Source organism: Trachurus japonicus, chromosome 21 (genome assembly GCF_045865225.1).
Source record: "Trachurus japonicus isolate A0001 chromosome 21, Traja_1.0".
NCBI lineage: Eukaryota > Metazoa > Chordata > Actinopteri > Carangiformes > Carangidae > Trachurus > Trachurus japonicus.
Window position 1 is genome coordinate 6,524,736 of NC_140927.1, and position 71,350 is coordinate 6,596,085.

General features: G+C 42.2%; 2 protein-coding genes across 4 annotated transcripts; one reads left to right on the top strand and one right to left on the bottom strand.

The window, feature by feature from the left end:
- Positions 1-6,952: 6,952 nt before the first annotated feature.
- On the bottom strand, positions 6,953-22,791 carry rrp1 (ribosomal RNA processing 1). 2 transcript variants are annotated; one of them, XM_085765247.1, is made up of 16 exons: positions 22,567-22,791; positions 21,646-21,728; positions 20,094-20,151; positions 19,563-19,648; positions 19,321-19,382; positions 19,085-19,214; positions 18,024-18,088; positions 17,370-17,572; positions 16,820-16,938; positions 13,389-13,486; positions 13,090-13,109; positions 11,739-11,879; positions 9,659-10,617; positions 8,991-9,164; positions 7,683-7,749; positions 6,953-7,334 (listed from the first exon to the last, which is right to left on the bottom strand). In XM_085765247.1, the coding sequence occupies exons 1-16, from the start codon at positions 22,691-22,693 to the stop codon at positions 7,126-7,128; spliced, it is 2,601 nt and encodes an 866-aa protein (XP_085621373.1). In that variant the 5' UTR covers positions 22,694-22,791; the 3' UTR covers positions 6,953-7,125. The 2 variants fall into 2 exon arrangements, with proteins under 2 accessions (XP_085621373.1, XP_085621374.1); XM_085765248.1 differs by having other exon boundaries at positions 16,820-16,934; positions 17,366-17,572.
- Positions 22,792-23,471: 680 nt separating this feature from the next.
- slc37a1 (solute carrier family 37 member 1) lies at positions 23,472-54,436 on the top strand. 2 transcript variants are annotated; one of them, XM_085764435.1, is made up of 21 exons: positions 23,472-23,559; positions 25,047-25,253; positions 33,642-33,723; positions 34,118-34,259; positions 34,470-34,548; positions 35,251-35,386; positions 38,960-39,036; positions 39,937-40,103; positions 40,249-40,301; positions 45,412-45,486; positions 46,877-46,918; positions 47,369-47,491; positions 48,299-48,389; positions 50,042-50,104; positions 50,327-50,412; positions 51,049-51,097; positions 51,409-51,482; positions 52,005-52,083; positions 52,746-52,843; positions 53,395-53,459; positions 54,044-54,436. In XM_085764435.1, exons 2-21 carry the CDS (start codon positions 25,198-25,200, stop codon positions 54,057-54,059), a joined length of 1,653 nt encoding a protein of 550 aa, XP_085620561.1. In that variant the 5' UTR covers positions 23,472-23,559; positions 25,047-25,197; the 3' UTR covers positions 54,060-54,436. The 2 variants fall into 2 exon arrangements, with proteins under 2 accessions (XP_085620561.1, XP_085620562.1); XM_085764436.1 differs by lacking the exon at positions 46,877-46,918 and having other exon boundaries at positions 54,044-54,423.
- Positions 54,437-71,350: the final 16,914 nt, after the last annotated feature.

Genomic DNA, 71,350 nt, shown 5'->3' on the forward strand with positions numbered 1-71,350 from the left:
GGGTTCTTCTGTCACTTACCATTTACCAGACATCTCTCATAGATGGGAAAAAGACTTGAACAACGAATATCTAGAGGATGACTGGCTGTCAGCTATACGCCTGATCAAGTCTACATCTACCTGTAACCGGTTAAGAGAAACTCAATACAAGATACTTCACAGGCTGCATATTACTCCTATTATTTTAAACAAAATTGACCACTCCATTTCTCCTCTATGTACCAAGTGCAACTTGGAAAGGGGAACATATTTTCATTATTTTTGGGAATGTAAACTGATCTCCAGATTCTGGTCACTTATCTCAAAGGTACTCAGTGGTATATTTAAGATAAAAATTAAAAAAGATCCAGGGGTTTTCCTTCTAGGCCTGCCCTCTAGGGACCTACATCTCACTGCATCACATTATAAGCTTTTTGAAAAACTCCTTCTTGCCGCCCGAAAATGTATCCTGCAAAACTGGATCAAACCTCTTCCACCTACTGTCACCTTTTGGTATAGAGAGATCTTTAATACCCTCCCTCATGAAAGGTTGGAAGCTGTTGTAAAGGGCAAAGATGAGTTATTTTTAAAAGTCTGGACACCCTTCTTAGATTATATACCTGCAGATCTGAAAAATCTGTTAATGATGGGCAGACAGTTTTCTGAGTGGAATAGGACTCCCCCTGTGCGGGGACAATAGACTGCTGATGATTGCTTACTCTTAACTTGTAGTTAAATACTGACTGGAATCAAACCAGAAATGTAATTATTTTTCATTTTAATTTAATTTAATTTACATGTATTTTATTTAATTATTTTCCACTATTTATTTTTTTTATTTTTTAATTCTGATCATTTAATTATATATTTCATTTTATTTAGTTATTTTACTTACTTATTTTAATATTACTTATTTACCTATTTATTTTAATTGTATTTTTATCTACTCCTTTACTATTTTTATTATTATTTTCCAACTTAAAGCCATTAATATCACAGCCCTGGTAAATGTAACTATTTTTTTTATTTTATTTTATTTTATTTTTATTTTATTTTTCTTTTCTCTCTCTCTCTACTTGTCTAACTTTGTATAACATGTGCTGTCTGATGGGTTGGGGTGGGGGGTCTGTTTCTGTGTGTTGTATTGTTTATGTTTGGAAAAACAATAAAATGTGTTTAAAAAAAAAAAAAAGAGTTATTTTTTCAGTGGATGTTGTCACCACATGTGTTCTGTGTATCTGAAATGCATTCATTGACAGCCTACCCAGGATACTGAGGATTTGAAGAAAAAAATAATTTTTTACAATTTCCTGTCGAAAAATAAAGGGTGCATACAGTGAAATGGCCACAATTTTTTTTCGCGATATTTCCGGCAGAGCAGACCCCTCAATTATTGTTCCTTAGTGTCAAAGTTACCAGAAAAAACACAAATAAAAAGTATAACGGACGATGTCAGGTTCAACCCATTTTTGAGCCTGTGGCTCCCCGACTATAAGGTGTTTAGTAACAGTGATAGATGAGACAAAGAAGAGTGACCCTTGTGAAATGTATCCTGGGAAAATGTGTGTTCTGTTAATCACATGTTTCCTGTGAGAGTCTTAACTAAGTTGATTAGCCTCATCTGGAAGATGATGCAAAGTCGTAAAATTACATAGGTTAGATCCTGCCTCATGTTCATGAATGTGGAACATGAACTGTGTATGTTAAACGGAAATAGAATTGATTAGATTTACAAGAAACATGGAATGCTCATGTTAATGACAAACAATTATTGCCTAATATGGAAAGCCATTGTCATTATCAAAATAAGGTGATTTTCCGAGTCAAAAAAGTAAAAAATTTTAATTCAGTTTTCACAAATTTAATTTAGTGGGAACTATTTATTAGCATGTTGACCATGTTACCAACTATAATGGACAACTATAATATTTTTCTTTTTTTTTTCATCTATCAAACGTATTGAGTTTTCTGTCATTGGTGTTACCACATGGTAACACCAATGACAGTAACACCAATGACAAATATCTATAAAAGGCTAATTACACAAAATAGTGTCCAAGCTAGCTCAAAGCCAGCATGAGTCAGCACCTTAAAATCTATAAATTATACTTATTAAACTGTTTTTTTTCCATAAAAATATTTAATTATAGCGCAAATCAAAGTAACACCAATGACACAAAAAAAGAACCACGTTGAAAAATGACATTTTAATGTGAAATATCTTACTTTTTACTCATGAAAGAGACACTCACAATGTATTGTCTTAAATGGCTCTTTTTCTTCTTCTTCTTTCTGACCTTGGGAGTTCTCTTACATATTCTTAACCTTTCAAAATAATGGTCTGTGATACCAGTAACACCAATGACACCAAATCGAAGGACAGAATTCTTTTAAAAATATTTTTATTATTAAACAGCCAATTTAGATTTAATTTTATTCATATATTAAGCCCAGTGTTTGCTCATTATTGACCACTTTTTTTTTTTTAAACAAAAAAGAGGAAATATTTTTACACTGTCCAATAGCGTTGAACCATGGCAGTGGGACAAGTGTTTTTTTAGGTACAAAGGAAATTAAAACTGAAAAAAATAAAACAAAATATAAACTGAAATTATCATCATCATTTAAAATGGTTTTAAATTACATAATTTCGGTTTAATGTGGATGATCTTTTTAAATTTTCAAGCATTTGTGTGTCTGGAAAGTGCAGGGACATGTTTTTCACCGTATTTTGATAATGACCTTGGCAACAGAGATGCTCTAGGATTCGGCATTTTTGAACACTGTTCTTCTTCTTGTTAATACTCCTTTTTGAATGCAAGTGAAGACGTGTCGGCGGTGATCCCTTCTTTTCATCAACACATCAATATACCACATGCCAAGGGGCCGTGTCCACCGGACGCCTTTAGCGCTCTGGGCGTCTACTTTCCATTCAGATCCTATGGAGCTCGGAAAAAAGCTCTCGGCGCTTCCTCTTTTTGTCGCGGCGCTCAGAGCGCTCAGTTTAAATATGCAACTTTTGGAACAGCGCCGCACTTATCAAGCGGCTCGGACGTGAGGCGGCTCGTTTCGGCAGCGTTCAGAGAGAGAGAGAGAGACAGTAGTCGAGTTGAGGGGGGATGGGGGGGGATGGCATCCCCCCTGAAATAAAAACGATCAAAATCATCCCCCCTCTCCATCCCCTTTTTACATTAAATGTTGGACATAACTATAATTATATTAAGGCTGTCGCCTGGCCTGGGCATTCCCCCCGAACATTTCTTACATAGCCCAGGTCCAGGATGTTTTCTCAGACGGAGTTAAACAGAAGCGCACATTAACTGAGAAGGTAGTTTTGTAATTTCCCGGTCACAGTGAATGCAACACAGGCACGACGCCACGACCAATCAGAGAGAAGTGTTGTAGAAGCGAGAATCCTCCTCCGTGTTTTATTGGTTAACAGCCAGGTAACCAAGGTGACAATCTGAACTCTAGCGATAGATAGCGTTCCGAGCGGTTCCGAATCACGGAAAAGGGGAGAAGTTTCAGCAGTCGTGGTGACTCGCGCCAGCAGGGGCAGACCGCCGGTGGGTCAGTGGACCGGCCCGGTCCGGTCCGGCGTGGTGCTGCAAGTGACCCACTGATGTTAGTGTGTTTACATTTTGTGTTTACATCAACGTCTATGAGCGCGAGGAGTGACTATTCTCGGTCAGAGTTTTGTTTTTGCTCTCCAGCCACAGCTCCACACTAGAGCATGACACGGGCGTGGATTTTCACTCCCGTCCCATCCCACTCCCAGAGAAAAAATCCCATCCCGTCCCAATCCCGGGCCAGAGTAAAAAAATAAATCCCATCCCGTCCCACTCCTGTAGAATGACTCCCAATCCCATCCCGCTCCCACTCAAAATTACTCCCACTCCCATCCCACTCCCGTTTTTATTTTTTATTCATTATTCCTGACTTTATTCTGTAGCTCACACTTAACGGCTTCATCTCCTCCACCTCCCTCCATTGTTGTCAGGGTTTATATGATATATTATGATATTATATGATATTAACTCTGATATGAATTATATCTTATTATTTAACTACTTAAATTACAGTAGTATAAACTTATTTGTTGAACTCAGCCTGATGTAAACATTAAAACTCAGTATCCAGTCACACAAGCAGCTCCATGTCCCTGTGTGATGTTCAGGGACAGTCAGGACAGTTGGTGGACAGACAGAGAGCTTTAAGGTTGAAGAAATATTAATTAAGGGTGCACTGTGAGGCTGTGACCCGACCATATGTCAGCTTTAGGAGAGAAAACTCAGCTGTTCTCAGCTCCACCGCGACCAGCGCTTTTTTTTTTTTTTTTTTTTTAAATAGCCCCGCGGTATCGACCCAGCTGAAACACGGGAGGACACGCTGTATTTATCAATGCTTGGTCGCCGTGCTTAGACACCGGGAGACACAACCCGAGACCGGACACCGGAGGAGAAGCAGGTCGGATGTGCACGAAAAAACAACACCGAATGCGCCCCGCTACGGCGTCGCTTTGGGTTGTGAGCGCACATGACGCGCGTCTATATTGAAAGTAATGCTCGCAAAAGACGCTACATCTGCCTTTTAATCAAGGCGGCGCCCAAAATCACCAAGGCTGCTAAGTGAAAGAGTAGAAGAGAGAAGAGAAAAGTGCCACTGAAAGATGACTACAAACATGGACGCATCTGACCTTTTGGTTGTTTAACACGGCTGAAAATCATCATCTATTAATGGCGTTCCCGCTCCTGCCCGCTCCCGTTGATTTTTATTCCCGTCCCGTCCCAATCACGGGATCAATAAAATTTTGACTCCCATCCCGCGGGAATCCCACGGGAATCACGTGACCCGCGGGAATTCCCGACAAATGTCATCCTCTACTCCACACTAGACCAGTTCTGAGTTCACTTTCATACACTTAGCCATTCTTGTCATTACAATGAAAGGAACCTTAGTCAGTAGGCCTACTAAATGGGCTTTTTTAAATGTTTTATCTGAAGCAATGTTGTCTTTTCCCTTTATTTCCTCCTCAGAGTACACCAGAATGCCTTATTTATGTGTTAAAAATCACAATTTTTTTCTGGGGGAGTGCCCCCAGACCCCCCTACAGTGCTTTAGATAGATGTCAAATCAATTAAAGCCCAGCTGAGTTGGTACTAGTGGAGAAGCTCCATAATAATAATAAAAAATATATATTTATATATAATTTATAATTTTATAATAATAAATTATATAATATAGTTTACATGAATTACACTACCCCCCCCCCCCCCTTTTTTTTTAATAAGGTGAAAAAAATTGACCATCCCCCCTGAATTTTTTTTACAACTCGACTACTGGAGAGAGAGACCGCTCCGTGGACACGGCCGTTGGTCACGGGCGCTCAGAGCAGTAGGGGCCGAGTCCACCTGACACCGGACGCTATGAAAAAAATGCGTAGTACCAGACACACGTCTCCCTGATGGTGAGTCACCCCCCCTCCTCTCTCCAGTGGATCTGTGTCCGCTCTTCCGACTCCGGTGCGTTTGATGTAAAAACACTCTGCAGTGACACGGTGGAAACTCTCTGATTGTTCGTAACGGAGTCAGAACGGAGCGGAGACGCCGGTGGAGATTCATTTGAGCGCGTGCCTGCGCTGCGCGCATGTAGACCTTTCTCTTCTTCCTCTCACATTGCGGATTATTGTGTGCGTGTGCGTGTGTGTGCATATGTAGGCTACAGAGGCACCTATGCATAAATACTGTAATACTGTCCCGTCTAAATAAACAGGACATTTACATTTAGGCTATGCAGTGTCATTTTGAATTACATTTTACACAGGGGTGCCGTGAGATTTTATGCACTTTTGAAAGGTGCCCTGACTGAAAAAAGTTTGAGAAACACTGAAATAGACCATGGGATTGCAGAGATATACTCTAATCATTATGGACATGTCATTTTCGAGCAGAATTCCAAAATAGAGGCTAGTTCTTAACAGGTTAAAAAGTATTGTTACTTGTTACTTTCCCTCAAAGTAACTGAGTTAGTAACAACGGAATTACTGCATTATAAAAGTAACTAATTACCAGAAAAAGTAACTATTGCGTTACGTTTTTTTAAATAAAATGCTCAAATATGTGAAATTTACTTGAATTCGCTCCCCTAGCTAACCCTAACCTCCCGTTTATCTGCCCACTCACTCAATATTCATCCGCACAGCTCCAGATAAACGCCTTTTTCCGACTGGACTGAAAAAAGGTTTAACGAGCATATTATTTTGTGACGGCATTTCTTGAGTCACCCTAACCCTAACCCCTAATGGCGCAATAATGGGGGAAACTGTGACTTTAAAAAAAAAAAAAAAGATTACTCACTGGTTACTGAAAAAAGTAGCGCAAAAGGTTTCCACAAACCACAAAAAGTTTCCACAGTAAAGAATGTTGGAGAGAGGGGCTGGCCAATCATTTCATGGATTTAAATTTAATATTTTGATTTTAAAATTATGTTTTTATTTGAGGTTAAACCTAGGAGTGCAAAATGTGTTTTTCTGACAGGTGCCTACCAGTTCTGGGCTTGTCAGTCACCTTTTGTCTCAGCTCTGTTTGTACCACTGTTGTCCTTCAACTGAAGTCAGCATGCTGACCAGCCAGCTGTGGCCCAGTCAGCCCTGAGTGCTATGCTCAGATGTCTGAAGTTTATTCAGGATTAGTAAATCAACTGTTAATCTGATTGACAAGAGCTGTGACACCGTTTACGCAGAGAAGGTGGTAAACTTTTCAAGTAAAGACGTGGACTGTTTGTCTGGCTATAGCAAAACTTACAAACATCTTCCTTAAGCATGCTCACAAAAATGCACTGAATTCAACTCAGGTCATAAAGATGAAGTACACTCCTCTTATTAAAACATATTTATACAGTTTCTTCATTTTCAAATAGTGAAGTAATGTTTCAAAATTAATATCACAGAAAGTTAATATTTGATAAAATTAGAAAAGCTGGAATGAGTAACTTTATTCAAACATCAAGTCACTCAAAGAGGCAAAGTACAACAATGATATCAGATAAACATGATATTTCCTCTCTCCAAAACAGGATGCGTTTGAAGCAGTCTATGGTTAAAAAGTCCACAGGGAGTCTGTATCTACAGTCTGTATCATGGGGAGATTAGAAGAAATCTGCAGCAGAAGGTCTTCGTTTGGGTGTACTCTTTTGAGTATTCAAACTTGTCTTCTTGTTGGCCTTCTTGATTCTGGCGGAAAGTGGAGTGGCTGGAGATTTCAAGACCCCACACTTTGGTTTCTGCTTTGGGTCAAAGGCCACCCGAGATGATCCGTCTGGACTCACCAGAAGGCTGCGGTCCGTCTTCTTGAACTCTGCACAATGCCGTGGAAAAATAAAGAAGTTTCATGGGAGTTAACCCAACATGTACTTTTTACACCTGGTAGTAAAATGTTTCATTCCTTCCTGACTGGGAGTGAGGAGGTCACCCAGTCATCAGGTATTCACAGCAGCACAGTAACCTACCCAACTCCAATTTTAAGAGACTAGATTGGAATTAGACACCAAACCACTTCTAGAGGTGGTCAGGACACTGTGCCCACACTCAACCCAAGTATAAACACACAGCAACAACATGGGCGGGCCCTACTCAGTCCTCCCCTCTGCTTTCAGCCTGACATGAGGAAAGTGGAAATTCATATGGCATCACATAAATATCTTACCAGCTGTTTTGTTGTTCTTGAGACCAAAGGTCACCTTCTTAGATTCTGATGTGGGTGTTTGACTCTTCTGTGGAATAAAAACCAAAAAGTACAACACAGAGTTACATACAGTACAATGTTATATTATAAACCATAACAACAGGATGATGGCAGCACCACGAGGAGCCACTCTTCATCCTGGAGGAAGCAACACTTCACAGTTGTGTACCATATAGTTGAGCAGGCGAAAAAATATATACACTTAAGAAAAAAGAAAGAAAATAATATCAGCAAAAACATCTAAAGTACTGGTCAAGATACAAGTGTCACAGACAGCTCAGGTAAAAACACCACGGTGCTATCTGTGGTTCTGACATGGAGCGGAGACCCCTCCCTCTGTTGTTGAGGATGTTGTTCTGATGCCATGTTAAAGCTTCAGTAACAATTATTCAGTCATATTTGCTGGAACTATCACTATATTCTGATAGTCAGACATTAAATGGGTAATTTAGGACAAAATCCAACTCCTCTGGCTCCACCTACAGCCTGGAATCGTATTTGAAACCCACCGCGACCGATGATTCTCCACCAGTCAGGTAGAGGGAGCGGGAGGAGCAGCCAATCACAGCTCCTAAACGTCGTAGTAAACTGACCAAAGTGAAAGTAAAGTCTGTGACTTGGTCGGCCATTTCAAGACGATACACCGTCAGCTCCCTCTTTTCACCTCTATCAACCCCCCCCCCCACCCCCTCCACACACACACAAGAACAGTGTGTTTGATGGTGAGAGACGTGAGATCGTTTTGGAGTCTCTGGTTGCTATGGATACGGTACGTCTTTTGTGGATGCGTTTATGGCTACTTTGTGTGCATACGCCTGCACGTATGTGTCTGTGTGTTGTGTGTGTGTGTGTGTGTGTGTGGGGGGGGGGGGGGCGCTTGGCAGAGGTTCATAAAGAGACCTGACGGAGTATTGTCTTGAAATTTTCGACCAAGTCGCGGAGTTTACTTTCACTTTCATCAACTGGAGCTTTAAGCCCTTTGAGACAAACTGTTTGTAAAAATGGGCTGTACCTTGCCTCTCCCACTGGTCATTAATATAAACAGAGAGAAAGTCTTAGACAGCTCAGGCGATCACTGACAGCCTACACAGTGCTGTCACAGACTTTGTATTTCTCCACAGCCTGATCAATTAGTATACATTCTGGGCTGTTGGGTCAGGCTTTTTCATACAAGACAGATCTGCTTTCTTTGCCAAGCTTTTGAAACCTGAAGAAGTTTTGTAATGATGTGTAGATGAGCCTTTCAGGCTGCTGTCTGACTGCCCATACCTTTCCTTTCTTTCTGGACAGGGGGGTGCTGCAGCAGCCTCCTTTGGTCTTGCAGAAGAGAGGTGTTGGGGCCACAGCATGGCTCTGGAAGGTCATGAAGGCAGACTGTGAAGCAGCCTTCACCTTCTTTTGAGACTTTTTGGAGCTCAGGGGTGTGGCTGGCTCCTCAGCATCCTAAGGGGGGGGGGGGGGGGGGGGTGGTAATGTGATCAGACAGTCTGACTCTGAAGTCACTTCATCTTATCTCAACCATTTAAAGGGACAACGAGGAGTTTGGTTTGGTTATAAAAAAGTCTACGTTGAATCTACGTTACCCACACTTGTTAATGGGCCCATTTTCGATAAATATATGGTTTTGTCTCTATGGTTATTTTGTTATTATTAGTGGTGGTGGAAATGCTGGGCGAGCCGACCAGTGTTTCTTTACTTTCGGTTTCACGGCGAGTCATGAGAATAACGCCGCCGAATCGCCGTTTATGGTCGGAACTACAACGGTATCTGAACCTCTTCCAACCTCTGACTTTAATTCTTGATGAATGAAAACATGAGTCTGTCTTGCGCCGGTCAAAGAATTTCACGGTGCGCGCGGAGGCTCATAAATGTTAGTGTGAAAACACTTTGCTTTTCCAAAACTCCTTGTTGTCCCTTTAAACTCATCTCATACTCACGTTTCCCAGTTTAGTCTTCTTGGCAGAAGTCTCTTCTCCTGCCAGTCCGTTGATGGAGGCCTCCTGCTCGTCAGCCTCAAACTCAAACACCACAGGGATCTTCCTCCTCTTCTTGGTCGCTTTCTTGGAGGAGGAAACCGCCTCAGTCTCATCGGGGGTTTCCACGGCTGCTGGCTCCTCATCTGCTGTTGATTCAGCTTGTTTCTGACTCTTTTTCCTTTTGTTCTTCACCAGTGTTGTGGTGCTTTCATCTTCAGCAGGTGAAGATTCAAGCCTCTGTTTTTTCTTTGTCTTTTTGGGAGGCTGTGCAGTGGCGTGCTGTGATGCTTCAGGCTCTACCTCAGGCTGGACATCAGCCTTCACCATCTTTTTCTTACCTTTCTTCTTGGCAGGAGTTACGGTGTCTGGAGCTGTGACTGTCATTTCTGATGCCTGGTTATTAAGGGATGTGCTCTCTGGCTCTGTCTTCTCTTCATCTCCATCTGCCTGTGACGTGGCTTTTGGACTCTTCTTCTTCTTCCCAGACACTGGAGCGTCTGCTTTGGGGGACTGGGGCGTCTCCGATAGGCTTTCAGATTGGTCCTTGCTGTCCGTGGTGCCGTCTTCCTCTGTGACTGTAACCGAGGGCTGCTTCTTGACCTCAGACAGCAGCAGAGTCTCAGCCTCACTGTCTGCAGTAGCTGCTGCCGTCACTGTGACGGATGAGACGGAGCTTTGTCCCTCTGCTGCTGGTGAACTCCCCTCTGTCTCTTTAACTGGATTTGGGCTTTGAGCCTCATTCTGTGCTTGTTCCACCTTCTCTGCATTTTCCTCACCAGCTGCACTCACACTCTTCACCATCTTCTTTTTCTTCTTCTTTCTCTTCTTCTTTTTCTTTTCATCATTAGAGTTCAGGTCTGCTTGTTCATCTATTCCCGAGTCCTTGTGCTTGTCCAGTGTGGCTGCCTCCTTTTTCTTCCCTGAAGTTACAGAAACACAGAGAAGTTAAAGCAGAAGTAAGCAGAATGTTTGTGTTAATATAAGTCTTAAATAGTTCTATCTTCAGACAGCAATCACTTCTATAGAGTGTTTGGTCTGAAACACGGGTCTGTCAGTCACTCTGCTCTGCTGTAAGCCAAGGAGAAAACTTTCCTTGTATCCTACAACCTTTATCCAATGAGCAGAGAGAACGGCATAAAGGGGCGGTCCTCTCTGTGTGTGCAGCCAAGGGATGCGCGTGAATGTGGTGACGTAGGGACGAGGGCGGGGACTGCTAACTCCATCGGCTGACAGGAAGTTAGCCAAAACCACCGGATCGCTTACTTCTGCTTTAAAATGAAATTCCACATACTCCAGTTTTGTTTTGTTAGACGTCATGTGAACCTTAACCACTAAACTCTGGGCTCTGTGTCTAAAGGACTTTCACAGTTCTCTATATGGGATCCTGCTCAAAATCAAAGGTTAGACTTGTTGGCACTGTCACAATATCATCTCTTTTTTTAGGGTCCAAGCATTGAATGTTGTTGGGAAGCCTGGGAATAGTGTTTTTGTTCTGTTTTTGCGAGGCAAAATCTATTGGAGAAAAATGGCAGATTGGAACTTCTTCCCACAACTATATAAAATAAATAAATAATAAAAAATAAAACTGTAAGAAATGTTCCATGTATTATGTTTGGTACTGACTGATTGAATCGGATGTGGCTGATCATAAAAACATTTATGATAATCATTCCACCTGCCAAACTTATATAAAAAAAAAAATCACAATAAATCAGGCCTACATCCTACAGCACCTTCTCTGGTGCTATCAAGGTCAGGGCTTCAAACCCGCTGTAGGCCCAAGTCCTGCTTCAGTAAAACTTCACTCTGTTCACACTTGTGAGCTGTATTTTTATATGCTGGAGCTCAGAGCCTGAGCCGTATAAGCCTGTAAGTTGTGACAAATATAGATAAGACAGAAATAACAACTGAAGTGTATTTATTTGATGCACGTGAAAACAGTTGATTTGATCAGCTACAGGTGATGCAACAAAGAAGTGGAGGAATCACAGTGATCCAAAGACAACCATAATGTTAACCAGCTGGTGGTTCATGTCATTACCTTTACTCTTCTTCTGTGCTGGGCTCCCCTCCTCATCCTCAGTGGGATGGCTTCCTCTCTTCATCCTCGTCCTGCTGCCGAACATGTCATCGTCCTCATCCGTGGACACCTCCTCTGGATATTCATCCTGAGGGAAGACGCCTGGCAGGAGGACAATGTCAGAGTGAGACTCATGTTACTGTCTTCTCTCAGTCTTCACACAGTACACACTCCACTACTACTGAAGCCTGTAGGATCTTTATGGGCCGTGTCTCTTTTTGTTCCAGAAGGATTCCAAGAGTGTAAAATGAAAAAAATAAAAACCTCTAAAGTTTGAACTGCCCAGTCCAGCTCTTTAAAAACAGGATCTATGATGTAACCAGCTCCTTATATGGTCATGTTGCAATCATTTATCTAACGTGTGACCTGCCCCCGGTGCCTATGCTCCTGTTCAGATGGCTTGGGAACATGACCTTAATACATCGTTAACACCTTCTCAGTGGAATGCTATCTGGAGATCTGCATTGTATGCCTCGAAATGTGTGAGATTTAGAATTGCAGAGCTTACATTACCCCAGTTACATTATCCAAAATGAATAAGGAACACCAAGACTTATGCTGGCATAACTGTGGCACCCAAGGCACACTGCTCCACCATCTACTGTGGGACTGTCCAGCAGTTAAATCTCTCTGGGAAGACGCTATATCATATATGTCATCACTTTTCAAGGTGAAGTTCCCTATTTGTCCAACAATCTGCCTACTTGGTATGAGACCAGTCAACACTGGGGGAGCCACAGTGGACCGGCTCTGGACTTTGCGCTGTCTTACCATCAAAAGACTTATTCTTATGAACTGGAAAGTCCACAAACCGGGATGTTTCACCAGAGAGTCATGGTTGGGAGAATTCTTAGATCTCCTGAATATGGAATGGGCAGCATGCCTGCTAAAAGACTTTGACCAAAAACTGGATGACCATTGGGACATTATTTATAACAGCCTCATGAATTGATTTGCATATCCTTCTTTATTTCTTTATGAACATTGAATGACACTCTTGCAACCCCCCCTCCTTTTTTTTTTTTGAGTCCGAGTCTGTCCTGTATGTGTGTAGGATTTGTTTGTTTGTTGTTTTAAGTTGTAAATACTCATAATAAAAACTCTTAATAGCAAAAAAAAAAAATTTAACGTGTGACAATAACTTATTAAAGCAGATAACTGTCAACAAACGGCTGCCATCTAGGAACCTAATGGAGGACTGTGATCAGAGAAGATCCTCATAGATCTCCAGGGATCCACAGTGGCTGCTGCTGTGTGAGTGTGTGAGGAGAAGGAGTCAAGTCATGACGTGAGGTGTTAGAGCAGCTCCTACCTTCACTGAGGTCACGCAGCCTGAGGGTCACAGCGGGGGGGGGGGGGGGGACAGGACACAGGGACAAGACATTAGTCTGGATTCAAACACATGTCTTTCAATGCTGCAGTTTGAACAGATCAAGTCCACTCATGTATTTTGTGTCTGATTGTAGTTTGTCTTTAAAACCCTGTCCCCATCAGTGAACACAGCATCGAGCAGAGGAACCACAGGGCTGTTGCCTGGTGCAGGGCTGCTTCATTATGGCAAAAATCATCATCATCCTGTGTGTGTGTGTGTGTAGTTAGTTTATTACTCACACTTTGACCATCTTGTAGAGTCTCTGTCTGTTGTGGCTCGGTGTGCTGCTGCGCCCAGACAGCACCAACAGCTTGTTTGCCAGGGCTCCATAGTCAAACTACAACACACAGACCACCATCATCATCATCACCATCACCATCACCATCACCATCATCCACCTCCAGCAACTGATGAATGACTTGTTCAACTATTTCCAGATCAGAGAAACTGCTCATACAGAGTCTGTCAATCACACTACTACTACTACTACACAGTACTTACAATAAGGTTATGTAACTGTTGTTGTTTTTTTTTTGCATAACTTAAGAGAAAAAACATGTTATTGATGTTATTGTTTGTTTCCACCTTCAAAGTGAACTAGGGCTGCAACTAACAATTATTTTCATTAGTGATTAATCTGTCGATTATGTAAATGATTATCGATTAATTGTTGGTCAATAAAATATAAAAAAATGTCAAAAACATCAATCAGTGTTTCCCAAACCACCAGACGACGTCCTCTAATGTCTTGTTTTGTCCACAAACCAAAGAGAGACTCAGTTTATTGTCAGAAAGTTAAAGTACTACTGAGTAGTAGTCCATCAGGCTCTACAACACATCACTGGGGAGGGGAGGGAGAGGAGCTGTGGAACGAGGGGAATGATGTCCCACATAATATGTATGCACTTGCACTTTCCACTGCAATCCTGCATTTTTATTATCATAGGCTATTTATTGTTTTTATAATCTATTGTTTTTATTTATTCTATTCTCAATGCACTACTTTTTACTATTTTATGTCTTGCTGTTGAATGACTGTTTGTTTATTGTGCAGCTGAGAAATTGAATTTCCTTCGGGATAAATAAAGTATTTATCTATCCATCTATCTATCTATAAAGGAACAAAGAAACCAGAAATATTCACATTGAAGAAGCTGGAATCAGAGAATTTGGACTTTTCTTCTTAAAAAAAACTACTCTACTACTACGACGACGACGACGACGACGACTACTACTACTACTACTACTACGACTACTACGACTACTACTACTACCACCTGATTATTTGATTATCAAAATAGTTGACAATTAATTTAATAATGGATTATTGTTTGTTTGATTAATTGTTGTGGCTCTAGATGTAAGTGAACCATCAAAGGGTGTAGGCGGGGCTTTGGTGACACCTGTGTACCAGCCACAATCTGAATACACAGACAATGCTCTAGTGCAGCGGTACTCAATAGGCGGCCCGCGGGCCGCATCCGGCCCGCCGAACCTTCCAATCAGACCCGCGACTGAGTTCTACTAGTTTACATATTACTGTATACTGTATTTCTCGGGCTCCGTGCGCCTGTAAGTCAATGCGCTGGGACATGGAAACATGTGCGGAGCGTTTGTGTGTGCCTGTGAGGCGCTGCACTGGGATACAGAAACGCCGACGAACCCAAACGAGTGTTTGGGGAGCGGGCTGGACTGCAGGGTTTCCCCTGCCTGTCTGCAGAGACCGTGGGTGATTTTCACCGCCGTCTTGGTTCAACTGTGTGTGCATCATGCATGGGGGGCCGTTCAGATGAAGCGTCTTTTGCGCGAGCTCAAACCCATTCAATGTAGCCGCGCGTCATGCACGCTCACAACTCAAAAGCCGTAGCCGCGCGCATTTGATGAGACGCGGTTGTTTTTCCGTGCACGTCTGCGGCGCACAGCTGTACGACCTGCTCCGCCACCCCCCCCCCGGTGTTGTGTCCCGGTTCCATCGGCCTGTGTCTCTCCTACTGTTTCCCACTGAGCTCTGCCTCGTTTGAAAGGTGAAGGAAGCCCATGTGTGGACAGACATCGCCTCCGAGATGTAGAATGTGTGTTATAGAAGAGAAACACACATTTCAGGACCAATGACTTGTATCCTCAGAACAGAGTCAGACGTCCTGTGATGGTCAGCCTCCTTTCATATTTAAGCTGAAAATCACAGGGCATGTCTGAGGATACAAGTCAGCAGTGTAAAGCTCCAGCATGATATGTAAATGATGATATGATAATGTCAAGATTTTTCATTTTATATCATACAAAACACCATGAAGTGTATAAATAAAAACTTATGTGCTTACAAGTAAAATAAAAATATTTAAATTATTAGACAAAAAAGGTGAATTTATTTTCAATCTAGGCCTGAATGTTCGGCCCCCAAGGTGTCTGTTAAGAAAAATTCTGGCCCTTCGACAAATGTATTTGAGTACCCCTGCTCTAGGGTGCAGGTATGGACACACCTTATAAGTATAAATGAAAATATGTGTCCATGTCTGTGGGTGTCTTCTGCCATAGGCTGTCTTTACACTGCAGGCCTTGATGCCCAATTCTGATTTGTTGCCTATATCTGATTTTTTTTGACTGTCTATTAACATGTTCTATCAGAAGTGACTAAGATCTGATAATCTGCATTTACACCTGCTGTGCCTGCATGAAACAACTCGCTGGAAATAAATAAAACATTTTTTTTTTTTTTTAAATACGGGAGATTATGATCCCATAATATTTTTAAACGAAGGTGAGTCTGATGCTCAGAGTTTATATCCAACATGTCACTTACGAAGTGAACGTCTGTCCTTACTAAATAACGTTAGTGAAGTGGCTGCGTGGAGCGGAGCTGCTGTGAGCGCTCTCTTTTTTCACACTCCCTCGCTTGGCCTCGTATCGATCCGCATAGAAATGAATGTTACTGTAGGCCTGTATGAAAACAAGAACTAGTGTGGGGGGGGGGGGGGGGCAGACGCGCCTGACACCACAAAAATGAAACACTGTAACGCCTGTGACAGTGACTACAGCTGACCACAGCTGGCCACGGTAGTCCAGGTCAGCCCCACGTGTCAATCACAGGCTACAGAGGTTCAGCGAGGCGCGTGAGCACGTGAATTAATATTATCATTGATGACGTATGACACGCATTGCCAGGAAAGATCCGATCTGTCTGTTTAGACTACAGACACATTGGCAGATATCCGATTTGTATCCAATTTATTTCCACATATGACGGGGGCCTGAATCTGATCTGACAATATCCGATTCCATGCGTATTTGTCCCGTTTACACATTCATGTTACCGATCCGATCCGAGCCACTTGAGAGGAAAAAATCGGAATTGGGCCACTTGAACCATGCAGTGTAAAGACAGCCTTAATGACTCCAACAGTCTGGCAGAACTGATGTTCAACAGTTACCAGCTCCAGCTGTGCATCATTCCACACAGATGTTTATATCACACTGAAGCTCATGTACTAAATACTTTTCATTCATCCATCCAATGATACTGTACATTGGGGGGCAAGTGTGGGTTCAGTGTCTTGCCCGAGGACACTTGGACATGTGGACCGGAGGAGCCGGGAATCGAACCGCCGACAACCGGCTCTACCTCCTGAGCCACAGGACACTCTACCGCCGTGAAGAGCAGAAGATGTTTCACCTGAAGCACCGGTCCAACGTCAGCTTCACCCTGAGACTCAGTGTCCGACTCCTCCAGGTGAAGAAATTCATCCTCCTCATCTTCATCATCTTCATCATCTTCATCATCTGATTTACTACCTGAAAGGCAAAGTAGCACAGACACATCATCAGACCTGTCATTAAAATGCAAGGCCATTTTATTCGTATAGCCCATTTTTACAACCAGTTTGTCTCAAAGGGCTTTACATGGCATCACAACAACATCCTCTGTCCTTAGACCCTCAAATCCACTAAGGAGAAACTCCTAGCACTAAAGCACTAAAAAACACACACACACACACTTTCTATACTGTAGTTGTGAAAACACTTCTTGACTTCATCAACTCTTTAAGTGAATGAAGCCGAGTCGCATCATCGAATCTGTATCATTCTAATGAAAAAGCCTGTGTTGTTTTGTTTGCACGGTCGGAGGTGGGCTGCAAACATTTTGGAGATTTTCAACTGGACAGGTTGGGAACCACTGCTCTACACAACTACACACACACAAACACACACCTAGTTAGACGTACCATTGATCTGCTTCCCTGTGGATTTCTTGCTGAGTGGCTTGCTGGTCTTGGCTTCTATCTGGTCCTCGTGGTCCTCTTCAGAAGACCCTGAATCCAAACCCTCAGCTGCTCCCACCTCCTTCATCAAGTCTTCAATGGCAAAGGGAGCCTGGTCAATAATGGTGCTGAAGATGCTGCTGCAGATGGCTCTGAAAAGAGTCCGACTGGACACACACACACAGATTAGCAACTACTGTGGCCAATCAGAATGTGAAAGCTCAACAAAATGTCTGAAGGAGCGCTTATGGGACAAGTTGTTTCCTAGAGATGCTCTTTGGATAGGATAATTACACCATAGTACAAAAGGCCATGACTTGACCATGTTAAACCTTTAAAAGCTCCTACATGTTTGGGCATACAAGCCTTCAGCAGGGAGTCAGGACTTTTTAAAGGTTTAACATGACCATGCCATAGGAACAAAGGCTTTTTAACTTCAGAGTGCCTTGGAGATTCTTTTTTTTAAACTTTACTACCAGAATGTTAAAGATGTCAAGTTTCAAGGTAAATATGTTATGAAACATCTTGTGTCTTTCCTGCAGCGTTGTGCGAGTGTGAACATTGCCGACTGAACAGCTTGGTGTGGGTGTCAGATCAGAGGAAGTGGTGTGGACTCACTCTTTGGTTCTGGCAGCTGTTTTGCAGAACGGCTCGATGAGTGTCAGGTTCTGATCAGCTGTGAGCTGTGAAGAGAACAACCACAACAGGCTGAGTGGAGAAACACTTATTTACAACTGTTGGCAAACTATTGTTTTAAAGTTCATCAGGCCAAAAACCCTTTGTGTCTAGAGTTCCAGCCACACAGTCAACCTTTAAAGGGATAGTTCACCCAAAATTCAAATTTCACTCATTATCTACTCACCCTCATGTCGACTAAGAGCTGTGAGAATTTTCAGAGTCCTCCGTTCCTTCTCTGAGTTACGGGGGGGGTCCGCGCAGCAGTATTTGTCCATATAATGGTTGTCAATGGATACCAACTTTCTTTGTCCAAAAACACACACCAAAAAACATCCAAATACCTCCATACTGCTCGTCTGTAATGTCCCTCTTGTATTGAAGCCCTGACATGAGAAATTGAGCAGTGAACTGAGACACTGAAAGCTTCCGCTACAAACAAGCTTAAAATATAGACTTATTTAATTTTTTTCGGAACAATTTCTCATGTCGGGGCTTCAATACAAGAGGGACATTACAGACGAGCAGTATGGAGGTATTTGGATGTTTTTTGGGTGTGTCTTTTTGGACGAAGAAAGTTGGTATCCATTGACAACCATTATATGGACAAATACTGCTATGCGGACCCCCCCGTAACTCAGAGAAGGAACGGAGGACTCTGAAAATTCTCACAGCTCTTAGTTGACATGAGGGTGAGTAGATAATGAGTGAAATTTGAATTTTGGGTGAACTATCCCGTTAATGAAGGCTCCAAAATTCTGTTTTGGAATATGCAAGATTGTTCCTATTTAAAAACTATCAATTACTTTAATAATCCCACTTTCTTTCAGATGACAACATCAAAGCTTGTAAAGACTGAGAATCTGCAGAAACCTGCCCACCAGAGATAAAGGCTCTTCCTTTGTGGGGGCAGTTTTTAAACTCATTAAAATATGCTGCTCTCATCACAGCAGGGCAACCTTCACATCTTTAAAAGTGTCTTGACTGCAGTGCCGGTGCTGTACCTCTGCTGAGCCCACAGCTGCCAGTTCAGTCATGTACAGGTCCAGGATGTGGAACTGCAGCCCGCTGGGCGCCGCGCTGCCGCTCTGCAGGAGCTCAGCCGCCACCAGCTGCAGGAACCTCGAGACCACGCTGAGGAGACAAGACCATCCACAGTTAGTCACCCCGGCCTGACCCAAACATATCGGCCTGACCCAAACACATCGGAAAGCTTCCACACAACACGGCAACACGTCACCTGCTCTCCCAGTCCGTCCTCTTCAGCAGCTCAAACGTCTGTCTGAACATGAAGCGGACCAGCTGTCAGAGGAAAAAGGTTCAAGAGGTATAAATAGTGATTTAAGAGGAAATTGATCATCAGAAGAACACATGCGGTTATTAGATGTGTAGAACCTGCTCCCTCTATGTCTGTGTCTGATTCCAGTCAAATCCAGCAGGTTGCTGTCATTACTGTGATACAGTGTGGCAGTGAGCACTGACCTGGAAAAACTTGTCCATCCGCAGCCTGTCGATCCCCGTCCACTCCCTCTTGAGGGTGTGCAGGAAGCTCTCCAGGTATAGAAACTCTGCAGGGATCAGCAGTGGTGTCACAACTACAGAGCAGGTTTCACTGTGCTAATCATAGTGTGTATTGTATTATTGGATTAAGATGATGTGTGATGATGATGACTAATTGACATGCCCGAAATGAACCAAATAAATAAATAAATAAATAAATAGTCAATCATCTAGAGTTTTGTAAAGGTGAAACAATAAGACCAGTTCTAATGATGTCAACCAGCAAAACCAGCATCAGCACAATTCTTTAGCACTGACAGTATCTAAGGTTGCTATGTCTTAAAGGAAAAAATCTATATTTTGGCAAATTGGCCTATTTCAAAACAGCTTGCACCAACAATTAAAGGTAATGAACCTACTCCTAAGATTATACGGATTATGGCAATAGGCAAATTTGCCAAAATATTGAACTATCCCTTTAATCAATCGATTTGGTGCATGTGGGAAACTCACGTCCTTCAGGGTCGTGGAAGCTGTGGATGAGGCCTGAGATCTGCTTGGACAGCTCCTCCTGCACAACACAAGACAACTCACAGGTCAATGGTCTATTCTAGTAGAATAGAATACATACACTCATACATTACCATGTAAGAAAAACAGACTACATGAAAATGGAACAACACGACCAATAACACACATTTTATTATGTGTGAAAGTTAAGTGCATATGAAGTTCCTTTGACACACAACATAGCAACACAAAACAACACTGTGAGCATGGTAGAAAGGCAGGGAGGGTATAATCTGAGAGGGGAAGTGAATTTTAAGAGAGTTCATGTCAGAACAACTCTGAAACGTATGTGCAGAACAGTCTGTGGGGTACAATTGTAGAATGGTCTGGAGAATGAGCTCAAAAATAGCACAAACATAAGACTGTTTAAAAAATTATATAAAAACATGTTTCTAAAAATATATGAGAATGAGGAAAGGTTGGAATATCATCTTGACTACATCGGTGATGATAAAACAGAGTAAGTCTGTGACTGTGTCTTCTTGTATTCTGTTTATCTGGTCTTATTGATTATGGGATGATGGAGTAGTGATAAAGGGCTGGGAACTGAAAAGCTCGGCTTCCTCCTGCTTCTTTTCCAGCATTCTTTGTTTATTGACTTAAATATGGGACTTTCTTTCTTTATCTTTAATATGTTCGAAATAAAGACTAATCAATCAATCAATCAATCAATCAATCAATGTCTGACAGTCAGTGGTGGAGGATGACAGAGTCCTGCTGAACCAGAGGGAACTCATACTTTAGATCTGCTTAAAGGGATAGTTCACCCAAAATTCAAATTTCACTCATTATCTACTCACCCTCAATGTAATGGGACAATGTAATGTCCCTCTGGTATTGAAGCCCCGACATGAGAAAAAAAAAAAAAAAATTAAATAAGTATATGTTTTAAGCTTGTTTGTAGCGGAAGCTCCCAGTGTCTCAGTTCACTGCTCTTCCTGTGTTAGTGCAAATCTCGTGTGATTTGCACTGACCGGCGGAACAATTTCTCATGTCGGGGCTTCAATACAAGAGGGACATTACAGACGAGCACTATGGAGGTATTTGGATGTTTTCTGGTGTGTCTTTTTGGACGAAGAAAGTTGGTATCCATTGACAACCATTATATGCACAAATACTGCTGCGCGGACCCCCCCGTAACTCAGAGAAGGCACGGAGGACTCTGAAAATTCTCACAGCTCTTAGTCGACATGAGGGTGAGTAGATAATGAGTGAAATTTGACTTTTGGGTGAACTATCCCTTTAAATGTTGCAGCATTTTATTAAAGAATGCAGAGTATTACTGTGGCTTTACATTAACACATGTATTGTATCCCTCTCTGTGTATGTAACCTCTCTGCTCAGCTCTTTCATTCAGCAGAAAGTCTTGTATTCACAGATGCATCACTAGTGTGACTGCCACTGTGAATCAAGTGGAGAGGTGACATGGTGACTGAGACTGATAGGCTCTGTGTGTGTCCACTGTCCACCATGGCAGACAGCAGGAGACACGTACCTGGAGCTGAGGTTTGTCCTGCATCCACAGACAGTAGAACAGACCCTTCCACAGCTTGAGCAGGTCATCGCTCGTGAAGCCACCTGTAGAGGAGAGGGGACAGACACATTGTGACGGTCAGTGACGTTTAGTTTAGTTTATTAGTTTAATAAGGGACAGTGTGCAATTACATTAATCATTTAAAGGGAAAAAAAAGAAAAGATGGTTGCACCAGATTTAGCTCCCAGCCAATTTCCATCTGTAGTCCCTACACATAACACATAACACATAACATAAAAGTGATAGAATACACAGAATACAAGCTATTATACAAAGGTGAGGCATAAATAGACACAGTTAGACAATGGACAACACTTAGACAACAACATGTATGAGGTAGACAAAGTGCTTATAGCAGCAAGATGTTGATTGTCATATACTGTATGTGTGGTGGTCGTGGACACGTACAGTATATAACTGTATGTGTGGTGAACAAAGTGCAAAGTGCTCATAGCAGCATGATTATTCATAGTATTGAGACGTAATACCAACGGTGGTAATTCTCAGTTACAAATAATAAAAAATTACCAGCTATGGTAATGTGACAGATGTATCTGTGGATATCATGTCATGCTTGGGTCAGTAGGAGTCTGTGCTGTTGGCTCCTACAGTACAGACGGGCCTCGGCTCCTACAACTGACTTCCCTCCACACGTGTGTGCACCTTTAGTACATCAACACCACATTCAGCGTCACACGACTAAAGTTCCCTGTCATATAGTAGTGTATCTGTATCATCATCATCATAGTCGTCGTTAAGGTATTCCCACAGTTCCCACTTGTAAACCAAAGTTAGTCCTAGTTTGGTGTGTGCTGTGCTGTGCTGTGTGAGCTGCTGCTAGCCTGTCAGAGCTAGGTGGCTAACACACTGTCCTACTCCTACCTTCCGCTCTCTGTGACCGGACATTGATGTACTTCCTCAGCTTCTTGATGGCCTTGGTCCGGGTCGACTTGTCGTTGGAGGCGAGTTTCTGAGCGAACTGGACCTCCGGCTCCTGAAGCGACGCCATGTTCACCAGGATTCACGTGGGGACACTATTTTGTGTCCACCAGCACTACGTCGCTCCCTGAGAGCACCACGTTTCTGTCTTCTTCTGCTCAGTTCCGCCGCTGCTGCCGTCAGTACCAATGTGTATAACTGCCACGGTGCCACCTACAGGACGGCTCAGGTACCGCAGGTAAAAAAACAAAAACAGAAAACTCCAGCCATGAAATAAATCGACCTACTGATGGCGCCAGATGAAAGGCTACGATACAAAGATAATAATGTCACATATACAGTATGTTTATGTTTATTTGCACGATTATAAAAGCAACAATAAAATTGAAAAAAAAAATTAAATGTAAAAAAAGACATGTAGAAACCCACTACGGGCTTATATTTAAACATCACATATAAAAGCAATTGCACAAATAACAAACAACAAAAATAATATTAATATATCTTGAATAGCATTATAAACAAAACAATTTTAAATAATTAAAAAAAAGAAAGAGAAAAAAAATAGTATTATACCAAGAATAGGGGGACAACTTTATCAGTCTATCTATTTAGTTCCTAGGTCTCTATCTATCTATCTATCTATCTATCTATCTATCTATCTATCTATCTATCTATCTATCTATCTATCTATCTATCTATCTATCTATCTATCTATCTATCTATTCATACCTTACGTCAGAGCAGCGGAGAGAGTGACAGTGACAGTAGTGTGTGTGCGTGTGCGTGTGTGTGTGTGTGCGTGCGAGAGAGAGAGAGAGAGAGAGAGAGAGAGAGAGAGAGAGAGAGAGCGCCAGTCTTCACACAATAAGGAAGTGGAGGACAGGACTGTGCTCGGTGTTTGTCCTGGAGCCGGGGCCGCGGAGCAGAGAGCAGGTAAGGACAGAGGACTGAGGACCGGGGCACAAACACAGCGCTTGTGGTGAATTGTGTTCGGTACCGGACCGACGGACGGACCGACCAACCGACCGTGTGCTCGGGGTGTTGTAGCTCGCTGTGTCGTCCACATGAGGAGGGAGGGACTGTTAGCCTGCGGTTTAACATGTACACACCAGAGAGTCAGGACTTCCGACACGCTCAGCCTCCAGTGTTGATAAATCTATCGATACGGTTGATAACTGGGCGGGAAAAGATAAGTTATTGGGGACGAGGACCGTAAGAGTACATGGTCTCAGTCCATAGGAGACACTCACTCAGACTGTGTTGTGCCTGGAGTTTGAGAGGCAGTGTCTCTGTGTGTCCCCTGTCAGACAGGACAGACAGAGACACGTCCGGTCTGGTCACGTCTGTACCATGTGTCTTCAGAGACAGACAGCTCCACCATGAAGCTGTGCCAGGAAGCTGTTCATGTCACGTGACGGCCCCAGCTGGATGAACGGGGCTGTGACTGAACAAGTCCTGCTACAAGTGAAATGCACAGATTCTAGCAGGCTGTATGTGTCGACAGACAGACAGACAGACAGACAGACAGACAGACAGACAGACAGACAGACAGACAGACAGACAGACAGACAGACAGACAGAGAGACAGAGCAGCCATCCAGGTCAGTGTCCCTGTGGACAACACATGGAGCACAAGACAGGAGTCAGCAGAGTGTGTGTGGTGTGTAGAGCAGAAGGACTCTGCAGAGCATGTGTGTGTCACTGGGTTCAGATTAAACTCCTGACATCATCCATGCACCCCTATGTATGCATATGTATGTGTAGCCTATATATGTTAGTTAGGCGAGGTTATGGGGTGGACAAGGTAATAAATAGGTTTTAGCATAACTCACTTTACTGTGATGTGATTAGGGGCCTGGGGCTGTTACAAAACCAAGCAGACTTTCATTTAGGCCTTTTAATGCATTGTTGTTCACTGTGTTTTGTCCACCCTGTTACCTGTGTGTTTTTTGGTGATAATTATATAAAATCAACAAATATTAAGAATGTCTTTGTAATTTTTTGCAGGGTATGAATTGGCTAAATGAAAGTAGGGCAAAATTCCATTAAAATTCTCTTCAATTTGAAAAGTAATGCATTGAAATCACATTGTGCCTTAAAATAGAGCACAACTTTTTATTGAATATTTATTAAAACATGTTTTAAGGGTAAAGTAAGGGACATTGTGATTCTTAGAAAATGTAAATATTACAATAACTATGCATTAAAAAAAAATATTAATAGAGATGAGAATGTCCGATAACGCTCATTTCAATGAGAAGTTTCAGCCACTGGCAGGCCTATTGCCTCTACTCCCGCCACTGCTCAGCCTAGACTACTGAGCTGCTGTTGAAAACCAGTGTTTGGCTGAAGCTGAGTCAGTGTGGTGGTGGTGAACATTAAACACTAAACCATAACATTGTTGTCTTGTCCTGTGTTAGGGTTTTGGACTCCATCCAGCTCCGGTGCTTCCTGTCCCAGACATGACACTTCCTGATGCTTCCCCAGCTTCCTGACGGAGCAGCATGTTCCCCATCACACGCCTGACCATCAGCTGCTCTTCACTCTGACTGTCGCTGCATCTGTCCAGATATGGCCCCCGTTCCTCCTGGGATTCGCCTGTTGGTGTCCTTTGACAGGGACCAGTGGTGAGTCTGGAGTGTGTGTGTGTGTGTGTGTGTGTGTGTGTGTGTGTGTGTGTGTGTGTGTGTGTGTGTGTGTGTGTGTGTGTGTGTGTGTGTGTGTGTGTGTGTGTGTGTGTGTGTGTGTGTGTGTGTGTGTGTGTGTGTGTGTGTGTGTTGTGTGTGTGTGTGTGTGTGTGTGTGTGTGTGTGTGTGTGTGGACCAAAGGGCTTAGACCAGTGGTTCCCAACCTTTTTTGGCTCGTGACCCCATAACTCATTGAGTGCTGCGCTCCTTTCCAAAGTTTTAGTCAAGTGTACCGGCAATTTAGACTACGTCCCTCTGTTCCTGAGAAAACTCAAGCTAAACATGGCTGGTTTTCATCAAAATCCCTGCTTTTTTTCTAGAAAAGGAGATAGAGCGTCTTTTATGAAAGGTGCTCTGTTTGTGCCTGTCGCTCTTCTGACACTCGCATTTCTGGATCAAAGGGCTCGTGCAAGATAAATATACAACAATTGTTCTATTCACAAATCCACCATCGGGGGCGGGGGGGGGCGCCACTAAACAACAATAACACAGACTCACCGTGCCGTGGCACAGCCTCTCGCCGCGGAATGTGATGGTCTCTCGGCCAAAGCAGGTCGAGAACACCGGCCCCACCGCTGCATCCACATGCATAACTCGATTTGCAAAAGCCGAGTTATGATAAAAACTTCCAGATCGTGAGCTGTCTTGAGTTTTTGATCGTCATCTATTTCAGTTCTGCTCGTCGTAGAGTCCCCAAATTTACACATAAGGTGTGTTAAAGTGTCTATTTTCATAATTTAAAAAAAAAAGCAAAAAATGTAAAATTACGTTATTGGCACTCAACACATGGGAACGAAAAATGAGAAATTACGTAGTTGGCACTCAACGTGAGCAGCACTGATTTGTGTGTAAAACCTGTGCAGCGGAAATTTCCGTGGATTTCCGCATTCATCAATCTTTTAGTAGCGCTGATCTTTTCGTAGCTACTCACAAAATCTGCATCTGCTCCTGACTGTGTGTAGTGCTTGTGTAAATGTAGAAATGCACAGAAATATTGCTTGTCACTGCTGTAAATTACAATTTTAATTCACATTACTCTCTCTCACGTTAAAATTACATCGATGCCTTTGAAACACGTAATTTAAACATGACAAACAATTAGAAATATTTGGAGAGAGAGACGTTTTAGGGATCGGACACGCATGAACACGTCAAGGCTCCATCTAATGATGAAAATAATGTGATATAAAACCGGAAAAACTTTTCTTCCAAAAATGTGCAGCTGATATGCGATGCAGAGTGTGTGTTGCCACAAGATCGGTGGACGCACACTTCATCCTGCGCAATAGCGCAGTTGGCACCGGTTTGGATGGAGCTGAGACGCTGGTGCATCTGTAACTATATAACCTACCTATATAACCTCATGTGATACAACCATGCTCCCCTACAGCTGAGGCTGTGAAGAGCCTCCTCCTCCCGTGGCTGCTGTAGTTGTGTGTATTTTTTTTATTTTTTTTATTTCATGTTTCAAATTGAACTTTTCTGGGTTTACTAAGATAGGCTACTTAATTCACTACATCTGTTACTTCCCTCCACGCCTTTGATTACCTGTCCCAGTCACACCACTACTAACAGAAGAGGTTTAAATATTTTAAACTTCACTTCACCCAAAATGACTTCGATCCGTGATCTCTCTCTTTTTTTCTCTCTCTCCCCCTTTCCTTGTTTGCGTCATGGCCGCAGGTGAACAGGATGCACCTAACTCCTTATATGGTGGTCAGGATCTCCTTATATGGCTATTCATGTATGGAGATCTATGCTAATTGCTGATCACCTGGGGCGTGCTGTTAATTTAAGATGGGTTGGCATCATCTTACACACGTGCTTACGATCAACTCTGATCGCACCGTTCATGAATCCGGAGTAGAGTTTTAGTAGAGTGAGCTTTTATGTGCAAATCTACACACAGATTTACTAACGTTTCATGAATGAGACTGTTGTGATATATATCACAACAAGACCCACTGAGTTAATATTGTGTGTGGTATTTTTAATCATAATTGTAAAAAGAATAATAATTAGTTAAAAAATATTTTTATCAGTATTTTTTTAATCAATTACTAGACATTTCAGGCGACCCCAAGGTTGAAAAACACTGGTTTAGACTGTCACAGACAGGACAGGAATGAGCAGTAATGGACTACAAGGCCAGCTGGTGTTTTTAATTGGATAGCAGGGAGAATATAAATGGACACTAGTTTTATCCTTTCAAATCAAGTCAAATCAAATCAAATGAACTTTATTTGTCCCGCAAGGGAAATTTCTTACATACTAAAAACTAAAAAGCAAGGGATGTCGATTTAAGGCTTACATACATTGGTCACGTCAAGAGCAAAAGTAGACCTGGGTGCATAAGCCTCTACCTTCAGCTATCTCAGCAATATAGTTTTGCCTTGGTGTACTGTTAAGCCAGGGGTTCTGAGTTTTGAAACAGTTAGTAGTTAATGGTCATGATGTCATGAATGATCATTTGTCTGGCAGGCAATTAGAAAGATGAGCATGGCAAATAAGGTTTCGATAAGTTATATGATCATAAATTATATTTTATAATAACGCCCAAAATACAATAATTCAATTTTATTTTGTTATTTGCATTTGTTCTCATCTTCCCTCCAATTTTGAAAACCACTCATGTACGCAACATGAACAACCACTGTAGTCAGTCAGCTGTCAGATGAAAGACCAGGCTTTGTGTCAGTAGAGGATCTGTAATGTCTTATAATGTCATTTTCATATGATAAATAAATCAGTTCAGGACATTTCTGGTACTGAAGTAAACGTGTCCCAAGCATCTGGTCAAGCCAACTTCATTACTATAGAATCTTTTCTCAACAGAAGTTATCTGAAGGTGCTCTTCAAATGGAGCAGGTCTAGACCTTCTTCTTTAGGGTCCGGGCAGCGCAGCTGCCAGGACACTATTGTATTCCTAGGAATTCTTCTTCTTCTTCTTCTTCTTCTTCTTCTTCTTCTTCTTCTTCTTCTTCTTCTTCTTCTTCTTCTTCTTCTTCTTCTTCTTCTTCTTCTTCTTTCTTCTTCTTCCAAGGAAGTCATACTTCCCATGGGTGAAAACTCACCAAACTTCACAGAAACATCCGACCCCATGCCAGATTCACTCAACTCCAAGGACATGTGCCCCCCCCTCCTAGGGGGGGCACAATAAGCGTTTAAATTTAAAAACTTTGAAAATTCCTACCAAACCAACGGTAGATGCTACAGTGTTGAAACTTCACCACAATGTAGCCTCAATACTGCTGAAACTTTTGTCCACTTAAACTTATTACAAATTATGAAGTCCATCACTCTGTTTTTTTCAATAACTGTAAAACTTTTAAAATGTATCTCCTCCCACAATTTTTTGCTTGACTGTAAACACTACTGTAAACATATACCGTCAAATTCTTGATAAATACATTTTCAATCTTCCTGAAAAAAAATGACAATATTCTGGAGTTATGGTTGATGAAGTTTGGCAAATATCAGAATTTTATCTCAAAAACTGAATTTTTGAGAACATTTTGAATTCTGCTCTCATGGGAACAACTGCAGTCAATGTGAGACTGGAATTTATAAACATCATATTTTCTCTTATGAAGCAAAACACTTATCATTAAAAACAAATCACCAACATTTCCATGCTGTCAAGATGCAATTTATGTATTATCAGATTTTTGTTTAGATGACTGAATTTCTGAAATTTTGACCATTTCATCACAACAGCTGCCCGGGCACTGACTCACCTGAGTGGATAAATGAAGCTACACAGCAAGTCTCACTACCAGCTAATTAGCTCAGCGAGTTAGGAGCTGGTTCTTGGTGTCAGAGATTGTGAGTTCGAGACCCAGCAAGGGTGATGATGATGATGACAGATCAGAATGTCAGATGTCCTCAAGCTGTTTTGCTGTCTAAATGCAATTTATGTATTAACAGATTTTTGTTTAGATAATAGAATTTCTGACTTTTTGAAATCTGCCTTGACAACAGCTGCCTGGGCATTGACTCCCTGAGTGGATAAATGAAGCTACACAGCAGGTCTCACTACCAGCCAATTAGCTCAGCGAGTTAGGAGCTGGTTTTTGGTGTCAGAGGCTGTGGGTTCGAGACCCAGCAAGGATGATGATGATGGTGATGATGACAGATCAAAATGTCAGTTGTCCTCAACACGAAACACAAGACAATTGTCCTAATGGTGGCATCACAGCAAGCCTCTAAATTTAAAAATCCAAATAGCTTGGACTGGACCATGTGCGAAGGCTCCTAACATCTTAGACTCATAGTAGATGTTTAACAAATACATATCATTATTTTACCTCAAAAACAGATTTTTCTTTTTACTGTGGTTTCAAATCTGACTACACGACAGTGAATGGTTTACTCAATTTGTGAAGCCACTGTTGAATGCCACTTGTCAATTAGCTCAGTGCGATAGACAACAGTCTTTGGTTCCCGAGGTTGTGGGTTCAATCCTCAACTGATGCAAATTGAACATTATAAGGTCAACTGTCTTGTCTTCCTATTCTCTTGTTTGTTGCTCAGAATTGCCTAAATTTGCCCAAATGTAGCCCGGACCCGACCCATCGCTGCGCAGCAGCTATAATCCTAGTATTGGTCCTACTGATTAGTTTTCTTACTCTCTGATCAGGTAGTTTCTGAAGTCAGTTTTGCTCATTTTAAGAATAACAGTTTGAACTCTTTGGGGGCAGGTCAATGACTTGTAAATATAACCATAACATAACATTTTGCTGTATAACACATGATGGGCGTTCTTTCACGTAGCTCTTAGCTTGTCACCATCTGGACTCTAGCTGCTAAATGCTGTCACTAGGTCACAGGGACTTGAACCATCAGTAATGTGTTGGAATCTGTCCAGTCTGCGACAGAGGCTGAAAGAGGCTTTATAGAGGAAGTGGAGAGTTACTGATAATTCTCTGTAGGTCTGCCACTACAAGCAACTTCCTTTTGCAGTGTTAAAAAAATATGTTGATTAATGCCGTCATAGATGGAAATGAAAAGAGAGAGGAAAGCTATGGAAATGATATCCTGTCATACGTAATCAAGGAGACTGTATTGCTGTCAGTTCCATTAAATCCAGTCAGAGTCACCTGTAAGCCAATATTTGATCTCCCTAATCATGTCTCAGTCTTTAAACATCAGCCTACAAGGTGCGGTGAGGAGAGTCAACAGCTGCCGGCACTGAGTTCCTGTATCCGTGTCACTCAGGTGCAGTTTCAAATATCTGGTCCATTGTGTAAACCAGAAAGTCAGGTTGTTATCGAGGGACTGACACAGACATGGTATTGGTATTGGTATTTAGTATTCAGTTGTAGAAAAGTCTTAATACATGGCTCCCTCAATAAAAGCTTTCAAGTTCAAACGGCCACTTGATTTAGACAGACCATGTGCTCACAGCCATCTGCTGTGTGAGTGTGAGAGAGATAGAGAGGGAAGTAATGGATTGAGTCTGCTAAGTGTTGTGGTTTATTGCCTTAGAGATAAGGAGCAGTGTCTCTCTGACCTCCAGCAAAACATTCACCATCATAGAAATACAGCAGCTTAATGTCACACACATGAGCCCGAGTCCCAACCAGTCACTTAAACTACTTGAATCAACTTCTGAGCATATGTTTCAGTTTAGTGACTATATGAACCTGTGGTACATATGAGTACAAGTTTTTTAACTTGAATTAATTTGCAGTAATTGAACTTTTTGGTGTGGTTGAGAGGACATAGATGAGAGATGTAACAAAAGTGCCACCTAGTGGACACGTCACACCTATTACAAATTAATACACAGAGCCTCAGTGAGACATGAGAAATATATATATATTTTTTTAATTAAAAAAAAAGACCTGTTTCTCAATACTTTTTTAAAACTGTTCACACAGTTACCACAACATCAGCCTGTATGAGCTATACAATACACATTTTTTGTTCTTTTGACACAAAATACATATATTTAACACATTTAACATTTGTTTAAACTTCTTTTACACACAAGCTCAACTAAGACCAAAACAATAAATGTTAACTGGTAAATTTTCAATTACTTTCAAACTGTTTGTCATGTTCAAAGCTAAACCTAAAGGCTGAAGCTGTTTTTGAAAAACAGCTGATTCCCATCTAGATATACTGTAACACCTAAGAAACACACTCAGGTGTTGAGGTTCTGTCAGTCACATGACCTATTGGGCTGATCTTGTATAGAAAAAATATATATAGAAAGATGAAGAAGAGGAAAACAGAAGACCGAGCAGATTAGCATTGACTCTGTATTTTTCATTTTAACTATTTCTTCTGTTTGTAAATGACATCTTCACACATCTGTGAATGACCAGCAGCTATGATGCTGATGTTTCTTTTTCTGCAGTCATTTTCAGTTGCTTTACTGTTGACACTTTGTTTTAGTTTTCACTCTGCAAAGCTGCTCTGAGATAGGTTGTTCACTTTTTGTAGAGTTTGCAAAAAAAAGAAATGTACTAAACCCCGAAAAAGTAAAATGTAGAGAGGTTCAAAGGAAACTACAGCACAAAAGTCAATTTATGATCAATACAATCATCTGTCTATTGTAAAACAGTAGATCTGACACATGTAGAGTGATTGAAGACAACATGTGTCAGTGTTTTGGTAGGTTGTGTTTAGTGTGTTATTGTATTCTGGAAATGTGTGTCTGTTTAGTTACACTGTGAATTGGAGCATGAAGCATGAAATTAACTGTTTTGGTAATTGTGTGTTTTAGGTGTGATGTGCGTACAAACGGGTCATAGTGATGGTAAAAAAACTGTAAGAGACCGAGGTTTGGAATGAGAGCTGTGATTGTTGCCGACACATTCCCAGTTTTGTTTTGTTCCTTCATGACTTTTTTCACACATACCAATATTCTCCACCACCGCCATCACACACACACACATGAGTACTGATCCTCCACAGTTCAGCAGCGAATGATGAGAGCAGTAATCACATCCCAGCATGGCCCAGTGTGTGGTGGCCCGGTGGCCTGCCTGAGCCCAGTCACCATAGACCTCATGGTTAGAGAATAGAGACCACTTACTCTTTTGTATTTTGTTTATAGATAATGAGCATCATTTTCTGTTGATCAGTCAAAAGTTAAAAATGTACATCATGACATCACTGGGCTTTTCTTCACCTACATGTGATTCTTCTGATCGTGGCTGATTAGACCTCATATTTTACACCTGTGTGGGTGTGACCTCACTCTACGGTCCACACCTGTTAGAACAGGACAAAGTTCATTTTTGTCATTCCAGTAACATTCCGTCAGCAGACCGTCCACCTGTCACAAGAGGAAGTGCGCCGGTCTAATTTTGATCTACAACACAGAAATGCCGAAAATGTGTCCTATCACCTGATCACAGCAAACAAAAACAACACAACACATTAATGCTGGTCATCATTTACATAAGCAGAACATTAAAACCTCATACATTAGAGCTCAGAAAGAATAGTCCAATAAATCAGTACAATCAGCAATAAATCAGGTTAATGGTAAAGGTAGTAACCCTAAGGCACAGGACATTCTGTGTGTTCCACTGAAATGAATGAATGAGTCAGACCCTGACCACATGTTAATGGTTTGGTCTGTGTGCCGACATATTTCACAACTCCTTGCTGTGGTCTGACGTGTGTTGTAAGTGTGTTCATAGAGGTCAGGTCACCTGTGGAGTATGTCACACTCATATATCAAATATTTGCTTGTTACACAGTATAGAATGGAGAAGGTGTGGTGTGTGAGCCACACACCTTGTTCATGCATTGATTCATACAAATCTAGCCAAGCATCATCATCTCTTTGTGATGGTCAATAAGTTGACTGCTGCTGCTTTGGAGACGTGAAGGAGTGTGTGTGTGATGTTCCCTCCTCAGCTGTGTCTGCTGCAGCTGCACACACACCTCAACGTTGAGGTGGTGGACTTTATTACCCAACTCTCGCACTTTAACCCCCACCACCTACCACCGGTGCCTACTGTGAACCATGATTGTATTGTGTTGTACAGTTTTTGTCTTATCTATGTATTATGATTGTATTACTTTACTTTACTTCTTTTGTTTTTTCTTTCTATTTTTCTTTCTAAAAAAAAAGGCGGGGGGGGGGGCTGCCCCATGTTTTTAAATACTGTACTACTTATACTTATGTTTTCTTTAACCTGCTTGTTTCTATTTCAGTATAGGGGGACTGTCAATGGAAATTAGCTTTTTAGCTAGAATTGAGTACATTTACATTTTATTTTAAAATGCTTATCAATGTACATTGTCCCTCTTCATCAAATAAAAGGAATTGAATTGAATTGCTTCCCTCTGTGTTCCACTCTGCAGGTACAGAGCTCTGACCTTCTTCCTCACCTTCCTGCTCTACACCAGTTTCCACCTCTCCAGGAAACCCATTAGCATTGTCAAGGTAAAACATGCTCATTGTTGGAATATACATTAGAGCTACAACAATAAATCCATGAATTGAACTATAATCGATTATTAAATTAATCATCAACTATTTTGATAAGCGAATAATCGGTTTTAAGAAAAAAAGCCCTTATTCTCTGATTTCAATATTTCATTTTTTTTGTTCCTTTATGACAATAAACTGAATGTATGTATTTATATATATTTGGGAAACACTGATTGACATTTTTCAACATCTCGTCATTACTTGCAGCCCTATACATCTACACACATACAGTACATTCACATAACACACAATTTAGCCTTTGGTGATTATTGTTGCAGAGTCAGCCATACTGCCTGTTCCCTGGGTGCTTTCTGGTAAAGTGTTGTCACTTGTTTTGTATTGACAGAGTGAGCTCCATAAGAACTGCTCCTCTGCCAGTGAGCTGGTCACCATGGCTCTCAGCAGCAGCAGCAGCAGCAGCAGCAGCATCCAGCAGGCCTCTCCACAGACTCTCCCCACAGACATGGACTGTAGCTGGAAGCCTTTTGGTTTGTATTCACCTTATCAGCATGGTACTGTTGTTATGTTATGGAAAGACTGTCCCTTTCACAAGGATTAGTTTCCTGATGCTGAATCACACTGTTTATTACATAAGAATAATAGTGGAACGTATAAGAACACGGCAGATTTGACTGGGGAAGAAGAAGTTAGTAGAAAAGGTGACACAGTGTTGTTGAAGTTCTTCTTGCTATCCTCAGATAAAAGTAACTACAAACAGCTGCTGGGAGCCATGGACTACTCCTTCCTCTGTGCCTACGCCGTGGGAATGTACCTCAGGTGAGATGAGCACAGGAAGTGTATCTATATCAGATGTGGACTCAGTCCCAGTGAAAAAGTACCAAACTGTAAATGTAACCCAAACAATACACTGAAAAGTCAATGACCATTCCTCCAGTCATTAGTGATGGAGTAAATCAGGAACATCTGTCAACAGATACACTTAAAGCAGAAGTAAGCGATATTTTTGTGTTAATATAAGTCTTAAATAGTTATATCTTCCGACAGCAATCACTTACATAGAGTGTTTGGTCTGAAACATGGGTCTGTCAGTCACTCTGCTCTGCTCTGAGCCGAGGAGAAAACTTTTCTCGTATCCTACAAGTTTTATCCAATGAGGAGAGAGAACGGCATGAAGGGCTGTGTTTGCAGCCAAGGGATGCGCGTGAATGTGGTGACGTAGGGACGAGGACTGTTATGGTGCGTTCAAGGCAACCCGTAACTCGTGTTTTACCGACCTGTGAAGTCGTACCAGTTCTATCAGCATTCATCACCAAACAATCTGCAACAGATCATCTAACAACAGCAAATCTAAACATTTTTAAACTCCCAACTGTTCACCTTAATTATCAAAATATAACCAAGCAGACAGAGACAGGAAGTAGCTGTGTATGGGTGCACTGTAGATTTAGTTTAAAGTTACTTAACTTAACTAAAATCCAAACCAGCTTACCATGATGTCTCCACTGTGTGTCCGTGCAGTGGCATCATCGGGGAGCGTCTGCCCATCCGCCTGTACTTGACTGTGGGCATGCTGACCAGCGGCCTGTTCACCTGCCTGTTTGGACTGGGTTACATCTACAACATCCACAACCTGGGCTTCTACATATTTGTCCAGGTGAGACCATCACTGCTGCTCATAGAACCTGCAATCACCACACACACAGTGACACTGACACACTCCATCATGACCTTCCCATGACAGAAACATGTGCACACACTCACAGACCCACACACGTCCACATATGGTGATCAGGGGCCGTATTCATCAAGCTTCTTAGAATTACTCCTTTCAATACTGCTAAGAGTTGACTTATGAGTAAAACAGTTCTTGGCTGAAAGCTGCACTTTAAAAGTTGTCAGACTTTTAGTGAAGTGTAGGATCGAATATTAAGAGTCAGTCTGAGTTGCCACAGTACTATGTGCCATAAACGGAATTTTATGTGACGTCACTTCCAAGTCCAGAGAAATGACCAATCCCTGAAGGGAATCCCTTATCTAAGAATATAGAAATACTGTATCTTAGAAATGTCTCAGTGAATAGGTAAATGGCCAATGGGAGTGTTTATTCAACCATATTTTAACAATGATCTACAAAATAATACAAAATAATATAATATATAGATACTTATCAGTAGGTGACGTCACGGTGCGTTCCACCTGGCCGCCGCCATGCTGGGTACCGAACACTGAGTTAACCTCTATTCAGCTCAGTGCAGCCACGTCCTCTCTGACCAGAAATGACTGTTGCCTGATGTAGTTTGGATATGGATATTTCTCATTTTGATGGCCTTGCCTTGAAAGCACACACCATTTCTGCTGAGACGATCTTTGACAGCGCGGTGCGCCGCTCTCTCTCCCGTTAACAGTTAATCTAGCTCACCCAGCGGACCTCTCTCTCTCTCTCTCGCTCGCTCTGTCTCTCCTCCAAATACACGAAAAGCCAAATCAAATCAGAAATGCGTAGCCCACTTCTTTTTAACTCACAGACATTTATTTTCATAAAGTAATAAAATATCTGGACATTTTGCCATCGTTAACATTGAGACAAAAGGCTGCAGGAATGGAAGAAGAATTCGGCAAATCATCTTATCATGCAAAAAGTCACAACAAACAGGTTTTGCACAATGGTTTGCACAGATAAGTCTTAAAATATGTGCAACACCTTCTCATCACAATCCACACCATCTACACAGTTACGTTATCAGCTGTTATTAAAACCCAACTCATCAGGACGCGATGACCACCACTCGCATTAAACAAACCGTTAACAATTAATAATCCACACTCAAACCGAGGTAACAATAGTGTTGACTGTACTCAACAAGCTATTATTACAAGGTTTACAACAGATATGACAGACAACCTGGGCCGTGTGTGTGCGATAAGAAAGGGGGGAGGGAGGGAGGGAGGGAGGGAGAGAGGAAAAGTAGGTAAAAACCTGCTAGCTGCTAGCTGTTAGCTACCGTAGCTCAGGCGTCGGTCTCCCGTCAGGTAAAAGCTGCCGTTTATTCCTCAAATGAAGCTCATGTTGAGGCTCTCCGGTACAGTTATCCATCACTGCAGTTGAATTAGCCGCTAAACTGCTGGACGCTAAAACCGAGGGGGCCGTCTGTGTGTTTACAATTCACGAAAGCAACGTGAACGTACGTGCCGCTCACACTCAGTAGAGTGAGGCAGCCTCCCTTGGCGTACATGTCTCCCAAGCTGTTTAATGACGGTAAAAAATGAAACAGAAAGTAAATATCCTGCATAGTTTCTCTTTTCTGTGCTGCGCTGATCAGAGCGGCGTCCCTACCTAGTGTATTTTACTTAGCAACGATCTGTTAAACAGGAATAGCAGACTGTTAAATGCTAAATCAAGATGTAAATAAATATCAGAAATATCAATAAATTATCGGAATATGACATTCAATAGTGCCATGTAATAAAAAAAGGTTTATCCGCTATTTTTGTGAGATTTGATGTCACAGCCATGGATGTATTAGGTCACAGCCCATAGACTGCCTTTGGAAGTCGGTACCCAAGATGGCGCTGTGACCGGCTGTGAACGCTGTGTGACATCACGTGATATCTATCTATAATCCTACCACTGGGTCAGTGGCATGTCCAAAGCCGCAGGCGGGAGGAGATTTGCATATTACCTAAATATTTAGTCGAACATTTAACATTTAGATTTAATATTTAGATTTAGATTTAACATTTAGATTCATATTTTGTATTTATAGCTATTTAACATTTAGGCCTTGTATATAGAGGCAATGATTTTCGAATAATTAAAAAGTCATTCAATGAAAAAAAAAACCCGAACAGTTCATGAGACTGTCGTCTTCTTTACTGTTGCGTGGGGGGGTTGAATAGTTCCCGTTGATTATCGAATAATGCTTTTGATTGAAATGCCCATCCATATTGGGAAGGACTCAAAAATAAATGTTTCCTAATCTTAACAATTCATTAATTCAGTGTTACATTGTTGCATTTTTCCATTGGTGAGAAACCGATAATCATTGTGATGACCTCTTAATTCTGCAGTGAAAGCTCTGCTGTGTGAGGTTATTGGTGATGACATGACAAGGATGATACCTGCTCTGTCCAAGTGGTATCGTTTGATCAACTGTTCGTCATTAAACACAAACGTGCACATCTCAGCCTCAGTGCCGTCCCCTAACAACTCCTAACCACTTAAAGCCCCAGTAACTTATTTGGCTTTTTTATTAGCAAAAATCAAATATTGCTTTCATAAATACGTATTTCACTGAAGTTGAATCACACCCGCATACAAATGAAAGCTTTCTCGTACCTTAGAATGAGTTGTTACAAGTCGTTACAAATACATAAGGGGGCGACACACCGAACCGAGGCGGCCATGTTGCATCGCCATTTTTTACGTTGAGTGGCAGCATGACTGTAGGTAACCATAGAAACTGAGCGGAGCTGTCGGTTCGGGGAGAAAGTTTTCCAGGTAGCGCCTGTTTAAACTGTCACCACTGTGTAGTGTGAGGAAGGACGGAGGCACTGATGTTGCATTCAGGTGCAGTCAGGCAGACAGCCGTCAGCAAACCAACCGGATGTCATTTTACTCCACCAGAGAAAGACGGTAAAACGTGGGTCAGGTAAACAATACGACATCACCATGACAACATAATGTCACGCCTGTATTGTTTTGCCTCGTGCTGGCGGACCACTTGTTTACATAGATGCTTGTTTATCCTGTTACATGCAGCTTCTGTTGTCTGTCTGACGTCTGCCCGATTTCACGTGAATGCAACACCAAGAATACGTTGCGATATGCAACCGCACCGCTAGATGGGGGGAATTCCTACATACTATACCTTTGAGACACCTCTGGGGGTCTCTTAAATATCTGGGGGAGGAGGAGTGATTTTTAGTGTTGAGAACTTATTCTTACGTTTGAGAGTAGGACTAAACTCCATAAATGCACTTAAGACTAAAATGGCACTCTAAGACGCTTGATAAATATTCCTCAGATATTTACCTACACAAGTTTACACATGATCACCAAATAATACACAGCTCACAGTTGGTAACTTCTGTTTGTAATTTCAGAATTCCAAAGTCTCCATTTTTGTCTCATATGGACTTAATGTCCTTCCCTACCCAAGACAGGGGCTGAACTGTTTTTAACAGCTCAGTTATGTGAACTGTCCTCAGTCATCCTGTGTGTTTTCAGGTGGCCAACGGCCTGGTCCAAACCACCGGCTGGCCCAGCGTGGTGACCTGCATCAGCAACTGGTTTGGAAAGGGAAGGTGAGACCTGATGACACTCAGACTGTAGCACGTGTTGTTTGTTTTTATGTTGACTGAAGAAGCTTTAATAGCAGTGATGCAGAGAGTCATGTGACTGTGCCAGAGGAGGCTGTGTAACAGTAATATGTGGAGGTGTTATTGTGAACCTACTAACCCGTTATTATAAGATCATGTACATTTTCAGATATTGCGTTCTTAGTAAAAACAATGGAAATTATTTTTCTAGTGAAGTACAACAGCCTTACTGTTTATATTCTTCAGATATGTAATTTAAGAAAAGGAAACCATCATTTAAGAGGGTTATTGATTTTTGAATTGTGTAAAGTGAGAACTAATGTAAAATACAAATGTGTTTCAGGTTTGGAAGTTAAAATATGGAATAAGCTCAGTGATGAGTTGAAGTTATGTAGTTCACTGTTGAGTTGAAAAAAAAAAAGAATAATCATAAATTACAACAAATCTTTTCATCTTATTATTTTGTACTGCTGATATTCTAGGTAAGTTAATTTTATGGAGTGTATAGGATAGGCAAATATAAGCTTTGGTCTTCAGCATATTCCTTTTTTGGTCACATTCATTCATTCATTCATTCATTCATTCATTCATTCATTCATTCATTCATTCATTCATTCATTCATTCATTCATTCATTCATTCATTCATTCATTCATTCATTCAATATAATTAGAGTCAGAACTGCCAGACATTAAATTTGGTTACAGTGACTAACCAGACTGTCATCCTTTAGATGTAGATTGCAGCAGCTTTCCTGTCTGGGCCTGTACAGCTGTACCACACTGAGCAGCACATGGACTCACTTAGAAATGTCAGCATCAGTTTAGACCCAGGACTACCAGAGCTGCTGACTGAAACTCCTGTTGTGTCCTGTTGCTCCCCTCAGGCGTGGACTCATCATGGGGCTGTGGAACTCCCACACCTCAGTGGGAAACATCCTGGGCTCTCTGATCGCAGGTTACTGGGTCTCCTCCAACTGGGGGATGTCCTTCATCGTACCGGGGCTCATCATCGCTGCCATGGGCGTCGTCTGCTTCCTCTTCCTCATCGAACGTGAGTGCAGAGTCATCAGTGGTTGGTGGGCTTCAATATGATCACATCTGCCTAGTTAGGTTTTGAGTGAGAGGAGTCGCCTGACTGCACGGCTGCCAACAGAAGAGAGTCACATTAACCTGAGGCCATCTTTTTCCCTTCACAGATCCAAATGACCTGAAAAGCATCCATGCTCAGAAGTCTACTCCAGGCCAGAGTGTGAGTACAGAGCTCTACAGCCTTTTGTCAGTTCATCTATTCTCCTGTGTGTGTTTACTGTTTAGCAGACATTTATACAGACAGTCCTTACTGACCTTTTAGACATTTTAGATACAAAGATGAAGCTACACTGCAATGTCACCATGGTTTCAGTACAGTTTTTTATGATCCTTATGACCCATTGTTCGATACTTTAAACACTTTTTCAAAACCCTTCACACAGTTACCACAACATCAGTCTGTGTGAGATATACAATTAACACATTGTTTTTTTCTTTTGACACAAATACATACATTTAACATTTGTTTGAACTTCTTTTTCGCACAAGCTCAACTAAAACCTCATCAAAGCCAAACCTAAAGGCTGAAGTGACCAGCAGTTCACTTTGTAGACTGAAACAAATGACTGTAATGTCCTGTATTTTGTTTCATCACATCTGATTCCCATCTATTTTATTTCAGTCACATGACCTATTGGGCTGATCTTGTATAGAAAAAAAATATATAGAAAGACGAAGAAGAGGAAAACAGAAGACCGAGCAGATTATCATTGACTCTGTATTTTTCATTTTAACTATTTCTTCTGTTTGTAAATGACATCTTCACACATCTGTGAATGACCAGCAGCTATGATGCTGATGTTTCTTTTTCTGCAGTCATTTTCAGTTGCTTTACTAACATTTTGTCAATTTTTTTTTGTAAAGTGTTCATTCAGAGATAGGTTACACTTTTGTAGTGTTTGCAAAAAAGAAACAAAATTCCTGCATTTACTAAACCCAATAAAAGTAAAATGTAGAGAGGTTCAGAGGAAACTACAGCACAAAAGTCAATTTATGATCAATACAATCATCTGTCTATTGTAAACCAGTAGATCTGACACATGTAAAGTGATTGAGTTTGTGTTGTTCCATCAGTTGTTAGTGTTTTTATGACACTGTGCTGTGACTGACTACATGTTTGTGTTGAAGACAACATGTGTCAGTGTTTTGGTAGATCTGGGGCCGTATTCACAAAGCCTTTTATCTTACCGCTAGGAGTGCTCCTAACTCGCACTAAAAGTTTTTACGTAGGAGTTTTTTCTTAAAAGCTATTCACAAAGCCGCTGAGACCTAGCCTGATGCATCAGCCGCTTATTTCATTACATTTCAAAAAGCGTCTGAACCTGAGCCATAGGGATTCGTTTGCTTCCGGGAGGCGGTTGCTTACATTTGCTTCAACTAATCGCTGCTGCTTGGTGGTCACGTGTGCTATACACCGGTTAAGCTCATAGGTTAATCTTGAGCGCTTGAGTTCAACGTCATCGCCTTCACTTACCCGTCTGTTCGCTGATTGGTCCGTCCGCTCTGGCGGACGGAGCAAACCGAAACGCATTGCTAGTGTCCTGACTACATTGTTGAGGCAAATGAAATTTGCCGGAACCAGTAGGCGGCGCTAGCCTGGCTAGCTGAGACCTACTCTTACCAAAGACGGTTTATAAACCAAGACCTTTCATGACGAGTCAGCTTCCTGTATGCATGTCACGTGGGCTTCTGCACGGCCACGCCCCTTTAGAGAGACCAGAGGCAGTTTGGAGTGTATTGATTCCTATGGGACAATTTAATGTGAACACCGATTATGATCGGGCCTTTCTCCCCACGGTCACTGAAGCAAATTTTGGACTCATTTTTCACAAGCCACATCTCTTCTGAACAGTTTGACACCAAAATGGTAATTTTCAGACGGAGAGATCCGGAGAAAATCCACTTTGTTCAAGACCTGTCTCTGTCTCTACGACACACTCTCGCGAGATTTGGCACAGATCTCCTAGGCAACGTCAAACAAACGGCCGCGAACTCCCGTGAAAATGATTTAAATTATTTTTGGCATGCTAAATATTACTGTTAGTAGTGTAAATATTTAATGTTATCATAAGAAAATAAAGATATATCTCACTTTCATCTACCTACAAATTGTATAAATCCACACACACGTTCACAGACGAGGTGGGGTGACGGTTGGCCACGCCCATTTAGAGAGACAGGAAGTGTATACCATTTCATATCATTGGAGCAGCCGCTCATGGAGTATCTTTCCATTTATTGAATATCTTTGCTCTTACCAAAGATATTCAATAAATGGAATAAATAAATAAATTAAGAATAAATTGACTGGTTACCTGGCAACCGGAGGAGGAGGACCACGGGCAACTGCCCCAAAAACATAATGGAGCATCAGCAGCGTGTCGTCTTGGCCTTAAAACAGGAAAGCCGGTGGCCAAAAGAAAAGAAAGACGCAAACTCAAGCCACGAGTCCACCAGCCTTTCCAAGCTGACCCGCGGCGATCAGCACCGGGCAGAGCTCCGCAAACAACCCCTATAACTAGTCATGCTACGGTGCCCGTTTACTAGAAGAAAAAAAGAGTCAAACTGTAGGGTGTGTTAGAGCAGTGGTTCTCAACCTTTTTGAGTCGCGACCCCCAATTTCACATGCACTGCTGTCCGCGACCCCCCGCCCCAACACACAAACACACACACGCCGGTGTGAACGCATGATGGATAAAGCGCAGCGCTGTCCGCGGTGGGGTTTTTTTTTTTGCCTTTTTAGTTCTTGATCCCTGCACTGAAAAAAATAATTGGCTGCTGTAGTTTTGTCTCCTTGGCCAATATTCCGACCTGGAGGTTTTCATCAGGGCAAAAGAACAAAACAAAGTGACGGAGTTTAAATAGATGCGGCTGGCGAGTTGATGCGGTGTCCACACACCCGGGCTGGTTTATGTGACATGCGAGGACCTGTCGGCGCAGGAGCGAGTGGAGCGTGGATGCAAGCCAATCTCCTTCAACCATGCACGGAAAAGGGGAATGACAAGAAAAGTTTTTCTAATTTATTAAGAAACAATGCCCAGGTCAGCAATGCATGCCAAGAAACATGTCGTTCATTCGCCCCCTCCAGCCACATCAACTGGGGTCGGGAGGGACCCCAAGGTTGAGAATGGCTGTGTTAGAGGACAATTCATCTGACATAACTATGACACCTGAAACTGAAAACACAGCTTGACCAACACAACCTGACCACCTCTCTCTCTCTCTGTCTCTCTCTCTCTCACGGGCAGTGACACGCTCTGTCATTCATTCACGTGTCAGCACTGAGACAGCGGACAGCACGCTTGGTCACTAGCTAATAATAATAATAATAATAATAATAATAATAAATAATAATGTAGCCTATTAGACTACATTTGTAGCTATAGCACATTATAGGCATACTTCAAGGTCTCGCCCCAGCCATAAACCAGTCAGCTTGGGCATTTTTTTTAATTGAACTTCAACTAAATACTCGTCTGCCCAAATATTAATAAGAAATTGAACCTCCTCACTACTGCAAGTCAGCCCGCGGTTCATTGTTGCCATTGTTGCTGATCAGCTGATGGGGTGTTGTTAGGGCCGTTGCTATGGCGCTGTTCCACAGCGCAAAGCGCTGTACCGCTTTAGAATCATGCAATGTGAACACAAACGGCCCAGAAAAAAGAACGCAACAGTTGTATCGGTTTAGTTGCTGAATCGGAACAACTGCAGGTGTGAAAACGCCCTAAGAGCAGAGTAAGAGTGACGCCCTGGTGACGCCCCGTTGCTATGGATTACGTCAATTCTCGTGCACGAATTCGAGGCGCTCAACACGGTGATTGGTTGTTGTGTGCCGGCGGCGCCCCCCGCCCCCTCCCCTCCCTCCTCCTCGCCGCCGCCGCTCCGCTTCACTTTTTTTTTTTTTTTTTTGTCTCAGGTCCGACGGGGCTTTTCAGATTGCTTCGAGTCCAAACCACTCTCTCTGCTGCCAAGTTGGGCTCTGAACTTTCTGTCCATTCGTGTTTCTCCCTGCCATCTGCATCTGCTACAGTTTTTGTTGCGTGTCACTTCCACTTTCAGAGTGACGCTGTGCAAATGCAACTCTATGAGGGTCAGTGCGCACACTCGCAAAGCAGCTGATTTTTTTTCTTCCCACATTCGAATATTAATTTTCACGTTTGTTGACAGCCCTAATATTATATGGTGATCATAATAATGATGAGAAAAGAAAATGCATTACCCAAATTTGTGGCCTGAAGTTTAGTTTAGTGAAGAAGCCGCCCTATCACGCGAGCTATTACTACTAACTGATGTGTGTCTAACGCACCCACGAACTTTTAAAAAATATTTTTGGATCACATCAGCACGACTGCATCGCAGCGGTTGCAGTCACCTCGGTCCGACCGTTGCGACGCCTATATTAGACAGTCCGTCACCGTCACTACTCCCGTTTTATAGCGAAAATGTTGTAAATATTGTTGCTGTAAAAAAAAAAAAAAAAAAAACACCGACAAAAAGGCACTTTGGGCATCAAAGGGCAAAGGGGCAGGTGCTCCAGCTCCCCCCTCTGCAGCAATTCGCAGTCCTCCATACATTTGCCTGGCTGCAGCCATTTCCGATTCTTTGTGAATAGGTCTTAGTGAGTTAGGAGTCCTCACGAGGACTTTGAAGCTTTCCCAGACTTAGGAGCTACTTTTAGGCATAAAATACTTTGTGAATTACTCTTATTTTAAAAAACTAGGAGTCCTAAATTTAAGACTGACACACCCACTTTTTTTAGGAGTTGCTCCTAAATTCGGCCCTTAGGAGCTACTTTTAACCTTAAGATTCTTTGTGAATACGGCCCCTGGTGAGTTGTGTTAGTGTGTTATTGTATTTTGTAAATGTGTGTCTGTTTAGTTACACCGTGATTTTCAACATGAAATTAACTGTTTTGGGAATTGTGTGTTTTAGTTGTGACGTGGGTTATCAATTTTGAAAAAGTGTTTAAAGTAAAACTGTCAAATCAGTGAGCTCACCTGCCTCATGGCCTAAAATACTGGTAGCCCTGCACTTCTTCAGATTTGCGCCACTTCTTCCAGAAAGTTGTTACGAAAGGCTTTGGTTTTTAAAAAGGTTTTTTCTTGTGTTTGCAGTGGAATAACACTTAGCACAGAGACAAAAACAAAACTGGTATTATTCCAGAAACGGCCCGAAAAAAAATTATTGACACCATTGACATCATTGCAAACTGCTCCTTGTCTCTGAGCACTGAGAGACAGCTCAACTAACAATGTGTCCCTTTTACACAGGTTTCTACTAAGAGTTGGAATGGAGCAAATGGACACACTGAGGTGTATTTGCAATATAAGGACAACAAAAACCAGGTGTGTATCCCTCTGTCCGTCAGTGTTCACCACACCACAACAGTTGTCCTTCAGGTCTTGGTCTTTGAACCTGAGAAGCTTCAAAGAAAGTCAGCACAAAAATTCACAGCAAAGTCTCTAATGTTTTTGTTGTTAATCCTACAACAGGCAGCGGAACCTTTACTTCTCTCTTATCGAGACCTTCTGTTTGACCTTTATGGAAATCTGTGTCCATCTGTGTCTGTGTGACTGAGGGCTGTTGTGTTGTGACTTCAAACTATCAACCATGAAAGACATCTAAGCAATTTTTGAAAAGATATTTTTAGGGCATTTTGACCCTTAAAGCAGAAGTAAGCGGAAATTTTTTGTTAATATAAGTCTTAATAATAGTTCTATCTTCTGACGGCAATCACTTATATAGAGTGTTTGGTCTGAAACACGGGTCTGTCAGTCACTCTGCTCTGCTCTGAGCCGAGCAGAAAACTTTCCTTGTATCCTAGTACAAATTTTATCCAATGAGGAGAGAGAACGGCATGAAGGGCTGTGTGTGCAGCCAAGGGATGCTCGTGAATGTGGTGACGTAGGGACGAGGACCAATAGATCCATGACAAGGGCGGGGGCTTCTGACTCCATCGGCTGACAAGAAGTTATGGTGCGTTCAAGGCAACCTGTAACTCGTGTTTTTCCGACCTGTGAAGTCGTACCAGTTCGATCTGGTACGAGTTCACGGGTCGGAAGTTACGAGTGGCCGTTATAGTGACTTTCACAGGTAAAACAGGTCGGAAAAACACGAGTTACGGGTTGCCTGGAACGCTACAAAGTCGTAAGTCGTGACTTGAAGCCGTAACTTACGGTTTCAAAAGCCTGCCTGGAACGCAGCATTAGCCAAAACGACCGGATCGCTTACTTCTGCTTTAACTAACAGGATAGTGGAGACTGGAGAGAGACTGGGGAAATGACACGCAGTAGAGATCGGTGCAATGAGCTGAACTGCTCCATCATGTTCCTTCCACACAAAATGTTCCTGCATCCATTTCCTGTCAGGATCATTAGATTGTAGATTGAGGAAAAGCACTGATTATGATGACAGTTAATGCTTTTGCTGTACTGCACAATGCAGCCCTGAGGCACAGACGAAAAACCACAGTTTTACTAATATAAACAATTAAATATGCATCTTCACATATAGATGCACATTCACAATATTTTTTCTACGTTGAGTGAGTCAACGTAAGCAACTGAGAAGTGGTTTGTTGGCCGAGGGCAATACCAGCCGCAGAGGGTTAATGTGTTTTTTTTTTACTTTTTAGGCTCCTTTTCCCTTTTCCATGGTAGCTATATAACCTATAAGAGACTGAATGTTGCTGCCATGTTTGATAGTAAGTTTAACATGCGGTTGTGATTCACTCAGGTGAACAACTACTGTTACAAGGATAGTGTTCAAAACAGGAAGGTCAGTTCCTATCAAGCGCTGGGTGAAAGCTTCTGAGGCTGACTGCAAATGTCCACTCTGTCAACTGGGCTTTTCTGGATGTTGGTCTGGTCATACAAACATGCTGATCATCATCATCATCAAGCTTGTGAGCCTGAGGTCAGGACATTTGGACTCAGTCTCAGGCATTGTTGGACTTTTCGATGGTGGTAGAGTTGGGTCTGCTTCATGCAACTCTTCCTTTTAATCTTGTTGTTGATTGAAGTCCAGATTAAAGCTCTTGTTTCATAATCAACCTGTGACAGTTCAGTCCATGCAGCAGCTTCTATATAATCTGACAATAATGCTGATCATCCCAATGTAAAATCACTGCAACATAATAAATTGTAAGCTGTAAGCTGTAAGCTCTTCAGTGCAGGTTTACTGGGTGTCCCCCCGTGTCTCCACTGATCTTTGTCTCCTCGTCCTCAGAGCCATGACACAGAGCTGCTGCTGCCCAGGGACACGGTCCGAGTCCCCGTGCAGCCTGTGGTGGTGGTGAAGAGCGAGTCTGAGCCGTCTGCCATTAGCTTCATGGGAGCTCTGCGGATACCAGTCAGTCACTCACACACACACACACACACACTGGGTTGGGCTGTGGATTCATCCATTTTATTGTCACCATTTTCCTAGCAGTCATCAAGAGTATATGTAACAAGTGCTTTTGGTCTCTAGTGTACATGCCTTCAGGAGTTAGATCGAAAAGAAACTGACTTGGGATAAATAGTATATTAATTCCCAGAACTTTATCTATCCCGTTCTTTACCCCTTCCAAAAAGGAAGCCTCACTGGGCAATCCCAAAATATGTGTGAGTAGTCGCCAACCACTCCACACCCTCTCCAACAGTATATTGCAGCTGGGTTATCTACAAATTTAGAAACCACGGAAGGCGCCTTAAAGAACCTTGTCTTCGTCTTCCAATCAAACTCCTTCCACATGTTACTATTGATACCTTTATGACATCCAATGCACATTGTTTCCCACTCCCCATCCTCAATTATAATATTTAACTCCAGCTCCCATTTGTTTTTAATATAAAAAGTATTGTCTGGTGTATCTAGTAACAGATTTCTGTATATATGGGAAACATGTTTTTTATTGGGTAGTTGATGTTTCACAATTGCCAGTTTTAATGTTATGGCTGATCTATGTACTGTCTATGTAGTGAATGAGTGTGAAGATAAAACAGATCATCTGCTCATGGTTGTCTGTGGAGGCAGACAGCAGCTCATCACATGTCTGTCTGCCTCTGGCTCCATCAGCTCCAGAGGTGATGAGTGTGGGACTGATTGCTGCACTCACACCAGTGTGTAATGTGTGTGTGTGTGTGTGTGTGTGTGTGTGTGTGTTTGTCTTCCCAGGGAGTGATTGAGTTCTCTCTGAGTCTGCTGTTTGCCAAGCTGGTCAGCTACACCTTCCTCTTCTGGCTGCCGCTCTACATCACTAAAGCGGGTGAGGACCAGCACATTATTGGATCAGACCTCTAGTTCCTGACAGAGCAGTTTGCACAGTCAGGGCCCCACACAGCTCTAGTGGCTTTTAATGCTCCTCACTCTTTAATTGTTCTATCTGTTCTTTTGCTTTGAAATGTGTTGAATTTATTCATTCTATTTACTGTTACATTTTTGGAAAGTGCTCAAATAATAATTAGAATAAGGGTTATTATTTTTTATTAAAGAGCATACCCACAGTTCTACCCAGCACTATAATCATGTCAGCCTCTGTAATAAAGATCTTATGTTTCTGCTGATAAATTATGAACCAAGTGAACCAAAAGATGGAACCTTCCCCTCTCTCACAGGTTTTTGTTCAATGAATTATTTATTTAATTTTTTTTTTTTTTTTTTTTTACTGTTTACTGTTTTACTGTTACATTTTGATTTGGTCTCTCTTGATGTCACTTTCTTCTTCTTCAGCACATGCACTTTAAAACTATACGTAAAATTCATTGAAGCCGTTGTCTTGGAATATCTCACCTGTAGGGGGCAGTAAGACTTGAAGTATAACAGGATATTTTAGTACTGTAACATATGACTCAGTCAACAGGTGCATTTCGCTTTAGTTTTTAATCAGAATCATTCCTATACCCTTTGTGATATCACATCATGTTCTGTTTCTGCTTATATCAATGTTTACTGACAACAAGATGAGCAACAATCACCATATTTCTATAACAGTACCTTCATATTGCATTAAGTTCACTATTTGCCTCTCAAATCTTTTAACTCTTTCTCTTGCTAACTAGCCATACATTTAGATTCCCGAGTCCTTACCAAAGTTTTTTTTTTCTTTCTTTTAATCAGAATAAGACAGCAAACAAGTATACACTGTGGTAAATGTTCATATCATTGCCATATTGTCACATTATCACAGTTACAGTATGTACCTTAGTATGAGGAGAGTTTTGGAGGTTGGGATCCGCCCTATGTGCACTGCAAAAACTACCAAGAATATTTGTCTTATTTCCAGTCAAGACAAATCTCATTATACTTAAAATAAGACTCATCACATAAAAAGTAGCTTGTTTTTAGACAATTTTTACTTCTTTCAAGCAGATTTTCACTTGAAATAATCTGATAGTGGAGCAAGGTTTTCTTTCTTATTACAAGCACAAGAAAAACTTGCTTTCACTGGCAGATTTTTCTACTTATTTCAAGTGAAAATTTGTTTGAAACAAGTGAAAATGATCTAAAAACAAGTTAATTTTTTGTGATGAGTCTTATTTTAAGTGGAAAGAGATTAGTTTTGACTAGAAATTAGACATTTTGACAAGAAATAAGACAAATATTCTTGGAAAGATTTTGAGTTTTTGCAGTGTGGTGAGAGGAATCTCCTCAGTGGTTCTTTCATATTAGAGAATACATTTAATCCAGTGATGCACATTCCTGTCTGTTTACACACGTTTCATCTTATACATCCACCTGAGCACCTCAGACTTGTGTGCGGTGTAGAGAAGGACACAGGGTCCATGGGTCTGATCCCATTACTCAGATCCATGTGAATAAGTTGCTGCAGGACAGTGGTTTTAGAATGAAGACTGAGAAAATGCCAGACAAAGTGCAGCGGAACCAGCTGCTCAGCCTGTGTGTGTTTGTGTATTTCAGCTCACCTGGATGCCAAGAAGGCTGGAGATCTCTCCACTCTGTTTGATGTGGGAGGAATTGTGGGTAAGGGCTTTGTTGACATGTCCCTCTGACTCTCCTCTTGAGAGAGTGAGAGGCGTGTTTGTGGGAGCGTGTGTTTGTGTGAACACACATAAAAGTTTTTTTCTCTTCCTTCATTCAGCCCTCACAGTCAACATGTCCTCACCACTGTGAATTATGGTCAGTGTGAAGGATGACCCTGACTCATTGCTGTTCGTGTGTGTGTGTGTGTGTGTGTGTGTGTAGGTGGGATCCTGGCAGGAGTAATCTCTGATAAGCTGGGGAAGAGAGCCACCACCTGTGCAGTCATGTTGCTGCTGGCTGCTCCGACAGTAGGTTCTCTCACATCTTCCTTTGACTGGAGCAGGATGTGAGCTCAGGCTGCTGCTTATGTGTTCACACCACGCTTATAACAGTTCACTAGCAGTGAAAAATCATTTAGTAAACTGAATTCCCCCCCCCCCCCAAAAAAAAAATAGAGAACTAAATCAAAGTTCCAGTGAACAATGTAAAACTAACTCAAACTAAAGTGTAGTCAGATAACAGCAGCTTAGTTGTAGTTTTCTAGTCAATGTCTAAAGCTGCAGGAAGAAAAGGCCACAGCTCAATATGGGACCACTTGGAGTACGACCCACAGTTAGATAAGAGTGAATGGAACCTGATAAGGACTGATGGAAACATTATGGGATGCAACTAAAATCCCACTAATGTGGAAGTTGATCTTCAGAGGTCTGACAGAGGCTTTCTCCTAAAACCTGAAAAACTAAGACTAAATAAAAACTAGTCAATTCCTCTAAAATAAAAACTAAACTAAAACTGATTCATCACTCACTGAACTTACTAAAACTAAATTGAAATAAAAAATCAAACTAATGAAAATGTAAAAACTATAATAACCTTGTTTGAGACAGGTGAGGGATGAAGGTTCCTGCAGCGTTTGACTGTCATTCTCTGTCTTTGTCTTGCAGTTGTATGGTTTCTCCATGATCAGTGAGTTGGGTCTGGGGCCGACCATCGGTAAGAGCTCCGCCTCCTTCCTCGGCTCAGCCACAGTCAGAGCAGACCATCTTCAGTGTTTGTCAATTATTCAACTAAACATCTTCTGGGTCCAAGCTCACCTTGTTGTCCAGCTGATCATTGTGTATGAAGTCTGGAGCGCATCAGCTCATCATTAGTTAATAATCTATTAATAGAGCTTTAGTGACTGTGTCCTGTGACACAGCAGCAGCTCTAATATTATATATTCATCACTGCACAGGTCCTCAAAGGAGTCAGCTGACTTGATGTGAGTGTGTATGCATCATCAGCTGATGTGTGTGTGTTTGCAGGCATGCTGCTGGTGTGTGGAGGTCTGGTCAACGGACCCTACGCCCTCATCACCACTGCAGTGTCTGCTGATCTGGTAAGCATGTTCAGTCTCTGCTTGATTCCTAGATCAGTCTGCTGTTTGTCACACTGTTTCACACAGATAAAGACCCCCAGTCCAAGACACTGTTACCATGGTAACTAACAACTAGTGACACCCGCGCTGACAGCCAACAAAAAACAGCAAAACGTGGCTCATGATTTGTAGTTTGCTGGCATTATCCCGGAGAGAGCATAAAGAGTGGTAACAGAGAAATCAGATTATTAATTCTTCCTAAAGACAAATGTTTCCTGCTGAGGTAACCAAAGCAGTTGGAGCTGAATTACCCAGAGTTCATTCTACCATAGTCTGGCTTAAGATAATCAAGAACTAAACTGTGCTGTGCAACAGATGGATTTAGATTCAGCCATTGGTTATATCAAAGACACAGTCAAAGTGTCAAACTGTGAGAAACTGGCTTCAGGTCTGATTGCAGGTTATGTCATGTGTGTGTGATGTGTGTCAGGGGCCAGCCCATGGACTCATCTCTCTGTCTCCTCTCTCTCCCTCTGATCCCAGGGAACCCACAAGAGCCTGAAGGGCAACGCCAGGGCACTGTCCACCGTCACCGCTATCATTGACGGCACGGGATCTGTAGGTCAGTACCACTGTCACAACAACATCTGGGACTCAGTAGGTATATACTGTATACTGGAGATCCACATGATGTGATGTGAGATGTCTTCTTTACACCCCATCTTGTCAAAATTAAAACTATGGAGAGACATTTGTCTCTTTTATTATTCAATCATATAGAATAGATTTGCAACAACAACAAAATTTGAGAGCATCAGGGATAAGTGGCAATCAAAAAAGTTAAAGTTAAAAACTTTTCCTAGAAAATCAGTCCTCTTAGCTTGCAAGCTAAAAAGTTTTGCTTGCGCGTTCAACTGCACTTAATGGGCGGGGCCTACGCTGATGGATGAGAGAAGAGTTTCTATTGGTGGGTTTGACCTGGCTCCAATGCGGACTGGGTGTCTTGGTGTATTTATAAGCAAAATCATCATATCCTTTTACTTAGAAACATTAGTTTTGATTGAAGTTGAAGAAATATGCTCTTAAAACTTTTCTGCAATTGCACACTTGCAAACTCTTTTGCTCTCTTTTTGGTTGCAAATTCTATTTGATTGAATAATAAAGAGACAAATGTCTCCATAGAAAACATAGTAGTATGGCACACCCATTCACACACTGACCTGTGTGTGTGTGTGTGTGTGTGTGTGTGTGTGTGTGTGTGTGTGTGTGTGTGTGTGTTGTCAGGTGCAGCACTGGGCCCCCTGCTGGCTGGCCTGTTGTCTGCAGGCGGCTGGGATCAGGTCTTCTACATGCTGATGACTGCTGACTTCTTTGCTCTCTTGGTGAGTGAAAACCATCAACAACACAAGTTTCAGTGTGAACACCACACCAGAGGAAGCACACCTGGTGTTTTACTGAGCTGCTGTTGAAGCAGCAACAACGCTCGTATATATTTATACAATATATGTTAACAGTGGTTTAAAAGACTCCAGCTCTGCAGCTCACCTCTGTAACACTGAGCTCTTTGTCCTCTTGCAGCAGGTATCCTTGGTTTTATGGTTTTTGCTCCAATACAGCCCAGCCCATTGTTTTGGGGAAAAGGGAAGCAACATGAAACCAGTTGGTACTGGTCATGCAAATTTATTCAATAACAAGGTGCATAAAAAAAGTAAATAAAGGTGAATGAGTGAGAAGGAGACAGCTCTGGTGAACTACACAGTGTTCCTCCTACAATTCCCTTTGGATGTCACCATGACAGCTTCATAAGGCAATAACATATCAGCTGTGTTTTCAGTCTCCAATCCCTCTATACACCTTACAAAGAGATTCCTGATGTTTTCAGTGTGTCTGCCTCTGACTACCTACGTTACTGACCTAACGAATGTTCATACAGCTTCTGCTACGACTTGTGACAAAGGAGCTGACATCAAGTAAATCCCGTCCCATCTCTGCTGTAGAGTAAGTCCTGCTTTTCTCCTCTTCATCATCTTCATTACTCAGTGTCCACTGTCAAACAGGTTATAGAGCAATAATTTAGTTGAATACCATGAGCTCCTGATTGCCCTGTTAGAAACTATTGAACTATTCCTGTAGCCAGTAGCACAAATTAAAACCCTCTTAGCATTTAACTGGACATGAACCCTAAAGTGTTTTTGCATTTCTGCCTCACCAACCTGCCCAATGTGTCTTACTATGAAATGGTCAATGAACTATGATCTAAAATGAAATACAACCACAACAATGAACAGGCAAATACACAATAATATGACTCCCTAACATAGTTTTGACCAACTTGGGGGGCCATTCAGGTGTAGCGTCTTTTGTGCACACACTTTCAATGTACACACCCAACTTTGGAGCTGTCCTGGTAACAAAGGTGTCCTGCTTCACTAGTCTACAGACAGAGTGCCCTGCTCATGGACACAAAATGTAAAATTTAGTTTGAAATACCAACGATAATCTTTGACTGTTCAGTTTATGAGTGTGAAACTTAATGACACCAACTTATCAACATGGTGTAAATGTTTGTCTCTACTTCACAGGCTGAAGGAGCATTGAGCCAACACGCAAACACACACAATGAAACCACTTGTCCAAGCCTGAAATGGACTAGCTCTGACTGTAACTTGATTGTCATGAACACACACACACATTAATGAACTAACACGTGTATGTATGCATACACACACACACACACACACACACACACACACACACACACACTGCTGTGCCAGCCACAGTGTGTTGGCTGTACCTTCATGGTGGATGGAGATGTGAAGTTGTGCCTGATGGACCAAACCTGCTGGCAGCAGCTTGGAGGAGTCTTCACACAGTGGACCTGTACAGGAGAGGATTCCTGCTCTCTTTCTCACCTCAACCTGTTTCCAACACTGCCTGCTCAGTCTAACCACACAGCTGGTAGATGTAGAAAAGTAGCCTTACTAATGACACACATGCTGGGACTTGAGATGTTCCACAGGCTCCTCCTGTAGGTTGGGTCTGACTCCTCCTGTTCATGTCCCTAGGAGCTCCACACACTCGTACATCTAACCTGCCACTTAGCTTAGATCGGAATCTTAAAGGGATAGAAAAATAGTTCAACATTTTGGTATTGCCATAATCCCTATAGTCATAGCAGTAGGTTCGTTACCTTTAATTGTCGGTGCAAGCTATTTTTAGAACGGCGGAGCAGAGCCGTGAGCTGCTCAGAGCTACGATATGGAGGCTCATGGGATTTCTTGGTTTCCCTCATCAAACTCATCAAATACACAATCCAACAACTCCACAACGCTCTGGTGGACAAGTTGTGACCTGCACATTCACCACGCTATGAGATAATAACACAACGTTACCAGAGTTGTTTTAGAGGGAAATTCATGCAAAACAGCCGATGCGTGTTGCCTTCAGGGACAGTTTTTCGGCAAGCAGTCTCTGTATTTCCTTCTAAAACAACTCTGTCTGGTAACGTTGTGTTATTATCTCATAGCGTGGTGAATGTGCAGGTCACAACTTGTCCACCAGAGCGTTTTGTAGTTGTTGGATTGTGTATTTGATGAGTTTGATGAGGGAAACCAAGAAATCCCACGAGCCTCCGTAGCGTAGCTCTGAGCAGCTCACGGCTCTGCTCCGCCGTTCTAAAAATAGCTTGCACCGACAATTAAAGGTAACGAACCTACTGCTGTGACTATAGGGATTATGGCAATGGGCCAATTTGCCAAAATGTTGAACTATCCCTTTAACATCTGATCCACCCACTTCAAATGTCCTACAGTACCTGAGCCCAGCTCTTTATTAAGAGTGAAAGCTCACAGGTTTAACATGGTCAGTCATGTTTTTGTTGTCTTTGTTTATCCAGAATCCGTTCACAAATCCAGATTTGTCCTTCTGAAGATGATGTAAAAGCAGAAAGCTTTGAGTCACTTCACCAAACCTTCAGCAACATCTGCTCTGTTATTTAGATCTCAAAGGACAAATGTTTTCAAATTGGGGACCTGACAGCTCATTCTGGAACAGCAGAAACATGACGCTATTGTAATAAAGTAACAAATAATAAATGCAGTGGAGGACCTGTGTGAAAGGGGGTCATACAGGGACCACTAGGACCCAAATGGACTGAGACCACTAGACCCCCCTGGACTGTGGAGGTTTATGCCTTGCATGTCGCATTTGCCTTACTGAACCAAAGAGACTGTGGGATCATGTTGTAATTTAAAAGATATACATTAACTTATTTTGTCAATCTGAGGTATTTTCTGAATTAAATTCACCAAAGTTGTATTTTTATACCAAACCTCCAGATGCTGATGTTTCACTATGTGCAGGGCTGGGGTGGGGTGGGGGTGGGGGTCCGGAGATGTTTTGAATGTAAAGTTGTCAGATCAGACGACAGACTCTTCAAACCTTGTGGATCTATTCTGCAGTGCAATGTTGTTGGTTGTGTAAACTAGTTTGTTGTAGTATAACTGCCTTCGATTTGAGTTTAAAGCTCATTTTAATTGTTTCTTTCTTTCTAGGGCTGTCAAACGATTAATTTTTCTAATCGCGATTAATCGCATTTTTTCCATAGTTAACTCGCAATTAATCTCTATTAAGAATATTATATATGGCGCTTTGTACATTCAACACTCCAAAGTGTTATAATCTCTAGACAAACAACTTTTAGACCAGACCTAGCAGGCCTACCTAATCATAACACATGATGCATGAAACTCACACAGAATTGAAATGAATTGCATCCAGTGGAAATTGCCCCTTGCTTTGCTACACCTCTGCCTGGCCATGTGCATTTGTTGACAACAGAAGCCGTCAAAAAATCAACACATCGCCACGTGCATTTGTTGACAACGGACTCCGTCAAAAAAATCAATACATGGCCATGTGCATTTGTTTACAACAAAGCCGTCAAAAAATCAATGGATGGAGCTGTGGATATATGTTAGACTCTTTTACAGTCTATAGACACAGACGGCAAGCAAGGAAACGTCACTTCCGGTTAGGGCTGTGGGGGAAAACAAACCGTGTCCCCCATACACACTCATGCAAAAAGGCGGCATTTTAAACCTTTGTCAAACGCTTGTTCGCCGTCCTGTCTTAGTTTTAATCACATGTATATGCTGACAGAGAGCTATATTTTTAGAAACTCACCACGATCTGGGTCGATTGTTGTCCGTACATTTAAAAATATTAGGTATTTCACAGTCAGTCATATTTGTCTTCCCCCACGGATCTGACGCTCTCTTAGTCGCCGCCGGCCGGCTCTAGACACTCGTAGACACTGCCTGAGTTATTGTGTATTATTTTGCACCGCAAATAAATTCAAAAACCACAACCTGAACTTTTATATCGGAACTTCGCTCATCTTCTCCAAACGTGTAACGCTCTGACCGGAAGTGAAGGTTGCCGACCCTGCTGACTCGGTGTAGGCTATGGCTGTGAAAACTTTATATTTTAAGATGTACGGACAGCAATCGACCCAGATCGTTATGAGTTTTCTAATATATAGCTCTTTGTCAGCACATACATGTGATTAAAACTAAGACAGGACGGCGAACAAGCGTTTGACAAAGGTTTAAAATGCCGCCTTTTTGCATGAGTGTGTATGGGGAAAACGGTTTGTTTTCCCCCACAGCCCTAACCGGAAGTGACGTTTCCTTGCTTGCCGTCTGTGTCTATGGTTAGACTGTGTATATTTGTGTAGCAACCAACTTGAAGGTGCCTTACCGCCACCTACTGGACTGGAGGTCCCACACTCCAGTCCTCCAGTCCAGCAGACAGAGGACAAAATGGGCCGCGATTAACCGCGATTAAAAAATTTAATCGAGTTAATTTTTTTAATTAATCTCATCGCGATTAACGCGTTAACTCTGACAGCCCTTCACATGTGTTAATATTTATGATTAGATCCTGTTAATTTATTGGATGTCCCGTGTATATTTCTGATCAGTGGTTGTCCTTCTGAAGACATTGTGTGCCTTGCCTGTTGTGTGTCTTGATTTTGTAATACAGAAACACATCTGAAGGTTTTCATTACTCTGGATATCTTGGTTTGGGGTCGGTTTGCTCCCAAAACATTCTGGGAAATAAATAAACCACTTTGTTCTCAGTGTGGTGTTTTTGATGGCTCTGTCTAGTGTGCTACTACAGGCTGGCTAAAGCCATCTGACTCATGGTGTGGAGTGGCCTTCAGTCTCATCTGGTGATGACAGGTGTCATGTGAAAAGGTCCTGACACACAGGAGCCCACTCAGTGACACAGGCAGACACACAATCCTAAATTTCTATTGATGCAAACAGAACCTGGAGCTGAGAGAACCGTAGGATGTGAGTCCAGGCTCTGCTTCTAGACCGCTTTGATTCAGGGGGTGGGGGGATCGGATTAAGATATCAATGCCATGTTTTAACTTAAATTATCTGAAATTTTATCTATCTATCTATGAGCATGTTACAGTTTTTTTTTATTTATGTAATGTGCCATTATACTCATGGGATTCTCTTGTCTTTAACCCAGGAATGTTAGGGGAGACTGGGGACGGATGCAACAAGTCTTATTTCTCCAATCAGAAACATGCTAGAGTAATGGCACTCACACTGCACAAGAATAGAGAAGACATATTCAGCATCTGCTCCTGCTTGTACTGAGACAAAGTTGTTTTAGAGGTATGAAAGTAGCTTTTTCCATGAGCTATATTTAGTGCCACGGGCAATCGCACCGGGCACTGATCCCTACAGCTATGAAATAGCTGCAGTAACTGTTATTGTGTGGATTTTTTCTTATTGTTCTTCTGTTCGGCCATTTTCTTTATACTTATTAGTGTGAATGCTGGAAGCGATTTTCTTTCTTTCCTTCTGTCCTTTTCTTTTTTCTCTCTTCTTTCTTTCTTTCTTTCTTTCTTTCTTCAGCTCATTCAGCATTGTTTCAACAATTTCTTCAGCTCATTCAGCATTGCTTTCAGCATTCACACCATTTCCATTCTTGGAAATGTTTTTTCTAGTATTCTTTCTACTATTGTTATTCAGTTCGGCCATTTTCTTTATACTTATTAGTGTGAATGCTGGAAGCATTCACACTATTGTTATTCGGTTCGGCCATTTTCTGCCTTTCTTCGTCATGTAACTAGTCCTTCATACTTTGTGCTACTTCAACAATTCAAATATCAAAATGTTCAGCCTTTTCGGGACAGGTGTGCTATGTCTTTTCTCTTTTCAACTATTCATACTTTTTGCAATATTCAACTATTTCTGATTTTTTTTTCCCCATAGAGAATGCATTGGAACAGTCTTGAAACTCTTCAAATCTTCTTACTTCTTTCAGCCTTTAAAGCGTCCACATACTTTCAGCTAGAGACTTCATTCAAATTCTGAGCTGTAGACAAACTTCTAATGTATTCATCCTGTATGTACAACTTTTTCATAGCTTGTACCGTTTTTGAGATAAATCCTTTAAAAGCACATGAGGATTTCTGACAAATTTCACACTTTTCAATGAGTGTGTATGGGGTTGGGTCAGAGTGAGTGACATCATTGTTAGAGTGAGAGGGATCGAAAAAACATTCAGGATTTTTTCTGGATAAATTGCCAGCACGGCCACAAATTAAACTCTAGACACATGATTTCCTCACCGGTTTGTAGCCACACTTGTCGTGTCTCATTTAATGTGCTCAAAACAGCAGACAGACTTACAGAATTGTCTCTATGAGCCTAATTGTGCAGCTAGACCCGCTCCAGTGGCTCATCCACTTCAATAGAAAAGTAGGAGCTGTTTTTTTTAGAAAAGCAGAAATGCCCCCCTTTTCTACCTTGCGACCCTGAGAAAAGTTTTTGCCCTACAAACATTTAATGAACATCAATGTGCTCAGGAAGGTCTCCTTGCCCAGATGGTCAGGACCACATTCTGATAAGAGGTACGGTTCTCTTTTACTGGGCTGTTTTGGGAAGCTGCACAGAGCTCAAATCTCTCTGCTCTGCTCTGCTCTGTGTGCAGTTGGCCAGCTGTTGGGGCCAGCTCGTTATCAAAGTCTATAAATAGAACAGTGCAGGTGCAGCCTGGCCGCTCGTTAAGATGTTTTTAAACACAGCCCCACACACACACATGATAAACCAGACTGACAGAGGATGTCCACGCACAAACACAGGCATCACACTCACACAGACAGACACTCACACACAGTCACACATGCACACATACACAAACAAACAATTCCATTCCATTCTTCATTCTTCCATTCTTAGATAATAATTTAAAATATTTTTTAAATGCAGCCAGGGAGCTCTCTGCTCTCATTCAGCCCAATGCATTTTTTTCACAGCAGCAGGAGAAGGAGCTCAACTTTGTAACTTGCTGTTAAAGCAGAAGTAAGTGATATATTTGTGTTAATATAAGTCTTAAATAGTTATATCTTCCGACAGCAATCACTTACATAGAGTGTTTGGTCTGAAACACGGGTCTCTCAGTCCCTCTGCTCTGCTCTGAGTCGAGGAGAAAACATTTATCGTATCCTACAGTTTTTATCCAATGAGGAGAGAGAACGGCATGCAGGGCTGTGTGTGCAGCCAAGGAACGCCGTGAATGTGGCGACGTAGGGACGAGGACTGTTATGGTGCGTTCAAGGAAACTCGTATTTTTCCGACCGTGAAGTGGTACCAGTTCGATCTGGTACGAGTTCACCGGTCAGAAGTTACGAGTGGCCGTTATAGTGACTTTCACCGGTAAAACAGGTCGGAAAAACACGAGTGGGTTGCCTGGAACGCTACAAAGTCGTAAGTTGTGACTTGAAGCTGTAATTTACGATTTCAAAAGCCTGCCTGGAACGCAGCATTAGCGAAAACGACCGGACCACTTACTTCTGCTTTAAGTGCTTTTTAATTCATTTTAATTCACCAAAAAATAGTCACAGGTCACAAAAAAGTCCTTTTCTTGCTTGGTGTGGCTAATTTCTGCACTTTCCTTACTTTTTTTTTTAAGCATCATTGAAAAATCTCACATTCATCAAAGTCTCAACCTCTTTTGCACAACTCCACTGTAGTGTAGGGGGTAGGGTGGCCGCTTGCCAACCCCAAGGTCACTGGTTCGAATCCAAGGGAAGAACTCTTGTTATGTTATGTTGAATTCTGCTCTCCTCCACCGCCTTCAATTGGTTACAGGTGTTTGTTATCTCCTTGATTACTCATACCAGTTTGTAGCACATCATCACATTACAATGAATGACAACAGTCTTGAAAGCAGTGTGCTCTCTGTAGCCGAGTGGCAGAGTAAAGGCTTAATGATCATAAGGTCATGGGTTCGATTCCTGCCTCAGTCATTTCTCATCATTGCTTGACTTTTGATTCCAATTATTCAGCTGTCATTGGACAGTCTTTGATTCCTCATAGTATAAAGCTCATTGTAACTCAGGTTCTCTGTGGCCGTATGGTTAGTGTGTTAGGTTACTGCTCATGAAGTTGTGGGTTCAATTCCTTCCATGGACATGTTTCTTGTATGCCATTCCGCATGTCTTTGTCAATTTATTCTGCTAATTCAGCATGGTTCAGCATTGGGTTTCAGCATTCACACGCATGTTCCGTTAGGAAATGCTGTTTCTAGTTATTATTATTAGTGTGAATGCTGGAAGCATTCACACTAATAATAATTTTTCTGCCTTTTTCTGCCTTTCTTCGTCATGTAACTAGTCCTTCATACTTTGTGCTATTTCAACAATTCAAATATCAAAATGTTCAGCCTTTTCGGGACAGGTGTGCTATGTCTTTTCTCTTTTCAACTATTCATACTTTTTGCAATATTCAACTGTAGCCCTGTCTATATTAAAAACCCTTGATGATAAATATGTTCTGTTCATGAGTTAATTTCATTACAATGTATTTATTTGTCGTTTAAAAAGTACAGAAAGGCCATGTAAGTTCATATTATATACAAAAGGTTAAAATAATAACAATGGTTGATATTATATAATGTAAATCATTTATTTTGTTGACTCCAGTGTATAGGTATCTGACCTATTCGTCATATCCTCATTCTACCTGTCAGTCTGCTGGGTTGCTATGGTTGTGGGGCACGAGCGTCCTATCAGGCAAGCTAAGGGGGTGGGACACCTGGGACATACGGAAAACAACAGAGAGAGACGAGACGCACATGAGGTGACAACGTTTACATGCAATGTAGCATGAGCTACAGTACGAGTGTTTCCTTCGATTCCAGTGTTAAATGCAGAGTTTACCAGCGGAACAGGGTCATACTGATGCGTACTGAAGGTAAATGTTATGTTTGTGGTAATACGGACTGTTTTACTACTGTTGTGACTATGAATGCTAACCGTGATGAGCGAGTGGCTTGTGCTAACATGCTATCAGTGATGTTGAATGTAGTAGCCTCACGTTACTTGCTGTGTTTAATGTGTGTTACTATAGTATGTTATGTGAACTCGGAATGAGCTCGCGAATATGCACAGAAACTATGAATATGAGTGATTTAGAGCCGTGTGTGTATGCTCGTCAGAGATCCAGACCAGGACAACACATCTTGGACCTTTTTCGTGTATCCTCGACGCGAGCGGCGGCTAGTGGCCGAGTGTGTGACCAGTGAGCAGTCCCCGGATTCTCCTTTCCTCTCTCCCTCTTCATTCATTCCCTCACATTCATCCCCTCATCCTCATTCCCAACCAAACCCATACAAACTGACTGAGGACAGACTGTGAGTACGAACAATCACAAATACACCGGATTAACTCATTACATTTTATTTTGCTTGCTTAAGTGAAGTGGTCACAAGGTTTGAGACCCCACCGATCACAAGCAACGACTCAGGCCTGCATCGTTTGTTTTTTTTGGGTTGTGTGCACACAATTGTTATAAATGTGAGATTTGAAAGTGTGTTGCATTCAGGGAATAATAAGTGACACTGATATTGAGAGTTTGTGTAAGAAAGATATTGTTTACCTGTGTTGCTGTGAAATAATTTGCTGTGTCAATACTTCATTGATATAAAGAGACAAGTTACACTTGAAGAAAGTTGTTTATTCTTAGTGGGATTTTACATTTTATTTAGTTTCAAGTTCTGCTAAGTGGAGGCACCAAATCTTTATTTACTTACCTTTTATCAGTACAGGTTAATACGGCACCAAACACCAAAACCTAAGAACCCAGAGCCCGCCCTAATATTAAAGGTGATTCCAAATAAATAGTTTCTCAGTTCATAGGGCAGGGTGCTACATAAATGGAGGCACCGCTGGGATATTTATAATTTTTTTTTTCCCAGAATTGATTTCTTTGTAAAGTAAATGACAAATTTTCCCTGAACTGTTTTAATTTGTAAAGCAACTTTTTTTTTTTCAAGTAGTGCACAGTGCAGTTAACCCAAACAGCTACCAACATGAGTCAATCCGCCCAACTTGAGTTAAGTAACTGGTGCAGAGGGGAGGGAATATCTGTAAAACATGCCCTTATGTTGTATGGTGTATCAGAAGAGGAAGACATTTCAGTCATAGAGGAAGCAGTGGAAACTATCAAAATACTGGGCAAAGTTAGAGTGAGAGGAAAAATGTTTGACGCTAAGACCCAAACTGTCACTGTTTTGTGTGAGTCTAGGGAAGAAATAGACCCGACCAAGGTCCCACTAGAACTTAACTCACCCACAGAAAGTGTTAGTTGGACAATAGCAATAGCTCAACCTCAAACAGACGATACAGACAACTTCTCAGAGAAATTAGCTCAGTTTCTCCAAGATGAAGGAAAAACAATGGATGACATCCCAACAGTAAAACCTAGTGGCAGTGAATGGACCAATAATCCTGAATCCATAATTCGTGCTGTTGGTGAAGTATTGAGGCAAAGCCCCAAGTCCAGTGAGAGTAACAACTATCGTCGTCTCAGAACCTTTTCAGGTATCAGCCCCACTCCACTCGGCGAGGAGAGCTTGGACAGCTGGCTGGATCAGGCAAGGTTCATGGCTGAAGAGTACGAGTGCTCGGAAAAAGAGAAAAAACAAAGGATTGTCGAAAGTCTTAAAGGACCAGCCATGGAGATCATCCAAGCCGTTCGGTGGTCAAATCCTGATGCTAGTGGTATGGAGTACATACAGGCTATAGATAATACCTTTGGAAGTACTGAGTCAGGAGAAGACCTTTACTTATCTTTTAAGTCTCTTTACCAGAAGCCAAATGAACGATTATCTGAGTTCTTGCGCAGACTAGAAAAATCCCTCAGTAAAGTCATTCGCAGAGGTGGTCTGCCAGGTAACGCAGGTAACCGAGCTAGACTTGATCAGCTAATTAAAGGTGCAGTTGAGTCTGATCTCATGTTGATTCAGCTTAATCTGAGAGATAAGAGAGACAACCCACCAACATTTCTAGATCTGCTGAAAGAGATTAGAGAAGCAGAAGATCTTGAAGCTGCTAGGCGTGGTCTCAGGAAGCCTGCACCCCGTCAACATGTACATGTAACACAAGCAGAGAAAGGAACAGAGTTAGATGTGCATCATGAAACGCAACTCAGAGCAGAGATTGCGGAGTTAAAAGCTAAACTGAAGGAACAAAGAAACACACTGTCTCAGTCAGCCAGTGAGAGTTACACAAAAAGGTCCAAGGAGGAAAGTAACATTAAAAGTCAACCTAACCAGGAAATACAGTCACTGAGAGCAGAAGTAAACAGTCTTAAAGAACAGTTAAGAGTCATGTCAGTGCAGTCTACTCACTACTCAAAGGGAAAACGAGAGTATGACAGAACCAAAGTGCCCTTGAACCCAAGAGCTGCTCCCTTTAAAGTTCAGCCTAAAGAAGAGTTTACTGGTTTCTTCTGTTACAAATGTGGAGAAGATGGGCATGTAGCAACTAAATGCACCGCTCCAGAGAACTCCTCAAAAGTGATTAGAAAGCTCATACGCCAAGTCCGTGGAAGCCCAACAGAGCCAAAAGAGAGCTCTAAAAGCCCTGACAATGGCATTGCCAGAGTGAACAAAATGGAAGTTCCTAAAACAGATTCTGACCTACCTGAAGGACTCGTTGGCCCATCATCTGTCTGTACCATTAAAGTCAATGATCTTACCTGTGATGCTCTTATGGATTCTGGATCAAACGTAACCATCATTTTTGGAGGATGGTATGACAAGCATCTGTCACATGTCCCCATACAGCCAATCTCCCGACTAGCCATCTGGGGTCTTGCTGATTCTGAATACCCCTACAGAGGTTATGTGGTGACGGAGATGGAGTTTCCAGAAGAAATGTCAGGAGTTAAAGGCCCTGTCACAGTCCTTGCCCTTGTATGTCCAGAGCCTCAGCATGGACAGCAGGCACCTGTCATAGTAGGTACAAATGCTTTTTTGTTTCACAGACTGTGGGACATTGCAAAAGAAACAGGCAGCCAACACAAAGTACATTCAATGAGACTTCAGGCCGTGTATAAACAGATACAGTCTCAGGAAAACTTACCTCAGAGAACAGCGGAGGAAGACACCATCGGACAAGTGAAATGGCATGGTCCAGGTCCACTCCTCATAGCTCCTGGAGAGAAAGTGTACGCTATCTGTAAAGTGGAGAAACAGTCAGTGTCAGGTAATAACATCATTCTTATTGACAATCCAGTTAATCAACAGCTTCCTGCTGGAGTTATGATACAACCAGGAGTACTCCCTGACACCAGCATTGATGCAAATCACTTTACAGTACTGCTACATAATGAGACTCAGAAACCTACCTCCATCCAGGTTGGCACAGTCCTCGCAGAAATGTATGCTGTAGATACTGTTGTCTCCCCATGTTCCTCAGATACTGTTTCTGATCCTCTTGACCCAGAGCTCTTTGACTTCGGAAATTCACCTGTTCCAGAGAACTGGAAGGAAAGACTCCGCCAGGAACTCGCGGCAAGACGAGATGTTTTCTCCGTCCATGAATGGGATGTGGGATTGGCCGCTGGAGTAGAACATCAAATCCGGTTGAGTGACACGACCCCTTTCAGAGAGAGATCCCGCCGTTTAGCTCCAGCTGACGTCGATGATGTAAGGCGACACATACAGCAGCTGCTCGCGGCAGGCATTGTGAAAGAATCACGGTCCCCTTATGCATCGCCCATAGTGGTGGTGCGTAAGAAAAATGGCTCCATCCGAATGTGCGTTGATTATCGCGCGCTCAATCGTCGGACGATACCGGACCAATACACGACACCCCGTATTGACGACGCATTGGACTGTTTAACTGGCAGTAAGTGGTTTTCGGTATTGGATCTCCGCAGTGGATACTACCAAATCGCTATGAGCGAACAAGATAAAGAGAAGACAGCATTTATCTGTCCGGTCGGCTTTTACCAATTTGAAAGGATGCCACAAGGCATAACTGGCGCACCAGCCACCTTTCAACGACTCATGGAGAAGGCAGTTGGTGATATGCATCTCCTACAGGTCATAGTTTATCTGGATGATATTATTGTCTTCGGGAAAACCCTGGAAGAGCACGAACATCGCCTTCTAAAAGTCCTTGACCGTCTGCAGGAGGTCGGACTCAAAGTGTCGTTGGACAAATGCCAATTCTGTCAACCCAAAGTCAAATATGTAGGGCACATTGTGTCTGAAACAGGGATCGCCACAGACCCAGAAAAAGTCGAAGTGGTGAAACACTGGAAAGAACCAACTGACCTCAAGAGCCTCAGGTCATTCCTCGGTTTCTGTGGCTACTATCGTAGATTCATCGCCAATTACTCCCATATTGTGCGTCCACTTACCGAGCTCACCAAAGGGTATCCCCCTACTCAGAAAGGGAGGAAAACACAAATCACAGATTCAACAAAGACATACTTAAAGACATCTGAACCATTTGGAGAAAGATGGGATCAGTCGTGCGGAGACGCCTTTAAGAAGGTCATTGACTGTCTCATTAATGCCCCGGTACTGGCTTTCGCCGACCCTGCAAAGCCATACATTTTACACATTGATGCTAGCACAAGCGGGCTAGGTGCAGTGTTAAATCAGGAACACCCAGGCGGCCTTAGGCCCGTGGCTTTTGCGAGCCGGAAACTCAGTCAGTCAGAGCAGCGCTACCCTGCACACCAGCTAGAGTTTTTAGCGTTAAAGTGGTCAGTAGTCGACAAGTTTCATGACTACTTATACGGAGCACAGTTCACAGTGAGGACTGACAATAACCCCCTCACTTATGTACTCACGTCAGCCCGTTTGAACGCTACAGGACATCGCTGGCTAGCAGCTTTAGCCACTTATGACTTCACAATCCAGTACAGGCCAGGACGTCAAAATGTAGATGCTGATCTGTTATCCAGGCAGTACGCCACTGAAATCCAGAAAGATTGGACAATCATTCCACCATCAGGCATCAAAGCTCTCTGTAAATGGGCCCATGCCACAGAAAGCTCAGGTGTACCATCCAGACTTGTAGACCAGCTTGGTGTCTCTCCCGAAGTTATTCCTGAGGTGTATGTTTGCTCAGTCAGTCTTAGTGGAAACACCATTGACCAGCTTAGTTCAAGAGAGCTCCAGATTGCTCAGGAGTTAGATCCAGTCATTGGTCCTGTAAAAGCAGCCCTGGAAGCTGGTACAGTTCCAGTTCACACCAAAAATGACCCACCTGATGTAGCTTTGATATGTCGAGAAGCCCCTAAGTTACAACTTAGAGAGGGTTTATTGTACAGAGTCAGACAAACAGTCACAGGTAAAGAGACAAGACAGTTAGTCTTACCTGAGAGGTTTCGAATCACAGTCTTAAAGTCTCTTCATGATGAATGTGGACATCTAGGAGTTGAGAAGACATTGGAACTTGTCAAAGATAGGTTTTATTGGCCACATATGCCTATTGAAGTGGAGCAATATATCAAAACATGCGGAAGATGCATTTCAAGAAAGACGCTTCCTCAGCGCTCAGCCACGCTGAATCAGATCACTAGTACAGGCCCATTGGATCTCGTTTGCATAGATTTCTTGCAGATAGAACCTGACAGCAAAGGCATAGCCAACGTGTTAGTCGTTACCGACCATTTCACACGGTACGCTCAGGCCTTTCCTACTAGAGATCAAAAGTCCATGACCGTCGCTAAAGTACTATGGGAGAAGTACTTTGTTCATTATGGCCTCCCAGCACGGATCCATTCGGATCAGGGGAGAGACTTCGAGAGTAAAATCATTAAACAACTTCTCTCTAGTCTAGGAATCAGAAAGTCGCGCACCTCTCCTTATCATCCTCAGGGTGATGCCCAACCTGAGCGATTCAACCGCACCCTTTTGTCGATGCTGGGCACCCTGCAGAACGAAAAGAAGCACAAATGGAGTCAACACATTAGTCAGTTAGTACACGCATATAACTGTACTAAAAATGACGCCACAGGATATTCTCCGTATTTTCTTATGTTCGGCAGGGAGGCGCGACTGCCTGTGGATATTTGTTTCAACACCTGTCTCAACGGAGAGCATGAACCTGACCATCTTCAGTATGTCAACAAGTTGAAACAGGACTTAAAGAAAGCCTACAAACTCGCCACCGAGGCAGCTGACAAGAGTCACTTGAGGAACAAGTCTCAGTACGATCGCCGTGTTCGAGGTCAGCCATTGGCCGAAGGAGACAGAGTCCTGTTGAGAAACCTTGGTCTTACTGGGAAGCATAAACTTCAAGACAGATGGAAGTCCAATCCTTATGTCATTGTCAGACAGTTACCCAACTTACCTGTCTATGAAGTTAAACCAGAGTGTGGATCCGGAAGTGTCAAAACTCTTCACAGAGACCATCTCCTGCCGATCGGTTACCTGGTAAGGATATCAGATCCCTCAGCTCAAACAACAAAACACACGGAACCGTCTGTCACAAGGTCACAGAACAAAAGGAGGAGTCGGAGGCATCACCTGCATGAGTCTGCAGATAGTGGTCCTTCTGATTCAGGATCTGAGGTTGATGAGATACCAGGATATCCATCCTTTGACATTGATGAAGTTGAGAGACATGTCTTGTCTACTTACCGTCAATCAAAGCAGATCCCTAAAGCCACAGAGGAAAACATAGACGTGACAAGAAGTGGTGAAAGTGACGCAGACTTACCTGAACAAAGTGACGCAGACTTACCTGAACAAAGTGACGCAGACTTACCTGATCAAAGTGACACAGACTTACCTGACGAGAAGTCATCTGATGAGTCAGAACCTGAAAACACAGGAAATGAGACAAAGACAGAACAAGAACAAACCTCATCTAGTAAAAGAGATGCTAGAAACAAAGATAGCTCGACTGCTAGACATTCACAAAGACAAAACAAACCAGTCATTCGTTTGACTTATGACAAACCTGGCCATTCCATGGATGAACCAGTAACTATTGTACATCATGGTATGGTCATTCAGCTAAACCTGAATCCACAAACTACTGATAGTGCAGCAGATAGAGGTCCTACACCTGCAAGAAAAGCCCCACTCAGGAAACATAGGATTAGATGAGGACATCTAATGGTTTAGAAGGGGGAGGGTGTAGCCCTGTCTATATTAAAAACCCTTGATGATAAATATGTTCTGTTCATGAGTTAATTTCATTACAATGTATTTATTTGTCGTTTAAAAAGTACAGAAAGGCCATGTAAGTTCATATTATATACAAAAGGTTAAAATAATAACAATGGTTGATATTATATAATGTAAATCATTTATTTTGTTGACTCCAGTGTATAGGTATCTGACCTATTCGTCATATCCTCATTCTACCTGTCAGTCTGCTGGGTTGCTATGGTTGTGGGGCACGAGCGTCCTATCAGGCAAGCTAAGGGGGTGGGACACCTGGGACATACGGAAAACAACAGAGAGAGACGAGACGCACATGAGGTGACAACGTTTACATGCAATGTAGCATGAGCTACAGTACGAGTGTTTCCTTCGATTCCAGTATTAAATGCAGAGTTTACCAGTGGAACAGGGTCATACTGATGCGTACTGAAGGTAAATGTTATGTTTGTGGTAATACGGACTGTTTTACTACTGTTGTGACTATGAATGCTAACCGTGATGAGCGAGTGGCTTGTGCTAACATGCTATCAGTGATGTTGAATGTAGTAGCCTCACGTTACTTGCTGTGTTTAATGTGTGTTACTATAGTATGTTATGTGAACTCGGAATGAGCTCGCGAATATGCACAGAAACTATGAATATGAGTGATTTAGAGCCGTGTGTGTATGCTCGTCAGAGATCCAGACCAGGACAACACATCTTGGACCTTTTTCGTGTATCCTCGACGCAAGCGGCGGCTAGTGGCCGAGTGTGTGACCAGTGAGCAGTCCCCGGATTCTCCTTTCCTCTCTCCCTCTTCATTCATTCCCTCACATTCATCCCCTCATCCTCATTCCCAACCAAACCCATACAAACTGACTGAGGACAGACTGTGAGTACGAACAATCACAAATACACCGGATTAACTCATTACATTTTATTTTGCTTGCTTAAGTGAAGTGGTCACAAGGTTTGAGACCCCACCGATCACAAGCAACGACTCAGGCCTGCATCGTTTGTTTTTTTTGGGTTGTGTGCACACAATTGTTATAAATGTGAGATTTGAAAGTGTGTTGCATTCAGGGAATAATAAGTGACACTGATATTGAGAGTTTGTGTAAGAAAGATATTGTTTACCTGTGTTGCTGTGAAATAATTTGCTGTGTCAATACTTCATTGATATAAAGAGACAAGTTACACTTGAAGAAAGTTGTTTATTCTTAGTGGGATTTTACATTTTATTTAGTTTCAAGTTCTGCTAAGTGGAGGCACCAAATCTTTATTTACTTACCCTTTATCAGTACAGGTTAATACGGCACCAAACACCAAAACCTAAGAACCCAGAGCCCGCCCTAATATTAAAGGTGATTCCAAATAAATAGTTTCTCAGTTCATAGGGCAGGGTGCTACACAACTATTTCTGATTTTTTTTTCCCCATAGAGAATGCATTGGAACAGTCTTGAAACTCTTCAAATCTTCTTACTTCTTTCAGCCTTTAAAGTGTCCACATACTTTCAGCTAGAGACTTCATTCAAATTCTGAGCTGTAGACAAACTTTTTAAGTATTCCTCTATGACTCAGCTTATTGATATCTTCAACAGTCTCTGATATTTGGCCGCTTTAAAATCATTACGTTTTTTGACAAAATCCAGCTTTATAATGGGTGTGTGTTGCGTCTAACGAGCAGGGCTTAGAGTGAGTGACATCATCGCTAGAGTGAGAGGGATCGAAAAAACATTCAGGATTTTTTCTGGATAAATTGCCAGCACGGCCACAAATTAAACTCTAGACACATGATTTCCTCACTGGTTTGTAGCCACACTTGTCGTGTCTCATTTGATGTGTTCAAAACAGCAGACAGACTTACAGAATTGTCTCTATGAGCCTAATTGTGCAGCTAGACCCGCTCCAGTGGCTCATCCACTTCAATATAAAAGTAGGAGCTGCTGATTTTTTTAGAAAAACAGAAATGCCCCCCTTTTCTACCTTGCGACCCTGAGAAAAGTTTTTGCCCTACAAACATTTAATGCACATCAATGTGCTCAGGAAGGTCTCCTTGCCCCCAGTAGTCATGGCCACATTCTGATAAGAGGTACGGTTCTCTTTTTCTGGGCTGTTTTCGGAAGCTGCTCAGAGCACAAATCTCTCTGCTCTGCTCTGCTCTGTGTGCAGTTGGTCCAGCTGTAGCGGCCAGCTCGTTATCAAAGTCTATTTATAGAACAGGTCAGGTGCAGCCTGGCCGCTCGTTAAGATGTTTTTAAACACAGCCCCACACACACACATGATAAACCAGACTGACAGAGGATGTCCACGCACAAACACAGGCATCACACTCACACAGACAGACACACACAGACACTCACACACAGTCACACATGCACACATACACATACACAAACAC

Bases quoted from the DNA above. Each gene is read 5' to 3' on its own strand.
- rrp1 (XM_085765247.1), bottom strand. From the start codon at position 22,693: ATGGCGTCGCTTCAGGAGCCGGAGGTCCAGTTCGCTCAGAAACTCGCC. The intron at 13,487-16,819 runs GTGAAACATCTT...TGTGTGTTGTAG, and splicing joins ACGTTGGACCGGTGCTTCAG to TTTGACTATGGAGCCCTGGC. The intron at 10,618-11,738 runs GTAATGACATGA...CTGTAACTTCAG, and splicing joins AGCACAGAAGAAGAGTAAAG to GGAAGAAAAAGGAGGCAGCC.
- slc37a1 (XM_085764435.1), top strand. From the start codon at position 25,198: ATGGCCCCCGTTCCTCCTGGGATTCGCCTGTTGGTGTCCTTTGACAGG. The intron at 39,037-39,936 runs GTGAGACCTGAT...TGCTCCCCTCAG, and splicing joins AACTGGTTTGGAAAGGGAAG to GCGTGGACTCATCATGGGGC. The intron at 50,105-50,326 runs GTAAGGGCTTTG...GTGTGTGTGTAG, and splicing joins TGATGTGGGAGGAATTGTGG to GTGGGATCCTGGCAGGAGTA.